The following is a 66,149-nucleotide window of genomic DNA, read 5'->3' as shown; positions in this document are numbered from 1 at the left end:
ATGGTCATAGTAGTCAAGAGATAGGATAGAAACACCACAATTATATACCTTCCTATTTCCACCCCTTACTGTCATCCTAGTGGGTCATTGAATGAAATAAACATATAGAAGGACCCATGTAAGTAAGGGCATCCCTGGGTACTCTCCCTAACCATCTATACTCCTCTGTCACCCTAAAAGTTTACTTGGGTCTTTGTCTCCCCACTGATAAACCATTTCCAAGTGGAGCACTTTCTCCAGAGACAAGAGATGGAATCCAGACCAGTGAAAATGCAGCACCAAACCACAAATGCCCTCTCCTCTTGGCCTCCAAGTTCTCGCTTAGTGATATTTTCCTAGGTATTAGATGTCTTCCTAAATAGACTTTCAGGTTCTTGCTTAAGCTCATTCAATATTTCTATCACTACAGCTTCCTCCCAAGCCAAGATGTCTCTCTCAACTTGCTTTTATAGGCTATCAATAGGTATCCTCTAGTTATTTCCCTACAGGCTTCAGACTGGGCTAGGAGCTGGAACTGAGCCCCTGCTCTGCTCCTGGGGGTCAAAGCCACACAGTTGCTTCTTACTTCTGAACCTGTCCCTTCCTTTGTACACAGCCTAGGGTCCATGAGCACTCCTGGCCCTGGCACACTACCCTTAGGCTAATATCCCCTCCTTAGTCTGCCAATATCTCTGACAGAACTGCTAGCTGGTGCCTATCCCTGAATCCTGAACAAGGAAGGGACCTTGCTTCATGAGGATGTTTCTGGCTAGACCCTGTCCCCAGTGTCCAGAGCCCTGCCTCCCTATACCAACTAGTCTGGAAAAATGACCCACTGTGATCTTTTTCTTGTATTAGCCAGTCAGGACTCAGGCTGGTGAGTTTTCTAGATCTCTTTGGAAGAGTTGTGGGGAGCAGCTCAGCTATATTTCTTCCTACTACTTGGGCACTTAAGGGTTTGTACCTCTAGTGCTGAAATCACCACTTGTGTGACCTGGTGGCACATATTTATTAAAGGATATTCTTTACAGCCAGAGATAGAAGCTGAATGCTTCAGACCTCTAAACCAGTACCCAGGTTAGGGAAATGGTGTGAGTGTTCTCCAGTTTGGGGCAAGTAATTCCTTTTTGTATAGGAAAAGTTCCATCTCTGACATGTAAGAGAAATGATCCTTCATGTTCAGTGATTTCAGGATGGTCATTGGGGGGGTGCAAGAAGTTATCTATAATGCCTCAATTTCCAGACCTACTTTGGGGGATCTTTTACTATAATAAATAATTGAAAGGAACAAGAATATAAAATGAGAATATTTTCCAATTTATTCAAGATTAGTTAACAGGAGGCATGTGGAGGTTTTATCTATGAAAGCCATTTTGGCACACATGGACACTTATCTAGGAGGTTATTATTGGGAAAAACAGGTTTAGGAGTGAAAGCAAAAGGAAATAAGAAATAATGAACATTTTCAGGGCACTAGGCGAATGATATGGGCATGATTCCTCCCAGGTAGTTCTGGCTCTTAAATTGCCTGACCTGTGCCAGTTGTTAATTCAAGAAGGAAAGCAAAGACCTTATGGAAGCATTTATAATATTTTTCCCTTGTGGTAACACATATGAAATGTTAGCTTAGATTCCACAGAAGAGGGAAATTTTCCCAAGGATTCTAATTCTTGTCAAGGAAAAAAAACATCTTCAGCTTATCAATGTAGCTATCTACATATGAATATGTTCATTTATCAAGCAATATCAATTCACAAATATTATTTAGATTAAAAAGCGATGTTATTTGCATTTACAAAGTTTTAGGACACAAATACATCCTTTTACACCTAATAATAAAGGGTCACAGAAATCAGAAGCCAGACACTATGAAATGAATTGCAGCAGTCATAGTTTAATAGACTCTACAGCTGCTTACTTATGACAGTTCTGTCTCCAAAGATAAGGAATTCTACCAAAAGGCAATATAATTGCAGCCAGTACTTCATCCACTCCCCAAAACCATCATGCCTGCTTCACCTTAAATACACCCAACTAAATGTCACCTTTTTTTTTTTTTAAAGCACTCGGGGTTAAGTAACTTGCTCAAGGTTACACGGCCAGTTTTTTTTTGTGTGTGGGTGTCAAGTATCTGAGGCCAGAACGGATCCCAGGTCTCCCGACACTGGGGCCGGCTCTCTTACTCACTGCACCACCTGGCCACCCCTTAAATGTCACCTTTTCATGCCAGAAAGGTGGTGCAATTACTTGGGACACACATCCTTCCAATAGCTCCACTGGGTTTCCCTAATTACTATGCTAATACAGTTTATAATTCACTTCCTTTTTTTCAATTACTACTATTCTCCAATCAATTACTGATGCATTCCCAGAAGTATCTTTGAAGCTTGTAGCCTCTTTATCAACCAGGTGCTGTTTTAGCCTTTTGTCTGCACTGATACTAATCACAAATTAACTTGGGTTTATACTTATTTGCATTTCTTGGCATCTACTTTACTATAGAGTGTATGAAATGTGATGGCAAGTAGTATTCCTAATTCAATTCTTGCCCTAAACTAACGGCATACACTGTGCATAAGAGCTTTTAATTTGTACAAAGATAGTATTTAACAGTCTAAGCCTGACTTCACATCAACACAGCAGGAGTTGAACTTCCTTTGCTTACCCTTCCTTCTAGGCCTAAGTGAAATTCAAAGGAAAGAATGTAAAAACTTTCCAGCCATCCCTGACACACTTCTGCTTAACTTAACTCTTACAAATAATAGTGTTTACTTGATACTTCTACTTCTCCATCCACTTGAGCCCTTGCAATCTGGCTTCAATCCCCTCCCTCAAATTTAATTAAACTGATATTTCCAGAAGGACCACAGCCTTATTGCCTTATTATATATTATATATTGCCTTATCTTATTGTCAATAGCCAACTGACATCTTTTTAAGTCCTCATCCTTGACAAAGAATGTTGAACTTGGAATCTGGACGACCTGAATTTGAATCCCACTTTAGATAAATAGTTTTATGACCCTGAGCAAGGCATGTAACTCTCTTAGCTTCATTCTACCCTTTTGTAAAATGGGGGTAAAGCACCATCCTCCCAGGATTTTTGTGATTCTCAAATGTGGTCTATTATTACTATTTTCTTTCTTCCTCTTTATTTTTCTTTCTTTCATCAGCAGCATCACTATTTTTAGCGTCTCTAAAGTTCTTTACTTTTAACAATAGACTACCTATTGTTTACATTCAGATGACTCAGAGTAAATGTAAATAGCAATTGTTTCTGTTTTGGTCAGAAACCCTGAGGGCCATCCTCTCCTAGATTGATTTTATTTTTTTGACTATGTAAAAGAGGCCTTTCTTTGCCTCATTTTCACCTAGCCTTAATTACTGAATGGGTGTTGCCTCAGATAAACTGAAACCTGCCAAAGACTTTAGCTCAAAAAGGCCAAGGCCTCCCACTGCATCCCAGGCCATCTCCTGTCATCATGATCTATACCTTACCATTGGACCCAGGTAACTTGGGAGGGGAGGGGAGAGTGAGACTTGTGACTTTGAACAGCCCTCCCTTACTTACATCCAATTCACTTGCATGTCATGACATTTCCTTATTGAAGCCACAGTCCTCTTTGAGAAGGAAGGACAAACAACCCTTTGTTGGGGGAGGGAGGGTACTCTCTCCTTTTTTGTCTTCCATAGCACTGTGACTCTAATCTTTTACCCTATTTCTCTTTGTAGGATCATCTTCCTACTGCTCCTTAAACATGGAGAACTCAACAACTCTTCCTGACCAGCTTTTCTTCTATGTGTACACTCTCTTCCTTTCATGATCTCTTCTAGGGGCAGCGAGGTGGTACAGTGAATAGAGCACTGGCCCTGGAGTCAGGAGGACCTGAGTTCAGATCCAGCCTCAGATACTTGACACACTTACTAGCAATGTGACTGTGAACAAGTCACTTAACCCCAATTGCCCTCCAAAAAGAAAAAAAAAGTTCATGATCTCTTCTATTCTCATGGCTTTACCATCTTACTGCAATTGACATGTTAAAAAAAGAGAGAGAGCTTAGGCTTATTTTGCTTGAGCCTAGATTGTTAAATTAGAACTAATAAATAGAAGTTACAAGGAGAAGCTTCCAACTCAATATAAAAGGGAAAACTTCTTGAAAAACAAGAGTTATCAAAAAATGTGGGCTACCTCATGTCTTACTTGGTATCACCCCCCTTTCCCACCCCCCACAAGAGCTGGAAGGCCATCTCAAGAGTTACTTGTGAATTCAACACATTTTTTAATATACATTTTTTAAATCTTCAGGTTAACATTCTCTTCCTCCTCTCCAGTGCCCCATACACATATACGATGAGAAAGAAAAAAAAAAAGCAAAACTCACCCCTACAAGGTCTGTACACCAAAGAGATCAAAGAGGGAAGAGACCCATATGTACAAAAATACTTATAGCAACTTTTAAAAAAATTAGTTTATTTTTAGTTTTCAACATTCACTTCCATAATGTCTGGGAGGAAGTGAAAACTTCTCAGAACTTCCCTCTCCCTTCCCCCACCCCTTCTTCTGCTGTTAATCAGCAGCAAGCCCTTTCAGAAGGCTTTCAGATTTCCCGCCTCTTTGGGCACCTCCTCCCAGCCAGCGGGGGTGGGGGGGGGGGGGACAGCCCGAGCTCACTCCTCCCCGTTGCTTTGGGACCCTTCCCCTCCTTTCCCTTGCTGTCAATCAGCATTCTTGTTCTTTGTAAGTCATAGTGGTGGGCTCCTCTGTTGTTTACCATTGGGGAAGATTTTTGAGCCAAGACTCAAGCCCACCTCTCAACCAATGGGAGAAGGGACCCCCGTTAGGGTATAAATTCTTGTTCCGCCTTTTGTAACATGCCTCTTCCTCATGATCAGTCATGGGGAAGACCACCCTCTTCACCTGGGAAAGAGAATAAATTCCTGTTCTCATCCTAAGAGATTTCTGTGTTCTTGATTAAATTTTGGGTGAGGTTTTTCATCACAAACAGTAAGATTTTGAATTCCAAATTTTCTCCCCCTCCTACCCCTTCCCCCACCCCAAGATGGCATGCACTCTCCACATATATTCATATTAAACATGTTTTCACATTAGTTGTGTTATAGCAACTCTTTTTATGGTGGCAAAGAATTGAAAACTGAAGACGTGACCATCAACTGAGGAATGAATAAACAAATTATGGCATATGAATGTGTTCTTAAGGCACAATTTAAGAAATTATGAAGGAGACAGTTTCAGAGAAACCTGGGAAGACTTTCATGAGCTGATACAGTGAAATAAGCAGAACCAGAGCAATTTATATGATAGCAATAATATTGTAAAGACAACTTTGAAAGACTTGGAAACTGATCAACACAAATGATCAACTACAATCCTAATAGATTTATGAAACATGCTACCCACCCCCTGATAAAGGAGTAATGAATACAGAGTTCAGAGTGAGACTTTTTTTGTACTTTGCTAATGAAGGAATATTTTACTTGCCTAGACATGTTTTTGAAGGGGTTTTATAAAGGTCTTTCTGATTCAAAGCTCTGGTAGCTGTTTGGGCATAGGTCTAGATTGTTTTCCAGAATGGCTTAATGCATTAATGTACCTTTTTCCCCATTGTGCCTTTTTTGCCATCTGATGGATGTGAAGTGGGACTTCAAAGTTGTTTTAATGTACATTTCTATAACTAGTGACAAAGGATTTTTTTCATATAGCTATTGATAGCTTGTATTTTTTCCTCTGAAAACTGCCTATTCCTATCCTTGGACCATTATATCAATTGAGGAAATTTCTTATTGTTACACATTTGAGTCAGTTCCCTATACATCTTAGAATGAGACTTTTGTATTAATCTTGCTGCAAAGAATTTTTCCCATCCATCTGCTTCTGTTCTTTCTAGCTGAATTGATTTTCTTTGTGCAGAAAATCTTTAGTTTTATGTAATTGAAATTACTCATTTTAGCACCTGTGATCTTTTCTATGTCATTTGGTCATGAATGCTTCCACAACCCATATATCTGACAGGTAAAGCCTTGCTCCTCTAATTTGTTTATGATGTTACTCTTCAGGTCATGAAGCCATTTGGAGCTGGTCTTGGTTAATAGTATGAGATAGTGGTCTATACCTAGTTTCTGCCAGACTACTTTCCAGTTGTCCCAACAGCTTTTGTGGAAGAGTTCTTGTCCCCACCTCTTATCAGCATAATTTAGACCCATCTTAAGTATTTTTTGTTAAACACAATGAAAACTTTTTTACACTGCTAGCTTTGTTCAACATTAAGTCTCAATCAACTTTTTTTTTTTTTTGAGGGGAAAGGCAGGGCAATTGGGGTTAAGTGACTTGCCCAAGGGCACACAAATAGTGTCAAGTGTCTGAGGTTGGATATGAACTCAGGTCCTCTTGACTACAGGGCCAGTACTCTATTCACTGTGCCACCTAGCTGCCCTTCAATCAACTGGTTTTGCTGATAAAAAACCATTTTAAATATCCTCTTTTTAAACACAACCTATTCTAAAATATAAAGACCCATGTGGAACTTTTTGAATTTTTGGTACCTTAAATTTTTTTACACTGCCAAATCAAGGAAGATCAAATAAGAAATGAGAGCATTTGGTGATGAAAATATATAGATGAACTGAATCCTAACCTTTCCTTACCTCATGAGACTTATCAATGGGGAAGCAGTGGGTTTTTCCCCCTTACTTAACCTTTTCCCTTTTTCATCAAAAGTAAACATTTACTTCCATGCTAACTTCATTCCTTAATGAATGAATTAAGTTGCAGTATGTTTTATTTATTGAGGCATTTCTGTATTCTTCTCTGGATACTAGGGTTTCTAGTTGTGAAACTGTTTCATAGATTCCTCCAGCTGAGAGAAGCAAAAAGGACAATTTTTTTTAGAAAACCACTACTAAAATGCTGAAAATCATTCACTCCCTAATAAGTGATCATGAATTTAGATAGCAAGCAGAGTAGTTATGTAAATGTATCTTTGAAAAAATGTTTTTTTTTTTTTTAGGAAATAAAAGCAGGAATTTGCTTGAGCTCCTGTTCCAACAATCCCCAAGTAAAAAATGACTCTATATAAATTTTGGAGCTACAGAACCCACAAAGTGACAGAGAGAAACAAATCTCCTGCTGAAGGCAGCCTGGCAGGCCAACAGGAAGGGTCTATCACACCAAGCTGGGAGCCTAGTGTTATGGGAATGGGAATCTAAGATCTTCCCTGCCCCTAGGCCCTTTGATAGGCTTAAATGACTCTGAGAAACTTCCTTGATTTGAAAATATACTCTGCCCCCTAATAGGCTGAATGTGGTCACCTGGAGCCTGTGTCAGGAGGCTTGTTTTTCAGGAATGCTCACACCTTGATACTTTGTGATTGGGCAGTGAGTCAAGAGGGTTGTGACATTCTCTGATCCAGGAAAAGGCTATATATACCCTGATGTGAGGTTTTGCTGTGGGGCTCACTTTGGGAAGAATTGTGTGATTTGGCCAGATGAGACTGGGCATCCATTGAGCCCCCTGGCTTTGAAAACCCAGATGTTGGTGCTTCCCTCTCTGGTAACTGACTATATATGGATGTAATGGTCAAACAGCTGGAAGCCTGTCTGCTTGCAACTTGTTTGTATTCTCTGAAGTTCAACATGCTTTTTCCCCTCAGCTAGGTAAATGATATATGTTTGGTTGATTAAAGTAAGATTATTAGCCCATTTTGAGTTGTTTTCCTTTAGAAAAGCAGATCTAAGAACCTGTGTTGGCAGCCACCCTGCATATATGTGCTAGGGTGGTTGCTGCTATACCTAGTACAGTCCCACATAAGCCACACCAGCCCAGTCCAGAGCAGACTTCAGGAGAGTGAATCACTGGCAGCTGTGGCATTTTCCAGACTTTTCAACCCATAAATGCCAAAGAGAAAGTAAGAGGTCAGTGGGGAACTCTGTTGGAACAGGGTCAGAAAAGAGTGTGGTCCAGCCCCTGCCCCAGGGTGACAGAAGTGCTGGCTGCAGCTCCAGGCCTACAGATTATAGGGGAACCAAGCTACCATTCAGAGGGTAATTTGCTCTTACTTTGACCTACTTGGATCTGGGTCACAGTCCTGGGTGGTGGTGCTGGAGTGAGGAGCGCTAGCATGGCAGAGTTGTTGAGAGGGTTTCCTCCTCATAGCTCTAACAATAGCTGCACAAAACCCCAGAAATTTTGGATACAGCACTCTCCATTCTGGAAGCAGAGTTCTACCATGGCAAAGAGCTCAAAAGTCAAGTAACTGGCCAGCAAGATGAGCAAACAGAGGAAGCACAATCAGAGGTCAAAGGAGCTAGAATTAAAACCAACAATTACCTACCCAGCAAAACTGAGTATAAAACTTCAGGAGAGAATATTAACATTCAATGAAATAGAGGACTTTCAAGCATTCTTGATGAAAAGACCAGAGCTGAACAGAAAATTTGACTTTTAAATACAAAAAAGCAAGACAAGCATGAAAAGGCAAACAGGAAAGAGAAATCATAAGGAACTTATTAAAGTTGAGCTATTTATATTCCTACATGGAAAGACAATATTTGTAACTCATGAGACTTTTCTCAGTATGAGGAGCATTGAAGGGATATGTGTGTGTATATACACACATACATATGTGTATATATAGGTGGGTGTATATATATATATATGTATGTACGTGTATGCATAGATGGCACAGGGTGAGTTAAAGGGATGATATCAAAAAATAAAATTAAGAGGCAAGAGGAATATATTGGGAGGAGATGGGGAGAGATAGAATGGAATGGATTATCTCAAATAAAGGAAGCATAAGAAGGCAGTTACACTGGAGGGGAAGAGCAGGAGGGTGAAAGGGAATGAGTCAACCTTACTCACGTTAGATTTGGTTTAAGGAGGAAATAACACACACTCAATTGGGTTTCTTATCCTATAGGAGAGTGGAGGTGGGGAAGGGGATGGGGGGGGAATGAGAGAAGGGAGGGCAAATTGGGGGAGAGGGTAGTTAGAAGCAAACACTTTTTTTTTTTTTTGCTTTTTGGAGGGCAATTGGGGTTAAGTAACTTGCCCAAGGTTACATGGCTAGTACTTTTGTGTGGGTGTTAAGTGTCTGAGGTCAGAACCGAACTTGGGTCCTCCTGACTCCGGGGCTGACTCTCTACTCACTGTGCCACCTAGCCACCCCTGAAGCAAACACTTTTGAAAAGGGACAGGGTCAAAGGAAAAAATAGAATAAATGGGGGGCAGAATAGGATGGAAGGAAATATAGTTAGTCTTTCACAATATGACTACTATGGAAATGCTTCTCAGTACTACACATGCATAACCTATATTGTCTCAGTGGGGGTGGGTGAGGAAGGGAGAAGGGAGAGAATCTGGAACTCAAAGTTTTAAAAACAAAGGTTAAATATCACTGCCAAACTATACCATTAAAGTCTTTATCTTATTACAGAAAAACAACTAAATTGTTCACAGAATGGAGCCTTAAAACAAAATGAAGTTGCTTATCCTACATTAAGACTATTCCCACAACATATACCCAGCAACTCATCTAAGTAATTTTTTTTGAATTTTTTTGTTTATTTTTCAAATGCTTTATTAACTTCTGATTTATATCATTCATTTCCACCAGATTTTGAGTTACACATTTTCTCCCCATTTTTCCCCTACCTACCACCCCAAAATAGCAGTCCTACAGTATATCCCCTCTTCCAATCTGCTCTCTCCCATATCTTCTCTCAAACACCCTTTGATTTTCCCAATAGGGCATGGTGGATCTCTATGCCCCAGTGCCTGTATATCTTATTTCCCAATTACATGTAAAATAGTATTAATAATAGTATATACATATTTAAATATTTGATTTTAAAACTTTGAATTCCAGATTCATTCCCTTCCTCTCTCGTCACCTGCCCTTACTGGAAAGAGAAGCAGTTCAGTATAGATTGTACATGTGTAGCTTATGCAAAATATTAACACAGTTGATATATTGTGAAAGACTGACCATATTTCCCTCCCCCCTATCTCACCACCTACTAGTTCTATTCTCTACTTTGATCCTGTCCCTTTTCAAAAGTGGGTGCTTCCAACTTCCCTTCCCCCCAGCCTGCCCTCCCTTCCATCATCCCCCCTCTCATCCCCTTCCCCCTACTCTCCTGTAGGGTGAGATACCCTATTTAGTGTGTATTTCATTCCCTCCACAAGCCAAAAATCAATGAGAATAAGGTTGACCCATTCCCTTTTGCCTTCATATTCTTCCCCTCCATTGTAACCATTTTCCCTTGCTTCTTCTATATGAGATAGTTCACCCCATTCTGTCTCTCCCCATCTCTTCTCATTATATTCCTCTCACCTCTTAATTTCACCTTTTAAGTATCATCCCTTCCTATTAAATTGGTACTGTGCCCTCTATGTCTACCTGTAAACATATATACACATATTCACATATGTATTCATAGGCCTGTATACCCTCCGATATAGACATATATATATTCCCTTCAACTATTTTCATACTGAGAAAAGTTCCATCAGCTACAATTATCGTTTTTCCATGTAGGAATGTTAATAGTTCTACTTTCATAAGTTCCTTACGGTTTCTTTTCCCTGTTTACCTTCTCATGCTTCTCTTGCTTCTTGTATCTGAATGTCAAATTTTCTATTCAACTCTTGTTTTTTCATCAAGAATGCTTGAAAGTCCTCTGTTCCACAGAATGACTATATTTTCCCCTGAAACATGATACTCAGTTTTGCTGGGTAGGTGATTCTTGGTTCTAATCCCAGCTCCTTTGCCCTCCAGAATATTATATTCCAAGCCCTTCCATCCCTCAGTGTAGAAGCTGCCAGATCCCTGGGTTATCCTGATTGTGTTTCCACAATATTCAAATTGCTTCTTCCTGGCTGCTTGTAATATTCTCTCCTTGATCTGGGAATTCCGGAACCTGGCTGTAATATTCCTAGGAGTTTTTTGGCGGGGACCTTTTTCAGGAGGTGATATAGGTGGATTCTTTCAACCTCTATTTTGCCCTCTGGTTCTAAAACATCAGGGCAGTTTTCCTTGAGAATTTCTTGGAGGATGATTTCTAGGTTCTTTCTTTGATCATGGTTTTCAGGTAGTCCAATAATTTTTAAATTCTCTCTCCTGGATCTATTTTCCAGGTCAGTGGTTTTTCCAACAAAATATTTCACATTGTCTTCTATTCTTTCATTTGTTTGCATCTGTTTAATATCATCTTTGATTTCTCATAAAGTCATTAGCTTCTATTTACTCCAATCTAATTCTGAAGGAATGACTCTCCTCATTGAGCTTTTGAGATTCTTTTTCCATCTGGCAAATTTGGCTTTTTAAGGCATTCTTCTCCACATTTCCTTTTTGAGCTTCTTTTGCCATTTGAGTTAGTCTCTTTTTTTAAGGTAGTATTTTCCTCAGTCAGGCTGTTGACTCTCATTTTGTAATTTTCTTGCATTGTTCTCATTTCTCTTCCCAATTTTTCCTCCACTTCTCTTATTTGCTTCTTAAGGTCCTCTATGGCCTATAACCAGCTCGTATTTTCCTTTGATGTTTTTGTTGCAGGAGTTCTAACTTCGCTGTCTTCCTCCTGTTCCATGCTTTGATCCTTTTTGTCCCCAAAATAGGAGTCTAATGTTGGGTTCTTCTGTTCGCTTTCTTTTCTTTGCCTGGGCATGTTGCCACTCAATTACTTGATTTTTCTTTTTTTTACCGGCATCTTTACTGGGCTTTTTGCCACAGTAGGACTCTGCTACCAGACAGGGGAGCTTCTGTCAGAAAGGCTGGGATTTTCTCAGCTGCTGGAGGTATTAGTTGGGAGCCCTTGCTGAAGCCTCCACATGCTCTGGCAAACTGGACACACACCCCAGGACCTCCACCCTAGACCACAATCCAGATCCAAGCAGGTTAAAGCAAGAGCGAGTACCCCTCAGACTGGTGGCTTGGTCCCCCTACACTCTGCAGGCCAGGAGCTGAAGCTGCCATGTGGCAGCAGCAGCTGCACCACAGCCCTCAGCGGCTTCCTGGTGGCAAAAGCCGAGGCACTCCCAACTATGAGGTCCCAAAGTCCATACTGCACTGACCTCTCACTTTGTCCTTCGCATCTATGTGTTGATAAATTTGGAAAGGACCACAGCGGCAGCTGGTCAGGCCCGCCCTGGGGCTAAAACCTTAGCATGGAGCTGGGCTCAGCTCCCAGAACACTGCGCTGGACATTCCTGTCGGGTTGTCCTCAGCGGAAGGTTAGCTTCTCTGTGTCATTTTGTAGATTCTGCAGCTCCAAAGTTTGTTTAGAGTCGCCTTTTACATGAATTGGGGAAGGTTGAAGCCGGGAGCCGGGCGGAGGACCTGCTTCTTCTCTGCCATCTTGACTCCACCCCCTATCCAAGTAATTAAAAAAAAAACCCTTACCCGTACATCAACTGATTCTATTACAGATAATGTTCCATACAAGTAGTCTCTCATCTCTTTAAAAAATTTTTTTAAGGAGTTGAATTTTCTCATCTCTTCTTTGGGAAGAATCTTGGGATCCTCTCTCATATGAAGATTTTTTCCAAGGCAACCTCTAGACTTGAGTGAAAAGAGTGAAAATAGGAAAGAATATAACAGTGTCTTGCACAGAGTATGAATGTATTTGTTGGACTGAGTTACTTCTTCAGAGTCCAGGAAGGGATTAGAGATGGTAGTTTAATTTAAGACCAGAGCATAAAGATACCAGTAAAACTTCAACCATAAAGATATGGGGGAACTTGAGTAGCACATAATCCCTGCAAAGAATTATTTGTGATTTTCTTTATAAATGTGCAATCCCCCATGGTAGAGTCACATTATAATTTGATCCTCTGCAAAGCTAACTGCTCAGGTTAAATGTTTCAAGGACATGAAGTATTACACTGGCTGTGGACATATATAACCACAGCCATTAAGTAACTAAGCATTGCTAGCAAGTAGCCTTTTATTTTCTACAAATTTCTTGATATTGAAACCATCACAAGCTACTAAAAACTGTTTGTTTTGTTTTCTTCACAAAGGTCCCTCCCCGCCTATGATTGGGAAATCATGAGCCTTTCTAGTATAAATGCTTGCTAGCCAAATTTGTGTTTGATTTAATACCACCTTTGTACTGGATAACCCCTTGCCTGAAATGTTCTGTCCTCATCTCTGCCTCTTACCATCCCTGGCTTCCTTCAAGTATAAGCTCAGATCACACCTTTGGGGAAAGTCCTCCCTAGGCCCATCAGCTGCTAGTCCCTCCCTCTCTGAGATTACATTTCATCTGCTCCTATATCCCTTGTCTGCACCAAGTTACTTACATATCTCCCCTAAAAGAACATGAGCAACTTGGGGGCAGGGACTATTTCTGCCTTTTTATGTAACTCCAGTGCTTAGAACAGGGCCTGGCTAAATAAATGGTTGCTAATTGACCTTAAATACACCCTTTCAAGATTCAATGCCTAGCTAACAAAGCATCTTGCCTTTTCACTCTAGCAAGTTATTTTGCTAGAGTCCTTAAGTTGTGCTCCCTTAGGTATGTCATATCTTTTCTGAGGGCGTATTTTATCGAGGCTCAAATCTTCCTTTCATCTCACCCAGTCTGTCGTTGGCACTTGAAGATATTGTCACTAGCCAATTCAGGGATATTGCTAGGATGCTAATGGAAGATGAAAAGTCTAATAACTTCTGGTTCTGAAGTCCACATGTTCTCCAGTCAAAACAAGCCCTCAGAAATGGTTCTCTCTTCTGAGACCAGATTCTTGAGTCTCTTAGGCCCAGACATGCTCAATATTTTATAGGCGACCCATAAGGTGTGACCAGATTTCCTCCATCAATTTGAACCCATTTCCTCTTTAACATAATTTCAGTTGATCAAAGAGTTTTTCCACAGTCTAAAATCTATGATTGATTGACTCAAGTATTCACAGGGCTCAAGTATCTTAATACTTTATATGGGGTGAGGCCATTTACTTAACCCCCTTGAGACAGCAATTTGAGGGTCTAATTTCAAGTTATTTTTAATACTTAGTTTGAATGGCTCTCAGAACTCAAAGAAATCCCACAAAGCTCCAAAGGGAAATGTAGAATTGGTTTTACTTCCTTAAGCACAATACTTGCTTTTCAGTCATCCATCAGTTACACAAAGTTTTGTTGAAATTTGACTAAAAACATTTCCATCTTCACTAATATCAATCAGTTGCTCTTGCAAAATAATTGGAAGGGATTGCATTTTCAAAGTTTTTAACAAATGGATTCAATTCACCAACTTTTCATTGGCAAAATTTTTTGTAAATATGTTTAGAAGATTGTTCTGAGTTCATCTGTACATATGTGTAATTCTGTAAATAACACATTTACATAATTTTGGTAATATAAGGAGGTTTTAAAATATCTAATTATGATGGCTTTATGCTATCAACTGATCTCAAAAGCATAGCATATTTGTAGAGAGGTTCATCAATGACAGTGAATATAATCCACCCATGATAATTAAGATTTTTGGCCAACTTCCGTCAAGTTTGAGTAGTCATTGTTTTTAACCTCATAACGTGTCTAAGAGAAGAACTCATATTATGAGCACAAAAGGTGTTGGCTCTGCCATCTTAATGCTTACCTGTACTTAATTACCTTACCTTACTTATAGTTGCATTTACTTACTTTAGTAGTATTTTCAAACTGTAGTTTCTTTGTAGGGATCTTTTTAAGTCATTTGTCCATTTTGTCAGGTTTAGTTTAAACTAGATGATATGATCTATAAATGTACTTAACTAGATACATATATCACAATAAGTCACAATGTACCATAAATAAGTGAGTCATTATTAATTCTCCCATGCTGTGGACAGACTATCTTCCCTCAGGATAGTCTGTATACCTTGTATATGAAACAGTATGACTATCTAAAATACATACCAGATTGGTGGAGAGGGGACACACTAGTGTCAGCCTATATATTCAATATTTGTAAAGCTGATTTCTCACTCAAGATGAAAATAGAAACTTTAACGTTTTCTTCCCTTACTCCTAAGGATTTTGCATACTTTGGTTCAAAGCACACTGGTGGAAAAGGTGTATGAATTTGTGAATCTACCAGTCAAAATTAGCTCTGAGTCCCCATCCCACCACCCACATTTTTTTTGTTCTATATTTCAATCAGTGTTTTAGTCATTTCACTTTGGTCTAATGGAATTGGCTCCCTAGGGCAGCAGTTATGCTGCATGTAGCATTTTTGTCTCTTAACATAGGATCAATAAGTATTATAGTACTTAATAACCTGAGACACAGTGCTCTCCCAAATCCCCAAAATTCCCTTGCCATCTTCCAAAGTAGGATCATACCCTCCTGCTGTCATTGGTCCTCTTCAAGAACAAAGAACCAGCAACAACTTTAAAATCAGAAGTCACAGACAATGTACTGTTGGAATTCTCCCTTGGGCAGGAAGCAGGAGATAGAGTGCTAGGCCTAGAGTCAGGAAGATTCATCTTCCCAAATACAAGTCTGGCCTCAGACACTAGCTGTATGACCCTGAACAAGTCATTTAACCCCATTTACCTCCATTTCCTCATCTGTAAAATGAGCCAGAGAAGGAAAAGGCAAACTATTTCAGTATCTTTGCCAAAAGAACACCAAATGAGATCATGAAAAAATCAGACACAACTGTAATGACTGAACAATGACCACATAGGATGTTTGACTCATTTCCCATAAAACTGCTCATTAGGAGCTCTGGAATTCTCTGCTCAATGGAGCCATATAAGCTAGCATTTGAGATTGAGTGGATCCCAACAAAGTTGGTCATCTAAGTTGGGCTGTTTTTTTTGTTTTGTTTTGTTTTTTACCTCATCTGGTCACAGATCACCCATAACAGAAAAGGGAGAATAGAGTTAACCAAGTCTAGCAAGGTACTTCAACTCAACCTGTCTCTGCTTCCCTTTCTTTTTGAAAAGTTGCTGGACAGCATCATTTCCTCTAATCTTCTAGTCCCAAAACTCCTGCTGTTGCTCCTCATGGTGCAGGGAAAAGGAGAAAATGAAAGTTGGAGAACTGAGCACACTGCAGCAAATTACTGCATATATTACAGCAAAATGCATATCTTTAGCATTTACTTACTTGTGCATCACTAATTTGTGTACCTGCTAATACAATATAAAAACTTTAAGTGTAGAGGGTGCTTCATTGTCTATCATAGAACTGGAGTGTTGGAAAGGTTTTCAACAGTTTAACCCATACATGAAAGAAATCCCCACTATAACATACTCGACAAGTCACCATTCAGCCTCTGCTTGAAGACTTCCAAGAAGAGAGAAGGCACCATACTTCTCTGAGCAGACCATTTCTCTTTGGGACAGGCCAAATTGTTAAAGAAGTTTTCCCTTAATGTCAAGCCAAAGATCACCTCTTTGTAAACTTCTACCCACTGTTATTTGGCTCTGGGGCAAAAGAAAGTAAATCTAATCCTTTCATATATATGAAGACAGCTATCACATCCCCTCCTGATTTTCTTTTCTCTGGTTAGCCTCAATTCCTGGTATCCCCAGCATACACATAGCTAGGGTTCCATAAATGTTTGTTGAATAGGGGAAGCCTGTCATCACAGGGCAGGATGACTGAGCTCCTTGGTATTCTAAGCTTATTGTTGGGAATTCAGGTATTTATGTACTAATACCTACCAATGAAAAAGACAGTGTGATATAGTGGAGTCCCAGGCTTAGTTTAAAGAAGACCTGGTTTCAGATTATGTCTCTAGCACTTAGTAGCTACTGATCTTTAGGCAAATTGCTTAAGTCTATGCAATTCAGACAATTTCCAAGGACTCATCTACCAAGTCACAAATAGTTGAGACAATTTCCCCCATACCAAAGGGATTACAGATTCTTTGTTTATCCCCATACTTATTGCTAAGAGCTAAGACAAAAATATAACCATGGCCTCTTATGCACAGTATATGGCATTATCCCTACTTCTATCCTTAATTTTTTTTTTTTTTTGCTTTTTGGAGAGGGGAGAATGAGGCAATTGGGGTTAAGTGACTTGCCCGAGGTCACAGAGCTAGTGTTAAGTGTCTGAGGTCACATTTGAACTCAGGTCCTCCTGACTCCAGGGCCGGTGCTCTATTCACTGCGCCACCTAGCTGCCCCTCTATCCTCAATTCTTACACAGCAAGAATATCACCTAAATAATTTAGGTGTGAACAAAAGGAAAATAGTGGGTATAGTTGAGGGAAAGCAGGACATACCAAAGAATAGTGGGAGGAGAATGAACACACACACACAAAAATTTATGCAGAAAGTACCTTTCTTACTCTTAGATGGCAATTTTTAGAAAGGGGGGGGTGGGGATCCCAGTTTTTCTGAAATACTATAAGGGGGCACCATGCCTCATTTTCTCATCTACTTATTTTATAGCGGGGGTGGGGCTGAGGGACACGGGGGTGAGGGGCATTACTTCAGAGCTTTTTCCTCAATTTACTTCTGAAAATGGGAATGGGATTAAGAAAAAGAAGGGCCAGTGAGGTGATACAGTGGATGGAGTACCAGGCCTAGGAGCCAGGAAAACCTGAGTTCAAATACAGCCTCAGACACTTATTAGCTATGTGACCCTGGGCAAATCACAATGCCTATTCGCCTCAGTTTTTCATCTGTAAGATGATGACACACTGGAGAAGGGAAATGGCAAACCACTACAGTATCTTTTCCAAAAAAAAAAACCCAGAGACAAAGTTTATGGAATCACAATCAGACACAACTGAATGACTAAACAACAAAAATAAGAAAAAGGATGGATATATTCAAATAGAATATAACATTTAGATAATTAACAGCTGTCTTCATTAGACCTGGAGGTATTTCCAAATAGATTTTGTCAAATCTTTATGTAGACAATAGTACATAGAGTAGCCTAGTTGTTTACTTGTTAGAATGTAAAAATATTCCAAAGACTTTTCAATATCAGCTTCTTGAACTCTTCTCCAAATGAATAAGAAGTGCTTTTGTCAATAGTTTTTCAAGTTACTGACTGTCCTGTCCAAAAGAAAAGAATTTTCCCATGTTTGGCTTTGGAAAAATAAAACCTTTATTTATATATGTTCTGTTCATTTAAAAAAGATGGAAAGGGGAAAACGACTAAAATTAGTCTCTTTAAAAATCACTAGAAACAAAGCCAAATTCAAGTTTTAAAATCAAAAGAAACTAGTGATCCCTAGCAGGGAAAATTAAAGCCAAACAGCCACCAGAAGGAAAAGGGCAAGATTGTTTCGTCACAGCTTGCTGGCAACCTCAAAAGTATTCCTATTTGCAAGTACAACTTCTTGTTTCAATTAATGGCTAGACTACTCATAACTATAGGAAGAACAGAGAATGTTCTCTCCCTCCAGAAAATATATTAGAAGAACCACTAGTTCCAAACCCATTAGGAATTCTCTTTTGGGAGCAGACCTTACTTCCAAAGTTGAAGCAAAGATCCCCTCTCTCTCTAGGCAAAATGATATCTTCTGAGCATCCTTTTTGAAGTGCTACAATCACTACCTCTCAGCCAACAAAGTCACTTGAATACCTTAACATTTCATCAATCTCAGAGTCCAAAAACTCTTTTGTATCTGCACTCAAATGCACTGAATGGTGGAGTCTAGGGGTGTGAGGGTAGGCAGAGAGAAATGCCTACCAATTAGTATTCTTTTTTCACGTCTGTATCCAATTGAAAAGCCAATATACTTTTAGGGAAGAACTAGACTTAGGATACAAAGTCCAGAAAGAACTTGCAGCAGGAAGTTGCAGTCATTCCTATTGACCACTTTCCCATTTCATAGCAACAGTAAGTAGTATCAAGGTCCAGGTTGGAGGAGTCATCAAATGTTTCTAGAGCCATACCTACAAAGTGGGGCTGGTTAGAATGAAAGGGAGCTCTTCCAGAGGTTGTGTGGAAGGGGAAGAAGACTATGCTTACTCAGATTTCCCAAAGGTGAAACTATGTGACCTTTTGGTTTTCCCTCCCACCAATCTACTGGAGCTATTGCCAGTTTCAGCAATGAACCCAAGGGATCCAGGAGAGCATTGACTGGTATCTTCTTGGTGGTTCTGGGCAAGATGAACTTCTTTTAGCTCCCTAAGACAAAAAAAAAGTTTGTTTTGTTTGATCTAGTCAATTATTAACAGTTGTGGCAGACTTGTCTTCCCAGTGGGGGTGGGTAAGGAGGGGAGAAGGGAGAGAATCTGGAACTCAAAAGTTTTTTTTAAAAAATTGTTTTTACATGCAACCAGGAAATAAGATACCGTGTTTCCCCAATAATAAGACCTATCCCGAAAATAAGCCCTCCCCTTACTGTGTAAGATTCCTCTAAAATAAGCCCTCCCCCGAAAATAAGCCCTATTGAGATTGCTACTGTAGTGAAGGTGATCCCCTGTGCTACATGCTACATTACAGTACCCTCTGTATGCACTGTACCCCCCCCCAGGTGAAACACACACCGCGCTCCGAGCTGCATGTTTATTACCTGTTTATTAAAATTGCTGTCAATGTTCATTAAAATAAGCCCTCCCCTGAAAATAAGCCCTCTGGTGTTTTTCTGTCCAAAAAAATTAATAACAGTGTCTTATTATCGGGGAAACACGGTATACAGGCAATGGGGTATATAGAAATCTATCTTGCCCTACAAGAAAGTAAGGGGCGGGGGGGAATGGAGGGGATATAAGAGAGGGCAGATTGGAGGAAGGGATATTCAGTATGTTTGCTATCTTGGGGTGGGGGGATAAGGGAGAGATGGGAAGCAAATTTGTAACTCAAAATCTTGTGGAAATGAATGTTGAAAATGAAAAATAAGTAAATAAATAAAGCAGTTGTGGCTGGGACAGTTTTACAAGTCAGAAAGTATAATTAAAATAGCATGAGAGGAAACTATTAATGCTGCCCCCCACTTTACTGTTTTCACATATACACTGTTATGATTAGGACTAGTCATGTGGCAAACGAACTCATTTACAATAGTTTTGCCAGTCAGAGATAACTAACCAAAATGGGAAAACAAAAACAAAATAAAAAACCAAAAAGCACCGATGTAGTAGCAGGCAGCCATCCATTTCTCCCATATTATGACTAAGACATGAGTGTACTCAAAAGCCAAGACTGTCTTTCAGGTGAGACTGAAATTCTTCAAGATTAGTTTCCTCTATTATATTGTGGTATTATGTGACTCCATATGACAAACTAAAACCATTGGGCTCTTTTAATTAATGGCAACCATATATATGTCTCCAAGCTATAAACATGAGTTCTCCTTGACTAGATTCTTTATTGCCTCTAATATTCAGAACTCACCTCTCCAACTCAGCCGTCTTGGACTTTTCTCTGTCCAGCTCCTTCTGAAGCTTTGCAGTTATACCCAAATAGGGTCTGAGGACTGTGTTTCTAGCCAAAGCTGCTGCTGTTGGTCTCTCCTCTGGTTTAGGATGGATCATAAGCTGTGAAAGGAAGTAAAGTATTAGTATCTTAAATGTGATCCTTTCTGAAGATTTTAAAGCTCTTGACTTCTCTCATGCAATAATATGTAATTATTTAACAATCAGCTCTCTGAGGGAAAATGTACATACAACACATTTACTTTAATCTGCATTAACATTTTCTCCATCCCTTTAAGTCTAGACAATCAACAGAAAAATAAATTAAGCCCTGATTTCTAGAATTTTCCAGTTTCTGAGGTGTAAATAATCATATTAAAATTTAACAGTTGGCTCTCTTGAATTTGTTCAAGATGGCTCCAGCAGACCTCTGACTTTATGCCCCTTGACACTATTGACCACCTGGTCTTCTTTGTGATATTCCCTTCTCTTCACACTCAGTTCCTCTTATTGTTTAACTGGTCCTCCTTGTTATCCCTTTCTAGAAATTCTTCCTCTTGCTCCTAACTGGGATCATTTCTAAAGGATCCATCATCTGCTTCTGTATCTTTCTAAGCTTACCCAGTCTCATAGCTTCCATCTTGTCTCTGTGTAGATGACTCCAAAGTCCATGTTTGTTTTAACTTTTCCACCTTAGTTTCAGTCTCATATATACCACTTATTAGACATTTCTAATTAGATATCCAATTTCCACAATTTTAACAGGTGTAAATCAAATCCTTTCTTCACCCTGCATAAAAATGCTTCTTTTTTAGACATCTCTTTTTCATGAAGATACTACTGTCTAGTCTAAGAACTAGGGAACATTTAATGCTTTTTTTCACCCTTCATATCCAGTTAAAGCCTATCATTTGTCTCTGAAAAATCTCTAACATCCATCAACTTCCTTTTCATTTTTACAGCAACCATTCTTGTGCCATTTCTTAACTACTTCATGTCTGAATTATAACAATGGCTTCACTGCTACATTTGTCTCTGGCTTTTCCCTTCTTAATCCATTCTGTGCAAAGTTTCCACATAAGGTCCCTTGCAAAACAAAAAAACATTACATGAATAAATATTGTTAAAAAGAAAAAATAGCTTAATTAAAATAGCCAACATTTATAAAATAATTTAAGATTTTCAAACAACTATATGCATATATGATAGTTGATCCTTATGACAATCCTTCGAGGTAGGTGCTATTATTATCCCCATTTTATTATTCACAGAAAGGCAATATAAGAAATCCATCACTTCTACCCCATCGTTCCATGTACTTGACTATCACCAAGTAACTTGGCTTTTGAGTTCTCCAACCACATAGCCTCAGTCTTCCTAGTTTTATCGTTTCCTGCCTCTTTCCTACATGTACTGTATTCTCCTATAGGATCTAAGCTCCTAAAATACAGGAGATGTACCATTTTAAAATTTGAATCCTCAGTGCCTGGCACATAATAAATGGTTATTTATACATACTGATCATGGGAACCAGCTACTTCACTTAGAAGTGACTAAATTGCCTCAAATAATTTCCATGCATCTTTGCCTTTGGCCATGGTTTTCTCCCTCCCTGGAGCTTCTGGAATGATCTCCTTACCTGGGATGGCTCTACTGAAACAGAGAGGAAGAGGGAATATAAGAAGTGCAGAAGTAGTAAAAACAAAATTTATTTTTAAAGGGGGAGGAGAGAGAAAAGCTCCTTGAAGACAGGGACTGTAGACTTTTTTTTCCTTCTCCCTACTCTCCCTACCATCTAACCTTAGCATAATATTGAGTGTAAGAAGCACAAAAATACTTGAACTGAAAGTGCTTTCCCCCCTCAAAGCACAAAAGACAGACGGCCTTTTTAAAGTGTTATAAAAATTATAAAAAGTCCAGACAGTAAGCAGCTTTTAACCATTCCCTCTTACACTCCAAGTTCAAATCTTTGTACCTCATGACCCTGACCCTGTCTTGATATCTTCCTGATCTGCTCTATTTAGAACATTCTCTTAATCTTTCCCCTTCCTTCCACTCTACCTCCAACAATACAATATGCTCTGTTCTTCTCACCCAACTTCTACCCCCCCCCTTCCCAAATGCCAACCTAATGTTATAAGAGATACCACCTTAAGCAAGTTGTAAAAGTCTTCAGAGAGCTTCTGTGGGAGATCTGGAAGGTTGCCTCGACGGATATGATGCCAAGGCTCATCATTCCCTGGTAATGACTTTGCCCCTGCAGCCACAGCAATTGTCAACCCAAGGGCAAACACATCTGCTCTAGGCAGGTTTCGATAGTCCTTCCAAAAAAAAAAAAAAAAAGAAAGGTAAGGAGTCTACTAATGGTAATGAGACCAGGCAAATGGTCTCTAGGAGAAACCTCAGTTATTTTCTCAAATACACAGGAATATAAATATGTACATTTTGGACTTATTTTCTTTGTTCCTGGAAGGAAGAAAAAAGATTAAAAAATTTTTTATACTGAGCACTCATAGGCACTTGTGAATTTTGAGGAACCTGACTATAGCCACAACCACACTGGCATACCCAGGATGGCTACTGGCACAGGTTCTTAGAACTGCTTTACTAGGAAAGATAGCTGTTTAAGGGGTCAACAATCTTTTAAAATTATATTCACTAGTTCAGGGGAAAAGTCAGCACGCTGAATTTCAGAGAAAATACAAGCAGAGAAATAAAGACCAAGAGACAGGGCTCTGACTGCCTGAATCAACTATATACTTTACATACATCTCTGGATTGAGAGAGCCCTTACATCTGAGCAGTCGGGGAGCTCTGAACATATGGTCACTCAGAATCTCAACCAGGAAATCACAGGATCCTTCTCAGAAGTGAGCCACCCAAAGCAAAATACCAACTCAGAGTGTGTGTGTGTGTGTGTGTGTGTGTGTGTGTATATGTATATATATGTATATATTTCTCAGAGCCAGAAGGCATCACAACCCTCCTGACTCAGTGCCTAATTAGAAATTAGCAAAAGGTGTGAAAGCGTTCCTACAAGCAAGCCTCCCCTAAGCCAGCTTCCCTTAATGGTCTCCACGTGAGGCCTATTAATGGGTGGGGAAGATCTTAAATCCCATTAACATTACACTGACAGAACCAGGATATGCTCAGGGAGGAGGATTAAAAAAAAAAAAAAGATAATACACATAGATGTACAGGAAAGAGAATTCTTTCCCTTCCCCCATTATCAAAGCCACGAAGGGATGCCATCTTATTCTATATTTCATGACAAATATATTCAAAGATAGATTTCCAAAGCCATTGCAGTTACAGGAGCACTCAGCAGTACCAGAAGTATTAGGGAGTGAGGGGAGGGGTGAAATGAAGGCTTTACAAACAGGAGCTTGACAGAAAAATAACTTTTGAATATATCAGACCTCAGGGCTAGAACTATTTTTTTTTAATCTTTTTCTTCATATCACCTAGAATATAAAAGGTACTTAATAATAAATACTTAACCTGTACTGGTCCATAACAAATAAGAGATTCATCTAGGTTAGTAGTTCTCAAACTATTTTTATATTCTTAAAAACTAAGAGACCCCCCCCCAAAAAAAAAAACTTTTGTTTATGTGGGTTAAATCTATCAATATTTATTATGCTAGAAATTAAAGTGACTTATTATTATGAAAATAGTTTTGACCTTGCAGACTACTTGAAAAAGTCTCAGGGGCCCCCAGACCACACTTTGAAAGGCACTAATGTAGGAGAATATTTATTTGCAGTCTCTCTCCTACATCTGGGCTGGGAAAGTGATTCTATATATTATCATAGGGATACCTTTACATTACCTGCATATCTGAATGTCAGCAGGTTCAGCATCTGTCAGTACCTACCATCCCCAACTACCTCCCTGATTTACAGCTGTACCTCTTGTAAAATCTCATTGGCCAAGAAGCGACTATCTCCCTCTTCTACCTGGGGGTTCTGGATTGAAGTTACAAGGCCCAGATCACCTAAGAGAAAGAAAGAATCACTTTAAATGAGATCTCTCCTGGAAAAACTACAACAGGAAAGGAATTATCAGTACAGATTTCATCAGACTGCAATCAAATGGTATAGCGAGAAGGCAGCCTCACCAATTTTATACATCACATTAGCAGAAAGGAACCAGTCATCTTCATTCTCCCCTTCTTCTGAGACATATGCAACATCATCTTCTTGTTTTTTACAGATGAAGATGTTACCTGTACAGAGTTGGATTTATTAAAGAGTTAATATGTCTCTTCTCCCCAGAGAGGAGAAAAAAAAAATTGGAAAATATTTTATTTTGAATAAAGATTCTTGAAATTCTTTTATTGCATGACTACATCTTTCAGGGCTCCTTTCCCCTCCTCATAGTCCTTTCCTTTCCATCCTTGCAACAATGCCTGTCGTCTCTTCGTTGACATTTCTCTCATCTTTAACCTGATGCAATGCAATTAGATTAGATATGGATTATGGGCTATGACCAGGATCTGGCATCTGCTCCTCATGCAACAACACTCCATTTTCATCAGACCATCTTTTTCAAGTGCTAAACTACCTGACAAGAATAAATGAACACTCATAAGAATGGCAATTATGGTATCTTGAGAGCTTTTTTATTTGTTTCTCCACCAGCATTTGATATAGGGCTTTGTATATTTGTTGTTGTTCAAGTCATATGGAACTCTACATGACTACATTGCCTTGGTCCATGGGCTTTTCTTGGCAAAGACAGTGGCGTGATTTCTTATTTCCTTCTCCAGTGTGCCCCCATTTTACAAATGAAGAACTGAGGAAATAGGCATTAAATGACTTGCCCAGGGTCACACAGGTAGTTGGTGTCTGAGATCAAAACTGAACTCAGATCTTCCTGACTCCAAGTCTGGTGCTCTATTCACCTCAACACCTAGCTGTTCCTAATTCCCTGGGGGCCCTGAGAGGTTAAGGTACTTAACTTAAGGTTAAGGTTCTTAACTTCTATCAGAGCTAGTTTTGTATATAGTAAGCACTTAATAAATGCTTTAGTCATTCATTCAGTTAATGCATGTTAACACTTCCCCCCCAAAATGGCAATTATCTTGATTAATATAAAACACACACTACCATTCTTCTAAAAAAAAACCTGCTGATTTTATATAATTCTTTAGGTTTACAAAACATTTTACATTTATCATCTCATTTGATCCAGACAACCCTTTGAGGTTGGCTCAACAAGTGCCATCATTCCCATTTAACAGATAAATAAAGTGAGGCTCAAAGAAATTAAGTCACTTGCAAATCATACAACCATTCTTTCCTCCAAGTCCTAAAAAGCCAAAAACAAACAAACATACACTGGGGCCAACTCCTAATACTCCAGTTATTAACACTTGACTGCTAAAAAGCACACATTTTATCCTAGCTACTTCTTGACTCAAAAAGGTACAGAAATAGTAGTATAAAAAACAGGTATGCAAACCTATTCAATGAGGAGGTTTTCGCTAACAATTGTAGCAAGACCTTTTAATTTCTGAAGTGAAAAACATATGTAGTTTTGTTCCCCCCCCACCCCCAACTCTAATTTTATTTTTCCTTTTGCCCTCCCACTGGAGAAGGAAGAATTGTGTCTGATGCTAAGCCAGTGAGCAGAAACATTTGTTTTAATACACACACATTTCTGACAACAGATGATATTTGAAAGACACGACAATAGCAGCAAGGAGAAGAAAGCAGAGAAGTACTGACTGGGCTTGATGTCCAGGTGCACCAGACCCGAGTGATGGATATACTTCAGCCCCATGGAGATTTGCAGGAGCATATTCTTGAGTTCTGGCTCTTGGAAGAAATGGCCAAGTTTTTCATTTTCAGACACAGCGGCCTGCAAGCTTCCACCTAGCAGAGAACAACATGCTGAAATCAAATGGGAAGAGTCCAAAGGCAATCATAAAGCTCATAAGCCAATCTGCTAAAAAGAACAAACCCACATGCCTTTGTGTAAAAAAAATCTTCTGTGAGAGGCATGAGGAGAAAGCAAAGGCTTTGGGGGGGGGGGGGGGGAAGGGAAGAGGCCAAAGGAATGATTTTCTAACACCCTCCACAGTACTGAAATAACTCTGTACTGTTCCCACTGTCCTAAACCACCATATGTCCTTTACAGATGACTCGGGCTATGGCCCTCTTTTAGCGGAGATCCATGAACAATTCTTGAGTGGAGTTACTACTGTTTATAATGCCTACTTGTTGAGAAAGTACTTTAGAGGATCCTAAGTGCTCTACATTTGTGAAATCATTGTGAAATCCTAGGAACCACTCTAGGAGGCAGGACTAAGGCAGATGACAGATCTAGAAGGATGCCACTGTGTAAAACTGCATTTAGACACAGTTCTGTTCAAAAGTCTATTTTTCTATGACTAGGAAGAGAAAATACATCATGTTCCTTCTGAGGGACAGAGCACTATAGCAGCTTATATTAAAAGGGAAAAAAAAGTTGCTAGGATCCTGCTTGGGAAGAAATAGTTCAATATGGATGACCTATTCATCAGAAAGGAAGGAATGAGTACAAGGAAAAAGTGAGGAATGTATATCAAGGTGCTTGCCTTCTTACATCAAATTGCTAGCATTTTCAATGAGAGTAGGTGGGGAGAGAAGAGGGGAGAAAATCTGGAACTCAAAGTTTTAAAAATAAATGTTAAAAATTGTTTTTACATGCAACTGGGAAATAAGATAAACAGACAATGGGGTATAGAAATCTATCTTACCCTACAGGAAAATAGAAGGGAAGGGGATAAAAGAAGGGAGGACAGACTGGGAGAAGAGGTAATCGGAATGCACTGTTGGAGTAGGGGGAAGGGAGGGATGGGGAGAAAATTTTGAACTCAAAGTCTTGTGGAAGTAAATGTTGAAAACTAAAAATAAGTTAACAACTACAAAAAAAATTGTTAATTGTAAATGCCATCCTTCTGGCAGGAAACTCAAGTGAATCGATATTATTTGCTATTAACATTTTGCATATATACTTCTTTTTTAAAAGTGAGGGATGGATGGCTGGAAAAAGAATAAATAAATACACAGAACTAGAGCCCCTCAGTAAGTTTTAAGTTAACCAAGTGATCACATCCTACTTGGAAGATGAGGGCACAGATGGTGTTGGAAGAAGTATTCTATGTGGATTTCATGTTTTTTGAAGTCTCACTGTTATGATTCTGGGAGATAAATTGGAAATTATAGCTTCCCAGAGACCAGAGGAAGTGCTCCATAATGCATCTGCAAGTTACTTAATATTTGAAGTTGCAGGCAGGGCAATTATATTTCTTAGCTTCTCAAGAGCCAGAAGACACTCTCCCCTTTTTTTCTCTATTCCATCTCCTCCCTCCTCACTCACCCCCCCAAGTAAACTACTTGATTACAGAGTCTGCTTCTGGAATTAGTATTCCTGGGAATACACAGTGCCTATCACCTAGTAAAGGCTTAATGCTTCTTACTGAATGGACTTAATATGGAACTCTAATGGCACTTGGCAGCCCTCAAGTGAAACAACTCTCTTGTCAAAGGGCTTAGGCCCTTTAACAAGTGTCATGCCCAGTAAGATGATGGTGATGATAATTTTTATACAGCACTTTAAAGTTTTCAAGTTCTTTATATATATTATCTCATTTTATTCTCACAACCACTTTGGGAGGTAGGTGCTTTTATGATCCCCATTTTACAGATGAGAAAACTGACACATAAAGAGGTTAAGGCACTGCCCAAAGACACATGGCTAGCAAGTATCTGAAGTAGGATTTGACCTTGGGTGTTCCTGAATCCAGGGCCCACGCCCTATCCACTGAGCCACCAAGCTAACTGTAATTTGGACAGCTCAGGGTATACTGAATAGGTGGGCAGACCTTTGTTCTCCCATATAGGAGAGCATTTCCAACACTAAAACAGTCAGCCACTTAAATAGTTGAAAACTTGGGCTTCTTTTCAAAAGTTCACCAGGTAAACGAAAACTAAAAATCAGAAACATTTTTTTGGTAGTCCAGACCTGTAAATTCATTAGCATAGGTCATTCATTCATTCCAAAAACCAGTGTGGAAACTCCCCTCAATTCTCTATACAGAGCAGTCTCTGTAACAAAGTTCCCTGGGGCACTTTAGTCAGCTAGTATGTGTGAGACAGAGAATTTGAACCCCAGTTTTCCTGACTCCAAAACTGGTTGTCCACCTCATTATGCCATGAATGCTTCTCTAACCAATGTTAGAATAAACATACAGAACATGGTACTCTGAGGAGGGGATTGAATTAGAAGACAGAGAATCTGGTTTCAAATCTTGAATTCTATAAGAGACCTTGGGCAAGTCATTTCATTTCTCTGGTACTCTGTTTTTTCCACCTACAAAAAGAGTAAAAGGAGGAAGTAGAGATGAGAATGCTAAATAACCTAAGATCCTTTCTAATTCTAAATCCTAGAATCCTATATTAGTTAGAAGGTACCTAGGTCATAACATTTCCTTAAAGCATACTACAGGCTTATCAAAACAAGCCATACAGATTCATTTATTAGCAAGAGGATAAAGGGGGTGACTAGGTGGCTCAATGAATAGAGCACCCGCCCTGGAGTCAGGAGGACCTAAGTTCAAATCTGGCTTCAGACACTTAACACAAAAATTAGCCATGTGACCTTGAGCAAGTCACTTAACCCCAATTGCCCCTCCAAAAGAAGGCAATAAATAAATAAATAAAATAAAAAATAAGACGATAAAGAGTTACACCATTATAGAAAAAGCAATGTGAATTGTGAGATGACTCACTATTTTTGACTAGTTAGACCTAAAGAGAATTTACTATACTCAAAACCCAAGGCACTAAAGCTAGGTCACAATTAATGTGAATAATGAATCTCTTAAAGTAGTTCAAAGTATTTGAACTGGAACTCTGAAGTTATAATTATGTAAAATATGCTTATCGGTTCAAGCTCAATTCATAAACAAAGTATGAATTTGAATAATGCAAGCACTTTAGAAGAAATCACACTCATATTCATTGGAACCTAGCTTTAAAGCTTGTCTGGTGTTGCTACTAGAATTGCAATAGTGTTCCACAGAAGAAATAACCAGTTTGGGTTTGTTTGCTTTTTTTTTTGTAGGAGGTGAGCCAGAACAGAGGAATGGAGGTGGGGCAAGGATATGATGGCCATCACTACTAGGATCCAAGACCTTTTGAGAGATATCTGTTTTAAGCAGAGGCAGGCCCATTCGATACAATGTCATCCTATAGATCCTGGGAATTTCAAACCAATCCATATCCAAAAGGGATTCTCTAAGTTTAACCTAGTGTAGGCCTATTTGGCAGGGACAATTGTAAACAGATGTTTTAAGTTGATCCCACAATTAGAGGTCTTTAAAGTCATCTTATAGTAGGGAGGTTCTTAACTCTTTTTTATGTCATAGATTCCTTTGGTGAAGCCAATGGATCCCTTCTTAGTAAAGTATTTTTTAAATATATATTTAATGCCATCCCAAGATAAGGTCCAAATGGATACATGACCTACATATAAAGAGAGATTTTACAAGAAAAGTAGAAGAAAATGGAACATATTACTTATTAAACTTATGGATAGGCAAACAATTTTTGTATAATAGAACACAGTTAGGTGAAAATGGATAATTTGGATTACATTAAATTAAAAAAGTTTTGTACAAATAAAACAAATGGGGGGAATTTTATAGACTGTCAGATAAAGGCGTCATATCTAAAATATATAGAGAACTTTGTCAAATCTATAAGAATATGAATCATCTCCCCATGGAATAATATTTTTAAGTACATAAAATACATAGGATTATAAAGGAAATCAAGTATGTTGAAATACAGTTATGAAAGTATTAAAAAAGAGTTTGTGAACTCCAGGTTAAGAATTCCTGCTTACATAACTCAAAGGTTCCATCTCAGTATAGTTAGTACACTGAACATGGCTTTACAATGTACAACCTGACTGTAATGAGCCAAGACTAATTTATCATCTTCGTACTTCCAGTACATGGTAGGTGTCTAATAGCATTTTGCTGAATTATTTTCCACACCCTACACATGTGATCTATCCCATATCTACCCTGACATAATTTTATCTGCATTTTATAAACTTCTAACAAGTTCATTATAATTTATAGGGAGGCAAATTGGATCAGATGTTGGACACAAAATGGAGGAATCACTAGCATGGATAGAGACATGTGCCAGATTTGGACATAGTTGAAGTCAAGGAGCAGAAAATGGATTTGCAGGGGCGTCCAGGTAGCACAGTGAGTAAAAGCACCGGCCCCAGAGTCGGGATAACCTGGGATCGAATCCAGGCTCAGACACTTAGCACCACACCCAGAAATAACTGCCCTTATAACCTTGAGCAAGTTACTTAACCCCAATTGCTTTAAAAAAATGGATTTGCAGAGTTCACCTACTTCATTTCCCTACACCTGGGTAAGGGTGCCTTTGAGACCATCCTGTAAATATGCTGCTCCTGTGGGCCTATTGTAGACAATAGATTTTTTCTAAGTCACCAGCAGCTACCATAACATGAGGACAGTTCCTGAAGACCTTGGATTTCATGTCACTCCCTAGAGGCCTGAGTCTCAGTACTCACCATTGCAGTACTCATTCTGAATAATCATGTGGTCATCCTCTGCCCATGCAGAATAGTAACGGACAACATGGGGATGCTGTCCGAGCACTGCATGTGCATAAACTTCTCGCAAAGCTGAGGCTCTTAGAGACAGAAGGACAACAAAATGACAACATGCACAAAATGCTTTGGAATCATTCATACATATAGAAAATAAATACCAATAATGATAGTTTCAGGAGGGAGTTTCTCAGCAGTTATTGCCAAGAAGGCAAATGTGCTTCTATTTCTAGTTCCATTACAAAATGGAAAGTGGGGGGTGGGAAGTATTGTGCACTGTCACAATATAATCCATCATACTTAAATAGGGAAAAAAAGATACTTTCCTCCATCCTGGAATGACTCTTTAGAGTTCAGTGGATAATTGGATTTTAGCCTTTTATCCTACCAACAAAACTATAAACCAGTCAAGAGTATATGACTACACAGGTCCAGCCTTAAGAAGAGTGAGCAATATAAAATGAGCGGGGGAATGGGAAATACATGGAACACGAGAATATAATACTTGGTCAATTTCAGCTCTGAATACAATGACTATATTTTGGACCTACATCTTTAAATTCTGTATTACCTATTTTTCTTATTCCATCCCAACAGGGCTGTAAAAGTCATAGCTAACCTATTTCATATGGCTAACTTCCATAAGAAGAATGGGCAAGTTCAGTATTTTTATACTCAAGGCTAATTAATGTTTTATACCTCTTCACACAAGAATGTTACCTTAGTAACCTGGTGCTAAATGAAGTTTCATTTCCCAATGCCATAGTCAAAGCACAACTTTCATACCAATTGTTTAGTTCTAGGACAAGAAATAGAAGTCAAAGTTGCTAATTTTTCTCATTCATTAAACAAAATCTTGGATGCTTCAACTGTTTGTACAAAAGTTAAAAGGAAACTGTCATAAGCCAACATGAATGTTTTATGGATAGAATTCCTGACCATTGGATATTCCTAGAAGGGTCCTTTCAAGGTAGGCACACATACAGAGGGCTAATTTATGCAAAGTTAAACAACAACAGCAACTAAGAGCTTTGTACAAATCATGCTGCTGAGTGTAAAGCATCAAGTTATTCTGTAAGACTTAATCCCCTGCCTCTGAACCTGAAGTCTTAGAAATGTTATAATAATAGTAACAACAGTAATTAACATTTATATAGTGCTTACCATGTGCCAGGCATTGTGCTAAATGTTTACAAATATTATCTCATTTGAGTGTCCCAACAAGTCTGGGAGGTAGATGATATTATCCCCATTTTATAGGTGAGGAAACTGAGGCAGACAGTGGTTGAGTTACAAAACTATTAAGTGTCTGGGGTTGGATTTGAACTTGAATCTCTCTAACTCCAGGTCTGGAGTTTTATTACTGCACCACCTAGCTGCCCCAATGTTATGAGTGTAACAAGAACACTGGGGGAAAAGGCAAGAAAATTTTGTATAGAGCTTCAAGCTGTGCTCCAATTAAGTATCTAAGGATATATTGAAATATTACCACCTTATGAAATTGTGATGGAAATATTGAATGTTCTGGATGAATTCCTCTACTTCAAAGCAATGATTTTTAAACTTACTCATTTGAGGTTCCTCCCAAACGTCTTGTGGAGCGTTTAATAGCATAAATATATCCATCCAGCCTCTTGATGCACTTGTAGACGGAGCCAAATGCTCCTACCCCAATTTTTTCTAACTCCAGGAATTCTTTTTCATAGCGGGAAACCATGTTGCTTTCTCTCATGACACATCTCTGAGAAGATTGAAGGAAGGGAGGATGGAATGAAATGTGCTAGGAAGGACATAGAAAGGGATTTTAGTCATCTTGCCTTCCTAAACTATTCTAAGGTCATCAGCAATCTTCTAACCAAATCCAAGGGGTTTGTCCTCCTTAACCTTTGATACTAATGGTACCAGTGACTTTCTCTTCATTACATTAATTTTCAATAACTCTGTGTCCTACTAATTTCTTCTCACACCTAATTTTCTTTTCTTCTTGCCCCAAACAATTACTCCAGATATTTGTTCTCTCAATCGTTATTCTAGGTGTTCTGTTTTTCCTCTATTATCCCTTTAAGGAACTCTTCTACCTCTAATGTGTAAACTTCCCAGACCCAAATGGTTTCTAAAACTGTATTTGGTTTTTACAATTTCCAAAGCTAAAGTGATCTTTAATAACACGGTATTGGGGAAATGGGATGACTGCTTATACAACATGGGAAATTAAGAAGTGAGACCTCCAAGAATAAACTAAACTTTGACTTGTATCTCAATTCCCCAAATTTTAATCATTAACAAGTCTTGTAGGCTCATCTCCTGCAAGATTTATTAGTTCATTCTTTACTATATATTTCTAGATGTAAGCTTATTTCACAGTCCTTAGACTACTCATGCCCTCCCAAATGTTCTTCCTATCTCCAACACTGCCCTTCAATATGTTCCAAATATGATGGTAAGAATGGTTTTCTTAAAACTTTATGAGAGAATTTTCTTTTAAAGACATAGGATTTGAGAAGCCTATAGTAACAGTCAATTATCTCACATGAAATTTAAGTTCTATATAGGATTTGAGGCCCTGTCTCTACCTCCACTTAGAGGACCAGTGGCAGAGTGGACAAAGCACGAACTTGAGAGTTGGTGAAATCTGGGCATTGAGGTGGCACAGTGGATAGAGTACTGGACTCAACATCAGGAAGATTCATCTTCCCAAGATTAAATCCAGCCTCGGACACTTACTAGCTGTGTGACCCTGGGCAAGTCTCTTAACCCTGTTTGCCTCCATTTCCTCATCTATAAAAGGAACTAGAGAAGGAAATGGAAAACCACTCCAGTATCTCTGCCAAAAAAATCTCGGGGCGGCCGGGTGGCTCAGCGAGTAAGAGCACTGGCTCCAGTGTCAGGATGACCTGGAGATCGAATCCCGGGCTTAGACACTCAGCACTACACCCAGAAATAACTGGCCGTGTAACCTTGAGCAAGTTACTTAACCCCGATTGCTTAAAAAAAAAAAATCTCAAATGGAGACATGAAAAGTCAAACATGACTTAAAAATGACTCTAAAACTTCCTCATGCTGAGCTATTCAAAGTAGAATGGGATCCCTAGAGAGTAAGAGGATCCCTCTGAATAAAAGTCACCAAGCCTAGCTTTGATGACAGATTGGAGGCATGGGCTGCACTAAACAGCCTTTGAAGTCCCTTTTCATACTTAGATGTTTGATAGCCTCCTCAAGTTGAAGGGGGAAAAATTTAAGTTACCAAATTATTTGGCTGAATTTCTGGGAAGTCAAATTTATATAACTAATCTAGCCAATTACTTTAAATTGAGTTCTAGATCACCTTCTTTCCTCTCCCTTTTCTCTTTGTTTTCAAGAGTCTTGAAATGCATACAATTTCTTCGAATTGGCTTTTTCCAGTTCCTACTATGTTTCTTTTTTTTTGGAGGGCAGTTGGGATTAAGTGACTTGCCCGAGGTCACATGGCTAGTAAGTGTTAAGTGTCTTAGGCTGAATTTGAACTCAGGTTCTCCTGACTCCAGGGCTGGTGCTCTATTCACTTTGTCACCTAGCTACCCCTCCTACTATATTTGGAAACCGTTTATGGATTCCATTAGCAGCCTAGACCCCAACTCTAGTTTTTAAGTTGAACTGTTGCCCACATTTCTCTCATTGGAATGTGTGTTTCCTCCTCTAAACTTCTGATCCTTTACTTCAATCAGTGTTTATTTCTCTCTAATGTCAGATGGGGGCAGCAGTCATTAGATTTAGAAAAGCACCTGAGCTAATCAAACTATAAAAGAAATCCCAGGTTATAAAGATATAGATATTAATATAATAGAAAAAAAGACCCTGGATTAAAATCCAAACAGATCTAGACACTGTGTGTTGTTGCAGACAGATGGCAAATCTCACGAGATACTCATGCTTACATCAGAGTAAAGACTACAGAGCCTTGAAACCCTTCCTCACCTTGGCAGGCAGTCCTTGCACTCCCTGGTCTTCAGAGAAGTCAGATTCCTCACTAGAAAACAAAACAACCCAAACAGAACAACATACACATAAGAAAGCTGTCCTATACCCCTCATCTCCATAGTTAAAGAAACTACTCCTTCGATACCTTTATCAGGTGAGTTACAGAATTACTAGTATAAACAATTTCTAGACATCTATATTGAACCAAGATATAAAGGAGGAAAAGTCATGTGGCTGGTTATAGAGAATCAGTCATGCTCCATGAGGAGGTAGCACTCTGACTGCTAGCCATATCAGAGTTCAATTTTTGCTAACCAGCCAGCCCAGTGGTGGTAGAATAGCTATAAGCATCTTGAGAGGGGATCGCCCAGAGGTAGAGGAAAGAGTCTGCCTTCGCCTCTCATTCCTCTTGACCAAAGGGAGACCTTTGAAAGGCCCCCAAGAATTATTTAGTCTTCCCAATCATGGTAACAGACACTCTAGTCATATTTACTGTCAGCTGCACTGCTTTTGGAATCCTTTGAACCTCTCCTTCATGTCCTCATTCCATAGTAAACTCATATTTGGGAAATCTCATTCTGCCTACTACTCTCATCTCATCAGTACCTTCTACCCTTTTGATTGGACCCTGACTGGAGGCTGGGACTATGGGCTTCTGTTTAAGGAGAAATCTCAGTGCAATCTTCTTCCCATTTACCATCGACTGTATTGCCTTTGAACTTCTTTTGATTCTCCATCATGCTCTTTTTGCCAAGTACCTTCTCCTCTCTCCTTCCTTCCTCCCCCAACCCCCATTTGCCTTTTATATGTTGTCTTCCCCATTAGATTACAAGCTCCTTGAGGGCAGGGACTGCATTTATTTTTACATGTGTTTGTGTCCCCAGTACTTTCCATAGTGCCTGGCACTTAGTAGGCAAGTTAATTGACTGATAGGACTGACAGCCTCAGGACTACTAGGGTACTATTCTCTGAGCTCAAGAGAGCTCAACTAAAGTGAACTTCCTAAGGACTACATGAAGGGAAAAGAGGTACTTCTCTTTAACCACAAGCTGTGAGTTACCTCTTTGCCTCTTGGGAATGTTTTGTACCAACTGTTATCATCACATTATTAAATAGCCCTAACTAAAAGCTAATTAGATCCAGCTGTTAATTAATGGGGAGCACACTCCCAAGACAGAACTTGGAAGAAATAGTATTAGAAATCAACCCCAACTCCTCAGGGTTACACCCCCCAGAAGCCTGAGGTGAGGAGTAATCTGCTCCCCTCTAGGAACCCAATCTATCTATGGGAGGAGAGTGACCCTAGAATAATGCCATACACTCCCTAACTCTCACTCTAGTGATAATAACAGGCCTGGAAACCACTTTTTGGAAGTGACTCAATTTGGGGAAGAACTGAACTTTGAGTTTTGAAGTCCTTCTCAGCTTTAGTCTAAATAAGTAGATTTAACATGGGTTAAATATGCAAAGTTTCTTATAAGACAAGTTTAGCATAACGTCACGTTGAACAGTAATAATAAAAAGTCTGCTTTCTTGATCAGAAAAAAAATGTTTCTAGAGCTCTAACAACCTTGAGACTTGCTGTCAACTGGTAATTTCCTATTTAATTAGTGGTTCTTGTTAGTGTTTCCATGCAGCTGAAGGACAATAACTGTCAATTCCTTCTAAATTTCAGCACCCAGGGAGATAAACCTGTCCACCCTAACTTTTCCTCAGATAATTTCAATGACTAAACCTTCTGAGGGCTGATTTTTACTGTATAGGAAGAGGGAGGAAAACAGATAACCAGAAGACAGGATTCACACAAATATCAATGTCTTTACTCAATCATTTGCGAGTGAAAATTTGTGAGCATGTTCACATGTTTCAGCAAAATCTGGGGTAGGTATGTGTTTAGTTGAAGTTAATCTCCTTTTCAAGGTCCATATATTAAAACTGGCCATAAAATTCACCACCTTGACTGTCAAAAAGTTTACTTTAAGTATCATTTCTGGCTTATAGTGAGTAGTATACATCTAGACAAGTGCTACATTTCAAAGAGAAGCTACCATTAGAAATACTCAGAACCAGAAGCAGGCTAATAATTTAGCTTGTGCTGAAGCTCCATTTACTGAAGATTCTGGTGATATTATCCTGGGAATCTATTCTAATCAATGCAATGGACCTAGCCATAAAGAAAATAAAATCCAACTTGAAACATTAGCACAAGGAGTGTCTCAACACAGACTGATTCTGTCAGTAGGCTTCCTTTCCCTGAATTTTAGGGAAAAAAAAAAAGATACCTTTAAAACAGGGAAGCTGTCCTGGAACACACAGCAAGTGAAGAAACGTCTACCTTCCAAACTATTTTGTTGGGCAATTCAATTCAGTTGTTTAACTAGTTAGCTCCCACATGACTCCCAACTACCTATGGATACCTCAAACCTTTTCCCTACAGCCCCCATAGATTGGACTCAAGACAACATGCCCACCCTGTAAACATAAGGTACTATGTTTACCCCCAGTACTCAACCGCAATTAGAAGAGGATCCAATTTCACCAACTATTCACCTTAAAAAAGATTCAGTCAACAAACATTTGCAAAACAACTGTTTTAGGTAGTGGAAATATAAAGGAAATATATATAAGGAAATATAAGGAATATACCCTCCTAACTGGGGCAGCTAGGTGGTACAATGATGGAACACTGGTCCTGAAGTCAAGAGGACCCGAGTTCAAATTTGGCCTCAAATACTTGACACTCACTAGCTGTGTGACCATGGGCAAGTAATTTAACCCCAAATGCCTTACCTTCCCCCCTCCAAAAAAAGAAAAAAAAAGAATCCAACCACCTGTGATACCCTAAAGGAATTTGCATCCCATCAGGGAGACATACAAAAACATATATCATATTTTCATATACATACACACATAACATAAATATATGCAAAATAGACACAAGGGTTATCAAATCTTTGTTAAATATCAAATACATCTGGGTTTCCATTGTAAAAGCAATGGGTTTTAGCCAAAATTGTCGAGGTTTCATGTGTTAACAGGGACACATGCAGAGAATTTTAATTTGATTAAAGCTGAAATCTCAATTTTACTTCTTAAATTTTTCACTCTCCCTCAAAAGTCAGGATAGTTCATTATTTGGGGGGGTGGAGGAGGAAGGCAAGGCAATTGGGGTTAAGTGCTTTGCTGAAGGTTACACAACTACTAAGTGTGTCAAGTGTCTGAGGCGGGATTTGAACTCAGGTCCCTCTGACTCCTGGGGCAGTACTCTATTCACTGTGTCATCTAGCTGCCCCAGTTCATTAATTCTTAAAACAAAAAAATGCAAAAATATTTTTAGCAGCTCTTTTTATAGTAGTCAGCTTAGAGGGTATCTTTATTGTGGCATGGCTAAACGAATTTAATTGAATATTATGTCATAAGTTCTGATATTGACTGTTACAGAGGAAACCGAGAAGACCTCTATGAACAAATAAGAGTAAAGTGAACAGAACAGCTTATACATTCAAAACAGCAGAAAACCAGCTCTACTGAATGCAATGACAACCCACCAATTAAAAAAAAAAAACAACCTTTTCCTCTCAGAGAGAGATGATGAACTTACCTACAGAAAGACACACATTTTTAGGCATCACCAATGTAGGAATTTGTTTTACTAGATTATGCATGTTGGGTTATTCATTTTCTTTCCGTTTTTTGATTTTTCAATTGTTCAGTGGAGGGAAAGGAGTCAGTGAGAGGGAGACATTATCAATGCACATAAAACAAATTAAAGGAGTCAAAAAAAGATAGGCATGATGACACTCACAGCTCCCCTCTTATTTTCCTCTTGCCGCTGGATTGAGAGACCATCCTTCTGTAGGATTCTGGGGTGAAGGGATTCACGTTGACCTGACTTGAGGACATCTGGTATGTGCTAATGTCAGGTGTAAATCGGAAGTGCTTAGAGCTTCTTGTACATGGCTTTCCAGAAGAACATATATTACTCGTTAGCAGGGTCTGATTTGAGAACAACAACAAAATTAAATTTCAAAAGCATGTCGGGATTGGACAATTTTTATTTTAATCTATGATTTCAATGGTAAAGGGAGTTCATGGTGAAACTGACAGGGCACTGAGACCTTAAGTGACTAACTGATGTTAGGCAGATGCCAGACCTGAACACACGACTTCACCCTCTTGCACTTGGGCTCTGTCCCTCTTTCCCCCCTTCCCCCCCACTCCCAACCACTCCTTCTCTAATATAAAAACTGTTCTATATCTCTGAGTACACATTAGGTAAATTAAAGCCACCACACAGGACATACAGGAGCTAGAAACCCTTATTCTAAGACACTCATTCTCTCGAATATAATCCAGGCCCCAGCATTACATTGCAGTGATAACCCTTTAAAAAAAAAAAAAAAAGAGTGACAATTCTTTCATGTCATACAAATCAGCAGACAATTTTACAAAGTGAAGGCTTCTCCCAAATTATACAGGGCCTGTGTGCTACGAAAAGGGGGATGGGAGAAGCAAAATAAAAGGCCTTCATCCTAATGAGGTCCCAGAAAACAAAGCCAAAGGGGGTAAAAAAATCTCATAGTAGGAATCCATGATGACTTGGCATCTGTGCCTGGCAAAAGTTTAAATCCCTTGTTCTACACTTTCCATGAGGATATGGAAAATATAAACATTAATTAATATGCAGAAAATTCTCACAGTGTACTCAGTGGTCATGATTTGACCCCAAGCATAACTGAATCCCCACTGAACTGTGGGAGGAAAATGTTTCCTAGTGGAGAGAGAGAGAGCCAGCCTCAAAATTAGTATGACCTGACCTCAGGCTTCATCTTTGATACCTGTTCATTACATTTGGCCACTTGCAGTTCACTGAACAGGACAGTGCACTTCCATCTGTTTCTTTGTATGGTCTCCCATGCCTGGAATGCTCTGCCCCTCCCCCCCCTCACCTGACTTTTACTTTATGATTCAGCTCAAATTCTACCTTGTACAGGATGTCATTCTTGGTTTCCTCTCTAACCTGTCCTCTGCTTATTAGCAGAGATCACCTTCATATGCCCTGCATATATCTTCTACATACTTAGTTTCATGCTATCCTCCCCCACTGGAATATAAACTCTTAGAGAGCAGGTACTTTTTGTTGTTGATTTTCCCCCTCTTTTTTTTTTTAACCCCATACTTAGTACAGTGCCTGGAATATAAGGCAAATGCTTTTTGATTAACTGGCTGTGTGATCCTAGGTGAGTCACAAACTGAGTGCTATAGGTAACTCTTTAAGACTTAACTTGAAAATTTTTGCAGCAAGCATCTTTGCTAAAGGTATTATTGCCAAGATATATAGGGAATAGACTCAAGTTTATGAGAATAAGAGCCATTCCCCAATTGAGAGTAAAAAAATAGACACGTTTCAAAGATTAAAAAATACAAGTTATCAACAGAGATTTGGACAGAGGGAGTTCTGGATTACTAATAATGAGTGAAATGCAATTCAAGCAGCTTTAAGGTTCTACCTCATACCTTTCAGATTAATAAAGCTGATTCAAAAAAAAGAAAGAAAATGACAAATATTGGAGGTGCTATGGGAAAACCAGTGTTATAATGCACTCTTATTAGAGCTTTGAAACAGTACAGTCATTTTGGAAAGAAGTTACTCAATAGCGCATAGCCTTTAACAGAACAATGCCACTACTAGGTGCGTATCCAAAGAAAGAAGACCCAAAAGAAGAAGAAAAAGACCTATATATTCAAAAATATTTGTGGCAGTAAACAAGAAACTAAAGACATACCCATCATTTGGGGACTGACTGAGCAGGTTGTCATCTATGAATATGTCATAAGAAATGTAGAAAAGGGGAAACCTGAAAAGACTTTTATGAAATGTTGCAGAATGATGCGAGTTAAGACCAAGAGAACAATTTATATAGCAACGACAACATTGTAAAGATAAACAACTCTGAAAGCCTGGAGAACTCTAAATAAATGGCCAACTAAGACTTCATTGATAAAGCATGCTATCTACTTACTGACAGGTGATAAACTCACACAACAGAATTTTTTTTTTGACATTACCAATTCAAGACTGTTTTGCTTACAAGGTTGTTTTTTTCTTTTTCAGTGGAGGGGAGGATAAAATACAGTCTGGTTAACTGAAAAGATAAAATTAATTCTTAAGCATGGTAAATTACAGAGAAGGTACAGATCTGCATTGACAGAGGAAGTGTCTTCATATCAATAAAATCACCGGTTTAGTCACTACTCCCTATATGACTTAAATCCATGACATAACTGAGGGGGTCTAGGTTTACCTCAATTTCCTCATCTGTAAAATGAGCTAGAGGAGGACAAAACAAACTACTTCAGTATCCTTGCCAAGAAAACTCCAAATGAGGTCATGAATAGTTAGAAAAAAAAAAACTGGATGGAGCCAAGATGGCAGAATGGAAGCAGTAACTTTTCTAAGCTCCTCTGTGAATCCCCTCACTAAACTTTAAAAAGTGAATCTCGGGGCGGCCAGGTAGCACAGCGAGTAAGAGCACCGGCTCCAGTGTTGAGAAGACCTGGAGATTGAATCCCGGACTCAGACACTTAGCACCCACCCAGAAACACCTGGCCGTGTAACATTGAGCAAGTTACTTAACCCCGATTGCTTAAAAAAAAAAAAAGTGAATCTCAACAGATTTTGGAGTGTCAGAATCACCTGGGAGACAGAGTGTGGCAGAATCCAACCCTGCACCAGCCCAGACTAGAGAGCAGACTACAGCAGAGTGAGAAGGAGCCCCAGCCAGCAGACTCACCCACCCCAAGGGTGAGTCTAAGCTGTCTCACCAGCTTCTCACCAAGGCACAGGAGGCTCCTTCAGAGCTGGGTAAGAGAAAGCTCAGGGCCTGCAACTGAGCACTGCTCTCCTGGGGCTATCAGCCCCCAGCCTGGAAGTTTTAAAAATCACCTGCCTGATTTTCCAGGGGCCAGGATGGCAAAGTAAATTGGCTGTTTCAATTCCCCCCCTCCCTGACCAAAAAAACCCAGAGATAAATGTCCCATCAAGAGTAAAATCCTGAAATAGCAGAAATTTCCTCTGGTTTAGGAGTCATGGAGAAAGGGTGTAACTGAGGCAGTAAGGAGTCTGAAGTGAAGGGCAGGAGCGGTCCCCAACAAGCCCCCCTCACCTGACCATCAAAAGCCTGCCTGAACTGTAGCCCAGGGGCATAGAGGCAGAAATCTGAATCATCCAGACAACCCCTCCCCCACAGATTACTCTGTGAGCCTCAGGGTAACTCAGCAGAAAAACTGAGACTCCTGGCCTTGGCCTCAATCTAGACACCCAGAGGCTACAGCACACAAAGCTAACAACCAGGCACCTAGCTCCCAGCCTGAGAAGCTTGGGTCAGAGCCCTCTATACCCCAGGAGCAGAAATACACTTTAAATAAAAGACAGGAAATAGGCAATCACAATGGGCTGGAAGCAACATGCAAAGGCAAGACCAAGGACAATAGAGTACTATTATTCTGAAGGAGAAGAATCATTTTCAGGAGACACCATGGACTCTGTCCACACCTGAGACCACAGATGGAAATATGAACTGGGTCTCAAAGCCCAAAAAGCATTCTTGGAAGAGCTCAAGAAAGATTTTAAAAGCCAAATTAGGGTGGTAGAAGATAAATTTAAATCTACAGTGACCAAATTGGAAAAAAGTTTCACTGAAGAAAACAAATCCTTAAAAAGTAAAATTAGTGAACTAACTGGAGAAAATGCCTCCCTAAAAAAGGACCTTCAAAAACTAACCAAAGAGAATAATTCACTAAAAATCAGAATCAGTCAAATGGAAGCTCAGGACTCTATGATGCACCAAGAGTCAATCAAACAAAACACGAAGATTGAAAAATTGGAAGAAAGTGTAAAATATCTCACTGGAAAAACAACTGACCTGGAGAACAGATCCACGAGAGAAAATTTAAGAATTATTGGTCTACTGGAAAGCCATGATGAAAAAAGCAGCCTGGACAACATCCTCCAAGAGATTGTCAAAGAAAACTGTCCTGAAGTCCTAGAATCAGAAGGTAAAATAATTATCAAAAGAATTCACTGGTCTCCTCCTGAAAGAGATCCCAAATTGAAAACTCCAAGAAATATAGTAGCCAAATTCCAGAATTACAAAATTAAGGAGAAAATATTGCAAAGCATCCAAAAAGAAACAATTCAAATATAGTGGAACTACAGTCAGAATTACACAGGACCTAGCAGCTTCAAAATGAAAAGATTAGAGGGATTAGAATTTGATATTTCATAAAGCAAAAGAGCTAGGACTGCAACCAAGGATTAACTACCCAGCAAAACTAAGCATAATCTTTCAGGCAAGGAGATGGTCATTTAATGAAATACGGGACTTCCGACTTTCCTGATGAAAAACCAGAGCTCAATGGAAAATTTTATCTCCAATTACAAGACTCAATTAAGACATAAAAAGGTAAACAAGGAACACACACACTCACACATACACACCTGCACACTCATGCACACATGCATATAATTTGGGATGCAATAAGAGCAAAATGTTTACATCCCTATATATGAGAAGCTGATCACTGTCAAAATCAGCATTTATATGATTATCATGACCTTTGAAAGTGTGATACACACATAGAGGGTGTGGGTATAAATGAACTAATCTGATGATAAAAAAAACTTATTAATGGGGTCAAAGGGACTGTAATGGGATAAAAGAAAAGGATGAGACAGAAAAAGGTAAATTATGCCATACGAAGAGGCACAAAAACACACTATAGTAGAGGGGAAGGAAAGAGGGAGAGGAATATCATTTGAACATTATTCTCACTGGTTCTGGTTCAAAGATTGATCAACATAATCAGTTAAGTTTAAGATTCTAACATGAAAAGACACAAAAATTCATTAAACAGAGGGAAAGAAGGGAGGGAGAGGAGCACTGTATGAAATTTACTCTCATTGGTTTGGGTTCAAAGGGGGAATAATATATTCTGATAAGTATAAAAATCTATTGTGTCCTATAGGCAGTAACAGGGTAAGGGGGGGAATGAGAAAGGGGAGGGGATTAGAGAGTAGGTAAAGAAGGGAGGGTCACAGGGAAGGAACACTGAGGGAGGTGGTGGTCAAAAGGAAAACCCTTAAGGGGGGAAGGGAAACAAAAACATAAGCAGGGGAGGGAATAGGATGGAGGGAAAAAGACAGATAGTAATCATTACTGTGAATGTGAATGGGATGAACTCTCCCATAAAACAGAGGTAGATAACAGAATGTATTAAAAACAATAATCCTACAACATGCAGTCTACAAGAAACACATTTGAAACAAAGGGATACCCACAGGGTAAAGGTAAAAGGCTGGAGTAAAATATATTATGCCTCAGCTAAAGTAAAAAAAAGCAGGGGTAGCAAACCTTATCTCAGATAAAGCAAAAGCAAAAATAGATCTAATTAAAAGAGATAAGGAAGGAAACTATATCCTGCTAAAAGGCACCATCTAGAATAAAGCAATATCATTACTTAACATATATTCACCAAGTGGTATAGCATCCAAATTCCTAGAGGAGAAGGTAAGGGAATTAGAGGAAGAAATAGATAGCAAAATTGTACTAGTGGGGGACCTTAATCTCCCCATCTCTGAACTTGATAAATCTAACCTCAAAATAAACAAGAAAGAAGGAGGTGAATAGAATTTTAGAGAGGCTAGATATGATAGATCTCTGGAGAAAACTGAATGGGGATAAAAAGGAATGTACTTTCTTCTCAGTGGTTATGGTACATACTCAAAAATTGACCATGTACTAGGGTATAAAAACCTCACAATTCAGTGCAGAAAGGCAGAAATATTAAATGCATCCTTCTTAGATCATGATGCAATAAAAATCATATGCAATAAAGGGCCATGGAAAGATAGACCAAAAACTAATTGGAAATTAAACAATTTAATCCTAAAGAATGAGTGGGTCAAACAAGAAATTATAGAAACAATCAGTAACTTCATTCAAAAGAATGATAATAATGAGACAACATACCAAAATTTGTGGGATGCATTAAAGGTAGTTCTTAGGGGAAGTTTTATATCCCTGAATGCACACACGAATTAATTAGAGAAAAGGAAGGTCAATGAATTTGGCATGCAATTGAAAAAGCTAGAAAAAGAACGAATTGAAAATCCCCAATTAAATACTAAATTAGAGATACTGAAAACCATAGGAGAGATTAATAAAATTGAAATTAAGAAAATTCTTGAATTAATAAATAAAACTAAGAGCTGGTTTTATGAAAAAACCAATAAAATTGATACACCCTTAGTCAATATGATAAAAAATAAAGAAAACCAAATTACGAGTATCAAAAAATGAAAAGGGTTAATCTACCTCCAATGAAGAGGAAATAAAAAAAATAATTAGGAATTATTTTGCCCAATTTTATGCATATAAATTTGACAATCTTAGTGAAATGGATGAATATTTACAAAAATAATTTGCCCAGATTAACCGAAGAGGAAGTAAATTACTTAAATAACCCCATATCAGAAAAAGAAATCTAACAAGACATCAGTGAACTCCCTAGGAAAAAATCTCCAGGGCCAGATGGATTTACTAGTGAATTCTATCAAACATTTAAAGAACAACTGATTCCAATACTCTACAAACTATTTGGGAAAATTAGTGAAGGAGTCCTACCAAATTCTTTTTATGACACAAATATGGTACTGATACCTGAATCAGGAAGAGATAAAACAGAGAAAGAAAATTATAGACCAATTTCTCTCATGAATATAGATGAAAATTTTTAAATAAAATATTAACAAAAAGACTACAGCAACTTATATAAAAAATAATACACTTTGATCAGGTAGGATTTATTCCAGGAATGCAAAGATGGTTTAATATTAGGAAAACCATCAGTATAATTGATCATATCAACAATAAAACTAGCAGAAACCACATGATTATCTCAATAGATGCAGAAAAGGCTTTTGACAAAATACAACATCCATTCCTATTAAAGACACTAGAAAGTATAGGAACAAATGGGTAGCATCTATTTAAAGCCATCAGCAAACATTATATGTAATGGGGATAAGCTAGAAGCATTTCCAATAAGATCAGGGGTGAAACAAGGGTGTCCACTATCACCCTTCTTATTCAATCTGGTACTAGAAATGTTAGCAGTAGCAATTAAAGAAAAAGAAATCAAAGGAATCAAATTAGACAAAGAAGAGACCAAGCTATCACTCTTTGCAGATGATATGATGATATACTTAGAGAATCAAGTAAAAAACTACTTGAGACAACAAATAAATTTGGCAAAGTTGCAGGATATAAAATAAACCCACATAAATCCTCAGCATTCATGTATATTTCTAATGAAATTCAACAGCAAGAGATAGAAAGAGAAATCCCATTTAAAGTTACCGTAGACATTATCAAATATTTGGGAATCTACCTGCCAAAACAAACCCAGGACCTATATCATCACAACTACAAAACACTTTTCACACAAATAAAGTCAGATCTAACTAATTGGAAAAACATCAGTTGCTCATGGCTGGGTCAAGCTAATATAATAAAAATGACAATTTTAACTAAATTAAATTATATATTTAGTGCCATGCCAATCAATTTACCAAAAAAACTACTTTATAGAGCTAGAAAAAATAACAAAATTCATTTGGAAGAACGGCCCAGAATATCAAGGAAATTAATGGAAAAAAAAATGCTAGGGAAGGTGGACTAGCTATACCAGATTTTAATCTGTATTATAAAGCAGCAGTTATCAAAACTACTTGGTACTGGCTGAGGAATAGAGTAATGGATCAGTAAAATATATTGGGCACATGACACTCCACAATCAATGACTATGGTAATCTATTGTTTGATAAACCCAAAGACCCCAGTTTTGGGGTTAAGAACTCACTATTTGACAAAAACTGCTGGGAAAACTGGAATATGGTATGGCAGAAACTGGGCATAGACCATTATCAAACACCATATACCAAAATCAAGTCTAAATGGGTGCATGATCTAGGTATAAAGGATGATACTATGAGCAATCTAGGAAAGTAAGGAATAGTTTACCTGTCAGATTTACGGAAAGGGGAAGACTTCATGACCAAACAAAAATTAGAGAGCATTACAAAATGCAAAATTGATAACTTTGACTACATGAAATTGAAAAGCTTCTGTACAAACAAAGCCAATGTAAATAAGATTAAGAGGTAAGTGGAAGATTGGGAAAGGAATTTTATAACCAATGTCTCTGATAAAGGCCTCATTTCTAGAATACACAGAGAATTGAGTCAAAACTATAAAAATATAAGTCATTCCCCAATTGATAAATGGTCAAAGGATATGAATAGGCAGTTTTCAGAGGAAGAAATTAAAGATATCTATAAGCATACAAAAAAATGCTCTAAATCACCATTGATTAGAGAAATGCAAATCAAAACAACTTTGAGATACCACATCTCACCAGTCAGATTGGCTAAATGACAAAACAAGAAAATGACAAATGTTGGAGACGACGTAGAAAAATTGGAAACGAATGCATCGCTGGTGGAGTTGTGAACTGATCCAACCTTTTTGGAGAGCAATCTGGAATTATGCCCAAAGGGCTATAAATAATTTCATACCCTTTGACCCAGCAACAGAACTTCTAGGGTTGAATCCCAGAGAGAGATCATAGAAGTGGGAGGAAGACCCATATTTACAAAAATATTTATAGCAGCTCTTTTTGTGGTGGCAAAGAATTGGAAATTAAGGGGGTGCCCATCAATTGGGGAATGGCTGAACAAGTTGTGGTATTTGAATGTAATGGAATACTATTGTGCTATAAGAAATGAGGAGCAGATGGACTTCATATTTACCTGGAGAGGCTTATACAAACTGATGCTGAGTGAGAAGAGTACAAACAGGAGAAATTTGTACAGAATTACAGACACAATGTATGTTTGGCAACCAGTTTTGATAGACTGGGTTCTTCTCAGCAATGCAGGGTTGTAAGTCAACCCCAAAAGACTCATGATGGAGAGAGATGTCTATATAGAGAAAGAACTAGAAAGAACTGAGTTTGAATCCAGATTGAAGCAAACTTCCTGATCTTTTTCTTTTTCGGTTTTGTTTCCTCTTTCCCCATTGTTCATTCCATCTGATACAATCCTTTTTTATAAAATTACTGTCTAATGTGAAAGTATTTGTAGATCCTATACTTGATTGTATGCCATCATGGGCGGGGGGAGGGAAGGGAGGGAGAGAAAAATTTGAAACTCTAGGAATTGTGGAACTGAATCTTGTAAACTAAAAGTAAACAAACAAATTAATAAAGACCAAAAATTAAAACAAAAACAAAAAACAATTGAACAGGTGGTACAGTGAATAGGCCCTGGAGTTAGAAGGACCTGACACTTACTAGCTATGTGACTCTGGGTAAGTCACTTAAACCTGATTGCCTCCAAGGAAAAAAAAACAACATTTGAGCAGCAATGATAAAAGAGAGAGTTTCTTCACTGGTAAGAAGTAGGAGGTCCAGACCAATAAATAGATCTATTTAACCTTAAGAAGCAGCTGTTAGCTCAGTGGATAGAACACTGGGTTTGGAGTCAGGAAGTCCTGTGTTCCAATCCAGCTTTAGATATGTCCTACCTGTGTGACCTTGGGCAAGTCACTTAACCTGTTTGCCCCTGGAGGAAGAAATAGCAAACCAATTCAGTATCTTTGCCAAGAAAATCCCACGAACAGTACAATCCACAAGGTCACGAAGAGTCATTAAGACTGAACAACATTTACCTCAAAGGATTGTTGTGAAAGATCAAATGGGAAAGTACTACAAAATTTACCAAATATCACACAAAAATCAAAATGACCAAAAATACATTTCACTATCAGTTCAAACACCGAGCACACAGTAGATTTAACAAAAACAAACTTTCCTGACCAAAACATGGTGGTGTGTAAAGTACTTTGGATTTTAGAGAATCAAAATAGAGTTTGAATTCTGGTTCTGTCACTTTTACTAACTGGTTAAAGCAGGCCACCTCATGTCCAGTTTCCACTTCTATGCAATAAGGGTTTTGGGCTAGATTAGCGTGTTTTTTTTTTTTAAAGCAATTGGGGTTAAGTAACTTGCTCAAGGTTACATGGCCAGTTATTTCTGGGTGTGGTGCTAAGCATCTGAGCCTGGATTTGATCCAGGTCATCCCAACACTGCAGCCGGTGCTCTTACTCGCTGAGCCACCTAGCTGCCCCAAGATTAGGGGTTCTTAATCTTGGGTCTGTACATTTTTAAAGTATTTTAATAACTATTAATAACTTTAATAAAGTATATTTAATAACTATTTTAATAATTGTTTCTTTTATAATCCTATGTATTCTATGCATTTGAACACCTTATTCTGAAAAGGGGATACATAGGATTCACTAGATGGCCAGTGAGGTCCATGATAAAAAAAAAAAAAAAAGGTTAAGAACTCCTGGACTAGTTAATCTAAGATTCCTTCCAAGTCTAGAAGTACTAAGAATTTCTTCCAGAACTTCTCTTTCCCGTACCCATTCATTTCTGGGAGGCATATGCATTCATTCATTAAAGTCAGTTGCCTTGGATTTTGCCACCCAATGGAAACAGCTAACTGTCTATTGAGTTTCACCTCTTTGCAAGTAATTTTAAACCCTTATTCCTGGTTAGCCATAAATTATTGAATGCCAACAGCATTTCAGTTTATGTACAGTAGGGATAGTTTATACATTCTCTCCCAGCTCTTATTCTATAGAGAATTGATCAGGCTAATTTTGCTTAACTGCTGTCAGGGACAATTCAATGGTGGAAAGAGGGGGAAGGAAGCTATGTTGGCAAATGACAGATGTAAAAAATATGGGATTCAGGGGTGGCTAGGTGGTGCAGTAAGTAGAACACCGGCCCGAGTTCAAATCCGGCCTCAGACACTTAACACTAGCTGTGTGACCTTGGGCAAGTCACTTAACACCAATTGCCCTCCAAAAAGGAAAAAGAAAATTTGGATCCACAGTGGAATTGGTTAGGTGCACAAGACATAGTAGTCAATTATTATAGTAATCTGTTTGATAAATCCAAAGACCACAACTTCTGGGAAAAGAACTCAATATTTGCCAAAAACTGCTGGGAAAACAGGAAAATAGTATGGCAGAAACTAGGCATAGACCAACATCTTACAGTGTACCAAAATAAAGACAAAATGGGTACACAGATTTAGATATAAAGGCTGATACTATAAGCAAACTGGGAGAGCAAGGAATAGTCTGCCTGCCATTTATGGAGAACAGAAGAATTAATGACCAAACAAGAGATAGAGGAACATTATGAAACACAAAATTTTGATTACATTAAATTGAAAAGATTTTGCACAAACAAAGCCAATGTAACCAAGATTACAAGGGTAGCAGAAAACTGGGAAAGAATTTTTATAACCAGTGTCTCTGATAAAGGCCTCATTTCTAAAATATAGAGAACTGAGTCAAATTTATAAGAATACAAGTCATTGCCCAACTGATAAATGGTCAAAGGATACGAACTGGCAATTTTTAGGTAAAGATATTAAAGCGCTCTATAGTCATATGAAAAAATTCTCTAAAGCATTACTGATTAGATAAATGCAAATCAAAACAACTCTGAGGTACATCAAACCTACCAGATTGGCTAATATGACAAAACAGGAGAATGATAGATACTGGAGAAATGTGGTAAAATTGAACACGGATGCATTGTTGGTGGAGTTGTGAACTGATCCAACCATTCTGGAGAGCAATTTGGAACTATGCCCAAAGGGCCATAAAAATGTGCAAGCCTTTTGACCCAGCAATATAACTTTGAGGTCTGTAACCCAAAGAAATCATAAAAATAGGAAAAGGACCCACATGTACAAATATTTATAGCAACTCTTTTTGTGGTGCCAAAGAATTTGAAATTGAGGGAATGCCCATCAGTTGGGGAATGTCTAAACAAGTTGTATATGAATATAATGGAATACTATTGTGCTATAAGAAATGATGAACAGGCAGACTTCAGAAAAACCTGGAAAGACTTATATGAAATAATGCTGAGTAAAGTGAGCAGAACAAGAAGAACATTGTACACAGTAACAGCCACATTATGCAATGAATAACTTTGATAGACTTATCTCTTCTTAGCAGTGAAAAGATCCAAGACAACTCCAAAAGGCTCATAATGGAAAATGTGGTCCATATCCAGAACAAGAGCTATGGAGTTCCGAATACAGATTGAAGCATATTATTTGCTGGTTTTTTTCCCTTTCTTGTGGTTTCTCCCATTGGTTCTAATTCTTTCTTACAACATTAATAATGTGAAAATAGCTTAAATATGAATGTAGAAATTGAGCCTATATCAATTTACATGCCATCTTGGGGTGGGGGAGAAGAGAGAGATGGGGAGAAAATTTGGAACTCAAAATCACATGAAGTGAATGTTGAAAACTAAAAATAAATAAATTAAAAAATATATGAATTCATTCAATTAGCCCTTCAAGGTGTGAACTTCCAAAAAGTAAATTATTTGCTGATGTCAAATATCACAAGGGGAAGGGAAGGGTTTCTCAGTTGTTTTTCAATCATGTCTAACTCTTCACAATCCTATTTGGGGGTTTTCTTGGCAAAGATACTGGAGTGGTTTGCTATTTCTTCCTTCAGCTTGTTTTATAGATGAAGAACTGAAGCAAACAGGGTTGAGTATGACTGGCCCAAAGTCACACAGCTAGGAATAAGCATTTATATAGTACCAACTGGGTGCCAGGCACTGTGCAAGCACATTTTACACATATTATCTCATTTGATCTTCCAAATAACCCTTTGAGGTAGGTGCTATTCTCTCCATTTTACGATTCAGGAAAAGAGAAGGGATTTGCCTAGGGTTACAAAGCTGGTAAGGGTGGTGGCTCCATTTGAACTCTGGTCTTCCTGACTCCAGGTTGAGTGCCCTATCCACTGCACCATGGCTGGGAAAGCAAAATAAAAGGCAGGCTAAAGAAGATAATAAAGAGGGCAGAGAAATAAGTCGTAGGGACTCTTAAGAATGAAGGGAAGTGGGAGGGCTGCTAGGTGGCACAGTGAGGAAAGTGCCTGCCCTGGATTCTGAGGACCCAAGTTCGGTTCCAGCCTTAGATACTTAACATCCATACACAAAAACTAGTCGTGTAACCTTGGGCAAGTTACTTAACCCCAATTGCCCTCCAAAAGGAAAAAAAAAAGGATGAAGGAAGTGCTTACGTGATTTTAAAAAAATGCCAAAAAAAAAAAAAAACCCCACAAAACACATGGAACACCCTGGGAGGGAGACAAATCCTCCATCCTTGTTTACTGAGGTTAGCAACTGATCATCAATTAGAAGGGAAAAAGGAGTCTGAGCCCCCTATCCATTTAATAGATATTTTTCAGTAGGACTTTGCTATTCTGTATATTGGAAGGCCCAAATGGTTAAAGGATAGGAAGAAACACTTCCCCAAAAGAGAAACTATTAATAATCATAGGAAAGAATGCTTCTAATTACTAAATAAGCAAATCAAAACAACCTTGAGGGTTTCCACCTCATCCCCAGCAAATTAACAAAGATGAAAAAAGAAAGATGTGTTGGAGGGGTGGTGGGTGGTGGAAGGACAGGCACACTAAACCACTGTAGGTTAAGCTGTGAATTTTAATTATTCAGAGTAGCAGTTTGGAATTGGATAAAGAAAGTGACTAATCCCTTGACCTAGAGATTTCACTTTTAACCCCCAAGGAAGTCATGACCAAAAAAAAAGTTCCTTTAAAAGTACCAAAATATTTAAAGCAGTACTTCTTGAGGTAACAAAGAACTGGAAATAAGGTAGCTGGAAAATGGCAGAACAAATTATACAAACATGCTATTAGTGTGCTATAAGAAAAGTTAAACATAACAAGTACAGAGAAGTCTGGAAAGACTTAGAGGAACTGATACAAAATGAACTAAATTAAACTAGGAAAATAATACATAGAAAAATTACAGCAATGTAAATGGAAAGAATTAAAGTCTAAATAATATTCCAGAAATGTAATGATCAAACTTTGCCTCAAAAGAGGAGGCATAAGAAAGTAACCCTCCCTCCTCACTGCAAAAGTTAGGTCCACAAATACGAACATTGCAACGAAGTTAGACTTGTTTTGACGTATTGGTTAATTTTGCTTAATTTCCCCCTTTATGTCCTCACTCCTCTTTTCTTTTTAAAAGTTTTGTTTGTTTGAAGGGATAGCTCTTTATAGAAGAAGGAAAGGTAAATACTATAAAAAGAAAGATACCAATAAAAATCTGTTTTTTAAAAAAAGGATAAACTAGAAATTTTCCTTAATGTGATGCAAATTTCATCTCAAGTCTTGCCTATCTTCATGCTTGGTCTGCCTTCCCCTAATTGATTATTTCCAATTTATCCCATAAATCGCTAATTTGCATATAATTGTTTGCTTTGTCTCCTCGGTAAGCTCCTGGAGAGTAGAGACTGTCTTTTGCCTTCCTTTGTACCACCCAATTCTTAGCACAGTTAAACTCTTAATAAACGTTTATTGAGGGGTAGCTGGGAAGTTCGGTGGATAGAACACACACAGGCCCCAGAATCAAGAAGACCCGAGTTCAAATCCAACCTCAGACGCTTACTAGCTGTGAAACTCTGGGAAAGTAACTTAACCTGGTTTGTCTCATTTCCTCATCTGTAAAATGAATTGTAAAAAGAAACGGCAAACCACTGCAGTGTCTTTGCCAAGAAATCCCCCAGTTGAGCTACGGAGAAGCAGACGCGACTGAAATGGTTCAACAACAAATGTTTATTGACTGACCGATCATCTCAAGAAAACGTTAGACTGCTTAAAGTTTGTTAAGATTCACAAATAGCACACTAAATGGAAATATAAAAGTTATTCTGCTTTTTTCCCCCCTGGAAAACGCAAAACACACTGTATCTCCGAAAGGGAAATACCTGAAACAGACAGACTTTAGACCTCTTGAATACTCTTACCTTGGGTGTACACGGAGAGTCATAAAGTTGCAGTTTTTTCCAGGATACCACTGGGGTCCTAGAGAGGTCAACTATAGGGCGTGACAAAGGGCTCTGCAGCAAGGAGACGTTTGCGGTCCGGTCGGGACTATCTCTGGAATTGCTGTGAGGGGCTGTAGGATGCCCGAAGGGCATCCCCTGAGGAACCACACTAGTCAACGGCGACTGAGGTTCCACCATCTTCTCTGGGGTCCGAAATGATGATGCAGGCCAATTAGAAGTTGGTGAAGAATATGGAGAGATCTGGGAGGCTTCCTGGAGTTTCTTACCGTTTATTCCTTCTTCCCTTCCTCCTAGGTTCCCAGCATCTTTTTCACTAGGGAAGGAGACATTCCATTTCAGCACCAGGTCATCCTTTATCTTATTTCCTTCCATCTCAGCCAAAAGGGCTTCAGAGTACTGGTCAGCAGTCTGCAGGAAAGAGAGGAGAGGAGAAAATTTGGTCCTCAAGTTATAGCTTTCCCTCTATCCAATACAGACGTCAAGAAATACTTCAAATATTACCTACCAATTGGTACACCACTAACGCTAATTAAACACTGCCCACCTCTGTAACCTTCAAGATTGTGATTACAGGACTCCACTTACTTGGAATAAAGAAAACCCCTTAGAGGCTATGAGACATTAAAACCAATTCTATTCCACAGTCCCACCTTCTAGGTCCTCCACTCATTCTCCCCTTACCCCTATGCTTCACATGCTAGCCAAACACGGATTTCATTTTCTAGATGTATTTTTTTTAAATACCACTAACAAAAGCTTGGGATGTCGTCCATTCTTGCAGAGAAATAAGTGAGCAGTAAACTCAGCATGCACTATTTATAAATACTCACCTGCCCGTGTTTTAAGCTAACAGCTTGTAATTACCATTCAGCCCACCGGTACTTAATCACCAGAGCTAAAGAGCCTCACATAGACTTTGGCTCTAACTCAGGTCCCTAACAGGCCAACTTCTCTGGATCCTCTGACATACTCACCTCAACTCAGATTCACATGGGCTGTATCACTTAAAGTTTCAGAGAAACTTTCATAGGGCTGTCAGGAAGGATAAAGAGACTGACCAACGATAATCTTAGGCTTTTAAAATTGGAAGGGTCTTTAGGGATCATCTGTTCTGTCAGGTAAAAGGCTAGAGAGGAAGATTAACCAAGCTTAAAAGATGGATAAAAATCACTACCAAGAAGAGGACTGCTACTATTTTGTGTAATGTTTTATACTTTTAAATATCTTTCACTACAGTTTCTCATTTTGTTCTCACGATCACTTGGGGAGGGGGACAAATATTGCAAAGAAAAATGAAGGGAATGAAATGAGAGAGAAAATCCAAACTAAAATCAAGCAAGAACACTCATGGGAAAAATGAATTCCTCTTTTAATTAGATTTTCTGCCTGCTTAAGGAAGAGATCCTAAAAGTCTTGAGAAGAGAAGAATTCTCCAGTATTCATAACAAAGATGGAGACAGAAATAGTTTCCTCCTCTCCTCTCCTTTCTTTCATTCTCCCTCCTATAAAAAACTCCCAAAGGGTAAACTTGGATAGGTTTAAAGCAATTGGCACTAAGGCATGAATGACTGATAGGCTTAACCCTTTTAGAGGGGATTTGTTTCCCAAACTAGAGTCTATTACAGGTTCTGGATTTGAATCCTAGAACTGCTATTTGCTATGTCCTTGGGTAAATCACTTCCCCTGATCATTGGGCACAGTTTTCTCTTGTGCAAAATGAGGTAGTAAGACTAGAAATTTTTGAAAGCCACTCCAAGTTTTCTATCCTCTAATTCTAATTCCAGAGATCTTCAAGTAGAGGAGTTGGGGGAGGGAAAGGGGGGAAGCAGGTATTGCTGGTTTTTAGCAGTTATGTTGCTTCTGTGCCTCAGCTAATCAGGGGGAGCTCTGCCAGCACCTTACTCCCCAGGAAAGCCCCGGGGGAATACAAAACACAAAGAATGAGTTTTATTTATCAGCACCCAACCCCGCCCCACCTACCTGCCCTTCCTCACCTTTGGAATCGATGCTTGCTGTACCCACCCCCTTCTGGAAAAAGCAAGTCACTCACAGAATGAAAATCTTTTCTTTCTTGATCACATTTGTTTCTACTATATTAAAGGCAAAGGTTTAGTAGTTTGTTTAAATGTTTGTTTGAAGATTTGTTTTTATTGACAATTACTGTTTATAATTTCTCTCATTTTGAAAGTCTCCAAAAGAGGAGAGGGTCTGGTTTTGTAGTGTGGGTTGGGGAAGTGATGAAGAAAAGAGACCAAGCTCTGCAAAGAGCTATATGTGAAACTGTTTCTTCTATATGTGAAACTTGTCTCCAGTGTAGCATTTGGGGCAGGTGAGCTGCCTTCTGGCAATGACATTCCTCTTGGTCTTATTTAATGTATCATTTCTACCTCCCCTTCTTAGAAGTCTGGGACTACTGGGAAAAAATAAGTGTATATATGACCCACTGTGACCATATCACAGTGGTCCAAGGAAAGTAATTGATGATTTTGGAGGGGTAGGGCAAGTCTGGACCTGTGATTTCATCACGTAGAAGGTAGCATTTATATGGCACCTACTATGTGCCAGGCCCTGCACTAATTACTTTACAAATATTTCTTTTTTGACCCTCACTACAACTCTGAGAGGTAGGTACTATTATCCCCTTTTTACATTTGAGGAAACTGAGGCAAATACAGGTTAAGTGACTTAAAGGTCACACACCTGGGGTCTAAGGCTAGATTTGAATCAAGTATGGGGATTTTCTCATTAAGGGTAGGGCAAAGTTCTGTCTCTTCTGCAATTTATAGTCTCAAGAGAATTACCTGGGACCCTAAGAGGTTAAATGACTTACCCCTGATTGCATAGTCAAGTAGGTGCCATAGGTAGATTTTGAACACAGGTCTTCCTAATCTTACAGCCAACTAACTCTCTGTCCACTGGGCCATGCTGCCTATTTGACTCGAGGTTGCTTAAATTTATCATGCTGATTTGACTTCTTCATCAGCTGCTTCTTTGTTCCACATTGAGGATTGGAAAGATCATGGGATTCAGAGTCAGAAGAATGTGGGTTCACACAAGACTCCTCCGTCACTACCCTTGTGACCCTGGGTCACATTTTTAATAAAACATTTTTAATGTTTAATGGGCTTAATTTCCTCATGTCTAAAATGAAGGGAGTAGATGACTAGACCAGAGATGTCAAACACACCTTAGGCTATCAGCAACATTGCTGAGTGTGACCCAAACAGATTAAAATGTAAGTGGGAAACACTCAACAAAATAAAAAAAATACAATAAAACATAGATAACATTACGTTTTAAAATGTTTACTTGTTTCAGACTCTTCATGATCCTATTTGGGGTTTTCTTGGCAAAGATACTGGAGTGGTTTGCCATTTCCCTCTCCAGTGCATTTTACAGATGAGGAAACTGAGGCAATCAGGATTAAGTGACTTGCCCCAGGTGACACAACCAGTATGTATCTGAGGCTAGATTTGAACTCAGGTCTACCTGATGTCAGGGCCAACCCTCTATCTACTGCTACACCTAGAGCTGCCCATACATTTTATAACTCATTACAATATGCTACCTCTTTGAATCCTTATGTACAGAATACGGTCCCCAGTTTCTGTTTAACACTACTGGACTAGAGACTAAGGTTATACTTCTGAGTCTATGATACTAAGTACTGTTTAGCATTTATGTAACTATTTTCAGGTTTGCAAATCTCTCCATGTGTATTTATTCATTTGATCCTCATGACAAGCCTGTAAAGTACGTTCTATATTATGCCCACTTTACAAATCAGGAAACCAAAGTAGAGACAAATTGAAGTGATGTGTCCAGAGTACACTAAGTGACAGGCAAGATTTGAACTCAGGTCTTCCTGACTTCCAAGTCATGCATTCTATCCACTGGGCTATCCAGCTAGCTGCCCTTGTTCATTTAAAAATATTTTACTGACAATTATATACATTATATCCTTTGATCTTCACCACATAGAGAAGCAGACATTATAGATATTTTTAAGCCTCATTCTACAAATGACACGGAGGCTTAGATAATTGGGAGGGGGGGGTGGCTAACAATAGTATTTTATTTTTTCCAATTAAATGTAAAGACAATTTTTAACATTCATTTAAAAAACTTTGAATTCTAAATTTTCTTGCTCTCTTCCTGGACCCTCCCTGAAATGGTAAGCAATTTGATATAGGTTGTGAATGTGCCATCACATAAAACATATTTCCATATTAGTCATGTTGTAAAAGAAGAAAAAGACCAAAATGGGGGAAAAACATGAAAAAAAAAGTGAAAATAGTATGCTTTGATTTGCATTCAGACTCCATCAGTTCTTTCTCTGGATATGGATAGCATTTTCCATCATGAGTCCTTTGAAGTTGTCTTGGATCATTGTTTTGCTGAGAAGAGCGAAGTTATTCATAGTTGATCATTGCACAATGTTGCTGCTTCTGTGTATAATTTTCTCCTGGTTCTGCTCACTTCACTTTGCATCAGTTCATGTTAAGTCTTTCCAGGTTTTTCTGAAATCCACCTACTCATCATTTCTTATAGCACAATAGTATTCCATTACATTCATATACCACAACTTGTTCAGTCATTCCCCAATTGATGGGCATCCCCTTAATTTCCAATTCTTTGCCACCACAAAAAGAGTTGCTCTAAATATTTTTGTACATGTAAATCCTTTTCCCTTTTTATGATCTCTTTGGGCAACAGACCTAGTAATGGTATTGCTGGTTCAAAGGGTATGCACAGTTTTGTAGCCCTTTGGGCATAGTTCCAAATTGCTCTCCAGAATGGTTGGATCAGTTCACAACTCCACTAACATTGCATTAGTGTCCCTGATTTTCCTACATCATCTCCAACATTTGTCATTTTCCTTTTCTGTCATATTAGCCAAGACAATTTTAAAATAACAATAGTTAACATTTAGAGAGCACTTTAGTTTGTTTTTTGCTTTTTGGAGGGGGAAGAAAGGGCAATTGGGGTTAAGTGACTTGCCCAAGGTCACACTGCTAGTTTTTGTGTTAAGTGTCTGAGGTTGGATTTGAACTCAAGTCTTCCTGACTCTAGGCCGGTGCTCTATTCACTCCACCATCTAGCCACCCCAGCACTTTAGTTTGTAAAGTACTTTATAACTGTTTCATTTTATCTCCACACCCTTCCTAGTAGGTGATATTATTATCCCCACTTTACAGATGAGGAAACTGAGGCAGGTTAATTAAGTTATTTATATATTTACATAAGGTTATACATATAATAAGTACTTACTCTAGGTCTGGCACTCTCTCCACATGGACATCTAACTTCCTCAGTAACTTGCCCACGGTCACATAGCTACTAAGTATCAGAGGCAGGAGTGAAAGCCAGTTTCCCTCCTGATTCCTAAATTCAGAATTTTATTCACTGCCTACCACTTTTTCAGTCTCGTATTGTGCCAATGTGGTGCTATCATTCCTAGGCGTTTCTTGCCAGACTCACTGTCAACAGCAGTAAATTTTCCTGAAATGTTCCTGGTAGTGATGGCATTCATCACAACGTTCACACTCCCACATGCTTGTTACTCAGCAACAGCGCACCTTAGGATCTGGTTGGTTTGCTTCATTCAGTTATCAGGTTTGTTTTGCTTTTTTTTTACTGTGAACATCTGACCTCAATAGAACATTTGCTGGAGCATCATGTCTAGTCTCATACTCCAGGGATGGTATTTGAGTTCATTTTCCTTTCCTTTATGACAGCTATATTAGAGAATATTTGGATTATGTACTTTCTAGTCTCAGGAACTGAAGGAGTTAATTTATGTATCTAGGCAGAAATTATGGCATTTATTGAATCTTGGAACCCATTTTCTTGGGACAGAACCTGTGTGTGTCCCCAAAAAAAGTAGGGGCATATACTCTAATGATAAAATAAGGTTTGCCTGAGGGAGAAGGAGAGAATAAGCATTTATATAGGGCACCAATGTTAAGTCTTTACCAATATTATCTCATTTCATCCTCACAAACACCATGAGAGGTAGATGCCCCTAATATCCTCATTTTATAATTGAGGAAACTGAGAGACAAATCAGTCAGGTGACTTGCTCAAGGTCACACAACTAGTGTCAGAGGCAGGATTTGAACTCAGTTCTTTTTGTCTCCAGGTCTGGAATTCTATCCACTGTTCTTAAGCTCCTTTCTAGTTCTCACATTCAATGTCCTTATCTAATTTAATTTTGTAATAAAATTAAGTGTTTGGTTACTTATTGAAAATTTGTATTAACTTTAAGGATGACAGAAGAGTTGGGTTGAATATATCCACCTGTCCCTTAGAAATTACTTCCCCCTTGGGGTGTGTGTGTGTGTGTGTGTGTGTGTGTGTGTGTGTGTGTGTGTAACTGAACAGGTCTATAAATCAATACAGTCATATGTCTATATGTGGGGATTTGGGGTTACCCTGGAAGCTTTGAATGGTCATTACTGCTCCTGTGACTAAGGAGGACCATGTAAGTACAGAAAAGGTCTTCCCTATAATTTTTCTTCTCTTGGCAAAGACTTGATTGGGGTGCAGGAGCTGGGGGATGGTACAGAAACAGAGAGCTGGCAATGGTAATCAGTGGTGAATCTTAAACTTGACAATAATGTCAAAAGGCAACAAGGCATAGAACATAAAGGGCTGATCTTGAAACCAGGAAAACTTGGGTTCCAATCCTACCTGTGACACATACTGGTCATGTAGCCTAAACAGATCATTTAAACTCTTTCTGGGTTCTAGGCAGCTAAGACTAGCTATACCCCAGAAAAGATGCCAACCTGCTTGGGCAAAAATGATTTTACAAATTAAGAGTTCCCTATAGCAATGAAATCATAGGTCCAGTCTCAATTCTTTTTTTTTTTTTTTAAAGCAATCGGGGTTAAATAACTTGCTCAAGGTTACACGGCCAGTTATTTCTGGGTGTGGTGCTAAGTATCTGAGCCCGGATTCCATCCCCAGGTCATCCCGACACTGGAGTGGGTGCTCTTACTCGATGAGCCACCTGGCCACCCCTACCAGTCTCAATTCTTAATAATATTAAGAAGATAAAACTCACCTGGAGATGAAGAAGTTTTCAGTTATGTTTCTCTGGCTTCCTCCCAGAACCCAGGACTTGGAGCCAAGTCAGAAAGCTGATAGATTTGCCAAGATTTAAAAGTGATGAGATGTCATGATTTTGTCTACTGGCTAGGCATTTTGAAAAGACAGACTGCTCTGCTCTCTTTCACTGGAGCAAGGGAGGGCTATGAGGGACCACGGAAAGGCAATAAAGCCTAAGCGTCAGAGAGCCTGTCGTGGGGGGGGGGGGGGGTTTTGCACCCTATCCTTCCCTCTAGAGAGTCAGGGCCTATAAGAGAGAGGGAGGGACAGAGACAGAGAGGAGAAACTGCTGCCTGTGACCATTGCTTTTAGTCAGTTTGTGAAAACTGGAGATCCATCTACTTTTCTCATTGAGATATTGACTGCAATATATGGAGGGAGGCAAAATACATCATTTTAGAAACATCCTGTGTGACTAAAATGACAACCTTGTTCTTTCTTTGGAAAGGGCTTTCCAGTCATACCACTGGCCTACTTGAACAAGTAGGTTATACAACAAACTTTTGAGCCTCCCATTGCTGCAAATCTAGCATGGCAGAACAACACCCCATTGATCCAGTTACCAGTGTGATGCTCATTTACTTTTTACTCCAAGGGACTTGAAAAGCCATATTACCTACATTGGTACTGGGTAGGTGGGTGGGTGGTCCTGTTTGGCCTACTAATAAATTACTTTTCTTTTCTATTTGGTTACTCACTTTATTTGACTTGTAGATTAGTGGACCCACCCCTGCACTAGAAAGTGAGATTCTCCCTGGGCTCTCTCTGAGAACTCAGGCTGAGAAATTCCCAAGAAATGCTGGTAGTTCTTACCTAGTAAAGCATTCCACCTCACCTGATTATAGGTATTGACATAAGATCAGGGAGGGGTGGAGTCCAGATGGCTGAAACCTAGTGGTCTTCCTCGGGAAACTGTCACTTCTATTCAATTTGGTGACCAAGCACAGTTTCAGAAGACTTAGAATGAAGCATGCTATCCATCTCCTTGACAGGGAGATGATAGATAGATTTAAAATGCAGAATAAGACATTTTAAAATATGGCTAGTGTGGGGATTTATTTGGCTTGATTATGCATATTTGTTACCAGGGTTTTGTGTTCTCCTTTTCTTTTTCCCACTAGGGGCAGGGAGACAGGAGAGAGAGAAAATACATGCTTGTTAATTGAAAATCAAGCTGTTAATGGGCCAGATGGAGATAGTTGACTTTTTACCAGAGTTGTAAGCAAATGCTCAATAAATTGACTGATTCTTTGCATTTGTATCCCCCATTGCCTAGCAAAGTACTTGGTACATAATAGGTGCTTGAAAAATGCCTATTGATTGACTGATAAAGCTTTCCTGGTACTCCTGAAATCACATCATTTTGTCATCCCTGTAACTACTGTACACCTATGTATACATGGATATTCTTGGGAAAAAGCCAATTCCAGGGGAACTGTAATGGGCTTATTCTAAGTATTGTATTCATATCCCCTTAACTTTTCTTCTTGTCACCCTGGTACTCCAACTTTCTTTTTTTTTTTTAAATTTATTTATTTACTGTTAATTCACAATACTCAGTTCCACAATCCCTTGAATTCCAAATTTTCTCTCCCTCCCTTTCCTCCCCCGTCCCCTCTATGGCAGCATGCAATCAAATATAGGTTCTACAAATACCTTCACATTAAACATTAGTCAAATTATAAAGAAGGATTATAACCAACAGAGTAAACAATGAGAAAGAAGGGACAAAACAAAACACAAAAGAGAGTAAGTAGTGTGCTCCAATCTACATTCAGACTCTTTAGTTCTTTCCCTGGATGTGGATAGCCTTTTCCATCATGAGTCTTTTGGAGTTCTTAGAGTCTTGCATTGCTGAGAAGAGCCCAGTCTATCAAAGTCAGTTATCACAGATACAATGTGTCTGTAATTGTGTACAAATTTCTCCTGGTTCTGCTATCCTCACTCAGCATCAGTTTATATAAGTCTTTCCAGGTTACGAAGTCCATCTGCTCCTCATTTCTTATAGCACATTAATATTCCATTACATTCATACACCACAACTTGTTTAGCCATTCCCCAATTGATGGGCATCCCCTTGATTTCCAATTCTTTGCCACCACAAAAAGAGATGCTATAAATATTTTTTGTGGTACCCCAACTTTCTCAGTCATTGGTAACTAGCCAAAGTTAGTCCTCAAAGTCCAGTATCAGTTGTTAAGTCCCTGATGAATTTCAGCTAAGTAAAAAGTGAGAAGGGCTGGGGCAGCTACCGTGTTTCCCCGATAATAAGACACTGTCTTATTAAATTTTTTGGAAAGAAAAACACCAGAGGGCTTATTTTCAGGGGAGGGCTTATGTTGTCCTGCCTCAGCTCTCCTCCGAGGCACTGCTCTCAATGGCGCCAGCAAGCAAATCACTGGGGAAGAACAGGATGACAAGCTCACTGCTGCAGCTCTGATTGGATGCAGCTCGGAGCGAGGCTTGCATTTCACCGGAGAGGGGGGGGGGACGGTGCATACAGAGGGTACCGTAATGTAGCGTGTAGCACAGGGGATCACCTTCACTACAGTAGCAATCTCAATAGGGCTTATTTTCGGGGGAGGGCTTATTTTAGAGGAATCTTACACAGTAAGGGGAGGGCTTATTTTCGGGATAGGCCTTATTATTGGGGAAACACGGGTAGGTGGTGAAGTGAGTAGAGCACTGGCCCTGAAGTCAGGAGGACTTGAGTTCAAATCTGGCCTCAGATACTTAACACTTACTAGCCATGTGTCCTTGGACAAGTCACTTAACCCCAACTGCCCTCCGCCCCAAATAAAGTGAGGTCATTTTGATTTTGGGAAATTCCTTGCCTTTCCCAGTGCTCAAGTTTTATCATTTATAAAAAAAAAATTCTCCCTTTATCTACCTCAGAGGGAAGTAGTCTTGTCCATAACACAATTCAATTTCCTTCAAGAAAAGTACATGCACTGTTTACTTATATGAGAATCAGTACTGAATAATTGTTGCACCTCAATTAAAGAATTGGAAAAGAATTTTAATTTGCTTGTCTCAAGTGCCACTAATTTAAGGGGGTGGGAAGGGATGGAAGAACCCTCTATGTGCCAGGTACTGTGTTTTCACAAATATCTCATTTGATCCTTACAACAGCACTGTGAGGTAGAGCCTATTATTATCCACATTTTTATAGTTGAGGAAACAGGGAGACAGCAGTTAAGTGATTTGCTCAGGGTAATGGTTAATAAGTATCTAGGGCAAGATTTGACCTCAGGCCTTCCAGGGACTTTACAAAGACTAGGAAGGGATTAGATATTACTTACATGCCTTTATTTCTAATGCCTCTTTGCCATTCCTGGTTTACTTGAGAAGAATGGCATTGAATCAGGTCGGTGTTTGCTCTGCCATGCCGTCTAAACTTGGGCAAACAGTCCTGTCAAGAATGGTGTCAAGTAGCAGATGATTAAAAAAAAATTACTATCACTTTTACAGTAAAAACAATCCAATTTACATACAGGTCCTGATGGCACCCAGTCAGCACCCTATTCTTTGCCCACCTGGCATCCTTATAGTCACAAGTGTGCAGATACACATTTTCAAACATAGTTGTAGTTGGCCTGTTACACAGAACTCCTGGTTCCATTCTTTATTGTGCATTATCATGTATTGATCTTTCCAAGTTTCTGTTTGCTCTTTGAGTTTGTCCTTCTGTGTGGCCACGTCATCCTCACTGCCTCGGTGTATCTAACAGTCTGCTTAGTCATTTTCCAACTGAGACATTTAGGTTGTCTCCAGTTTTTCCCTATTACATATAGCACAGCTATAAACATCTTTATACAAATAGGTCTCTGTTTCTCCCACTTTATTTACTTAGGAGAGATTCCAAAGGATGGGATCACGGGATTTGGCTAGTTTTGTGACTTGTGTTGCTTGCCATATTGCTTTTGAGAAAGACTGGGCCAACTTTCACGGTGACTGTCACTTGTAGGAGAAGTGGTACCACGGAAAAAGCCCAGACTGGGGAGAGAGAGGATTTGAATTCAAATTCTACCTCTGATATTATCTATAAGACCTTGGGCAAGTCATTCAACCTACCTGTGCCTCAGTTTCCTTATCTATATAAAGAGCAGGTTGAACTAGAGGTCCTTTCTAGTTCAGTCTTTTTTTTTTGAGGGGCAATTGGAGATAAGTGACTTGCCCAAGGTCACATGGCTAGTTTTTGTGTAAAGTGTCTGAGGCTGGATTTGAACTCAGGTCCTCCTGACTCCAGGGCTGGTGCTCTATTCACTGTACCACCTAGCTGCCCCTCAATCTTGATGTTCCTAGGACCTGTTTCCCCATTTCTTCTATAACATTCCATTTTGTATAGTATCACCTTTCCCAAAGTATAGAATCATAGAAGGTTAGAGCTGGAAAGGATTTTAGAAATCTTCTAGTTCACCCATCTCATTTTACAAGTGTTATGGAGGCCCAGGGCAGTGAAGTGATTTTAGTGAAGGTCACAAGGGAAGTTAGTAGCAGAGCCCTGAACTTGAACCCAGGTCTCCTGAACTCCTTATCTACTTGTTTCACACTATCACATTTCCTTTAGGTGAGATTGGGCCTCATGGTTCTTTTAATTTGCATTTCTTTAATTATTAGTGCAACTGACCATGTTTCAAGTGTTTATTTACTGTCTGGTTTTCTCTTTGATAAATTAGGTGATAGGTCAAGGTTTCCTACCCCTTGGCATTTAGGTTAGTTCTTTTCCTAAGAACCTAGGTAGCATCCTAGGAAGATCCTTAAAACTTGATCATCCCAAGGAGCTAAGGTGCAACCTACATAGCTGTTGAAGCAATTTTCTAGTGGCCTCAGGTTGTATTAACTGAGACTCCCTGTTTGCCTTGGGCTGGCTCATTTGGAGTTGGGGCCCTTCCAGACTTGGCAGGTTTCCCAAGGCTGAGTGAGACACCACACCCTACCTGCTTACCGAACCATTTCCATATGGAGGTTAGGGAGACTGAGTCTTCCAAGTTCCTTGTTGAACTGTTCTTTGTCAAGATACTTTCTCAACAAGGTTAAGTAAACCTCTTCTTCTTAACTGATGAATAATAC

At 38.9% G+C, this 66,149-nt stretch overlaps 1 protein-coding gene across 1 annotated transcript; it reads right to left on the bottom strand.

Moving 5' to 3' along the window:
* Nucleotides 1-18,916: 18,916 nt before the first annotated feature.
* On the bottom strand, nt 18,917-59,496 carry WEE2 (WEE2 oocyte meiosis inhibiting kinase). Its single transcript, XM_069086993.1, has 13 exons — nt 59,445-59,496; nt 55,022-55,089; nt 53,922-54,371; nt 38,718-38,872; nt 34,910-34,961; nt 32,524-32,696; nt 30,917-31,038; nt 26,041-26,187; nt 24,429-24,536; nt 24,220-24,305; nt 22,459-22,629; nt 20,289-20,431; nt 18,917-19,079 (listed from the first exon to the last, which is right to left on the bottom strand). Exons 1-13 carry the CDS (start codon nt 59,494-59,496, stop codon nt 18,917-18,919), a joined length of 1,890 nt encoding a protein of 629 aa, XP_068943094.1.
* Between the last annotated feature and the right edge of the window lie 6,653 nt (nt 59,497-66,149).

Source organism: Petaurus breviceps, unplaced genomic scaffold (assembly GCF_028583685.1).
Source record: "Petaurus breviceps papuanus isolate PSGF00001 unplaced genomic scaffold, PetGlider_PUasm1.0 181, whole genome shotgun sequence".
NCBI classification, from domain to species: domain Eukaryota; kingdom Metazoa; phylum Chordata; class Mammalia; order Diprotodontia; family Petauridae; genus Petaurus; species Petaurus breviceps.
This window is presented reverse-complemented; position numbering and strand designations above follow the sequence as displayed.

Excerpts from the sequence above, each read along its gene's own strand:
- WEE2 (XM_069086993.1), bottom strand. The coding sequence starts at position 59,496 with ATGAATGCCATCACTACCAGGAACATTTCAGGAAAATTTACTGCTGTT. Across the intron at positions 32,697-34,909 it reads TGCAAGGACTGCCTGCCAAG|AGATGTGTCATGAGAGAAAG; the intron begins GTGAGGAAGGGT and ends CAATCTTCTCAG. Across the intron at positions 20,432-22,458 it reads ACTTTTACAACTTGCTTAAG|CTTATGATCCATCCTAAACC; the intron begins GTGGTATCTCTT and ends TTCCTTTCACAG.